This window comes from Melospiza melodia, chromosome 12 (genome assembly GCF_035770615.1).
Source record: "Melospiza melodia melodia isolate bMelMel2 chromosome 12, bMelMel2.pri, whole genome shotgun sequence".
Taxonomy (NCBI): domain Eukaryota; kingdom Metazoa; phylum Chordata; class Aves; order Passeriformes; family Passerellidae; genus Melospiza; species Melospiza melodia.
In genome coordinates, this window is record NC_086205.1 from 12,682,670 (window position 1) to 12,752,303 (window position 69,634).

At 42.3% G+C, this 69,634-nt stretch overlaps 1 protein-coding gene across 1 annotated transcript; it reads right to left on the reverse strand.

Annotated features, from left to right (window-relative positions):
- Positions 1-744: 744 nt before the first annotated feature.
- Positions 745-49,232, reverse strand: IRS1 (insulin receptor substrate 1). Its single transcript, XM_063166825.1, has 2 exons — positions 44,792-49,232; positions 745-1,811 (listed from the first exon to the last, which is right to left on the reverse strand). The coding sequence occupies exon 1, from the start codon at positions 48,346-48,348 to the stop codon at positions 44,815-44,817; it is 3,534 nt and encodes a 1,177-aa protein (XP_063022895.1). The 5' UTR covers positions 48,349-49,232; the 3' UTR covers positions 745-1,811; positions 44,792-44,814.
- Between the last annotated feature and the right edge of the window lie 20,402 nt (positions 49,233-69,634).

The window sequence follows — 69,634 nt, forward strand, 5'->3', positions numbered from 1 at the left end:
GAAGAGGACACTGCACTAACCACAGCCTAATCCCAGACATCAGAAATATCTCAAGGGGAAGAAATTCCTTCTTTGAGGGCTGACAGCCTTCCTACAGGCAGAGCTGCTGCTGTGCCTGCCTGCTTTTTCCTGATAACAAGAATTCTTTTGAATGTGCACTAGCCCATGGAGCTGCTTCATGGAAGCACGAGGGACCAACGGGGACCTGACATGGCTTCAAATTTAATTATCACTTCAACAACATTTTACTTGAAAATCCATGATCTCAGTATTTTTCCAGTCCCCAAAAGAATTAAGACTCTGCACATGCTATGCACAGAAGAATTTTCATCTGCACAGAATCAGTGTAAAGCAAAGGAGAGTCACAGAAGAATTTTTCCTTGTCGTGCCTCTTGCACTGATTTCCAGACAATCATCTGAGTTGTGCTTTTTAAATTTTAGGCTGAAGTTGTGCTATGGCTTCCAAGTGATTTTACATTCTGTGAACCCTTCCCCTTCTGTGGAATGGGGGCTGTATCCTGAAAAGTCTCCAGAAAACTGAAACAAGGGCTTCAGTGAGAGAATGCAAGGAAGCATGCTCCTACTCCACCTAATTACACTTCATTTCATTCTTAAGCTACAGTGGTCCACAGCCATTCTCAGTGACAAGCCATGGCAACATCACTGAAACCTGGTGGGACAATTTCAGATATTTGACAGAGCTTACCAAGAAAATAAAAAAGACCCAAAACCAACTACAGCAGATAAAACAGTATCTAGTTTATTACATATAGAAAGAGATTTCCAGAATTTACAAACACCCACATTTTCATTCCAGGGAAAGAGTCAATTTAAAAAGTTCATCCTTTTTTTGTTTCCATTTTGCTTTGTGGTTTCCTGTTGGTTGGGGTTTTTTTGTTTGTTTGTTTTTCTTCTTTACAATATATACAATGGAAGACTTTGATTTCTTTTTTCTGATTTGTTGTCAGTTACTGTGCAATTGATGAATTAAAGTTGACGCTTGTAAATACCCATGTACAGTAATGTTTGTCTTCATTGCAGTTAATACAGACTATTATTTTACAAGGAGTACAAAATTATTTTTCTTTTGGAAAGAATTCAGCTCAACATCAGGGTTATCTTACAACTGATAGTATCAGTAAATATGACTGTACAATCAAGGCCCAGGGACCAATGACTGGTATTATATTATTTTCTGAATTACAATCTTAAAACAAGAATAGTACCCTACTCTATTCTTAGAAGCCTTGTTTTAAGCAGGTTCCCCACTCTGTTTACAACAGAATATAGTATACCTCAGTTCCACATCAAAAAAGATGTGCTGTAGGAAAAGTTACATTTTAATTAAAAAAGTACATGTATAAATCAAAACCTATGTTAAATATTTAATACTCTTCAACCAACATTATGTCTTGTATGTAATAATTTACAATGATGATTTGTCATACAGATTTTCAGCAGCAAATGAAGTTGTGTAAATGTGCTAGTAAAATACCCATTCTCACCATGATGTAGTGGTGGGCACATCAGTTCATGTGGCCAGCTAAGTCCTTATGGTAGAGGATGAAGTAAGAGAGACTTGTTGTCCAGGTGTCACAGTGCTTCTGCTTGGCACAACACAGGATGTGCAGCTCAGTCAACAACTCCTGAGGTTTGTGTAAAGTAAACAAACTGAACTGGATGCATCGTACCCATTTACAGAGGAAGAGAAGGAGGAGGTGAGGTCCTAGTTGTGATAGCATGAAACATTTATAGTCCTGATACCCATGAGTTTAAAAGAAGGATTTGTTGAGGTTGTGTAGGTCATCATTCTGAAATTGAAAGAGAAAGAAAATTAACACCACAAGCACTTTAAAACTTTTCTGCAATTATTTTCCCACCCCTCCTTTGTTTTTCTTCTCTTTAAAAGAGTTATCATTCAAACTCAAAGTGTTAGCACCTTGAAAAATTATGGCATACACAGTTGAACTGTACTCAAGCATGTGAATCCCCAAAGCATTTAAAACAGATGTTGGCAATAAAATTCAAAGCAGTCAGAAACACATTTAAAACTTGCAAGAGATTCACCTAAGCAGAAACAATTTAAATGTCCATACTGATTAACTCTGACAAGCTCCTGTAACAAGAGAAAGGAAAGCTCCAAACACCAGCCTGCTGTTGGCATTTTTACCAGCTACAAGAAAGATTCACTGCATGTCAGGCCCTACAAGAGGCCTTCCTGGCCACCTGCAAACACCAGGCTGGCCTGGGAAGGGTGACCAAGAAATGGAGCATTCAGGGCGCAGCATTACCACTCCCTATTTGACGTACAAGTCCAAAAAAACATTGTACATAGAAAATCCTGCAAAAGCCCATAAATTTATCAACATTCTGCCTCCCTCTGAGAGAGGGCTGGTGAATAACAAGGTCCTGCCCCGACAATGCACAGCACAGGTTTAGAGGGGAATGAATACCAGAAGCTGCCTCTGACCCTGTCCCCCCGTTCTCCTCATCTGCTGCAGCCCCCCTGACCCAGTGCACAGCGCACCAGTCTGGGTCAGCAAGTCTCTGGACTCTGTTCTCCCAGGCAGGCTGTCAGCCCCAGCCCTGCTGAGGAGCAAGGCAGTGCCCAGCAGGATGCACTCGGGGCTGATGGCCTCGTGTCCCGCTGGCAGCTGCTCCAGCCCCCGTGGGGAGCACGGTCCCTGCTGGGGGACACAGAGCTGAGGTCACACGCTGGGGCACCAGGGCTGCCTCCCACCGCTCCTGAGGCCCTGTGGCACCGGCTGGCCACACACAGAGCCCGGGTGCCCCCACTGCCCAGCACCCCTGGGCCTCCCACACCACAGCCCCAGTTCCTCCCTGCACACCACTGACACGCAGCCAGACCCACTGGGGACCGAACCACGCAGCACTGAAATGAATACAACTTGTCTTTTAACTGGGGTTAGAGGACTACCAGCATTTACATTTCAATAGTTTTGCTAAAACCTGCTGAAGCAAGACTCATATTTTACATAAAAGTGTGTCTATTTCTTTGTTCAATATTAACTGTGCTCCTGAAAAGACAAGTAAACAGTGCGCTTTCCTCAGTACAAATAAAGGCTTCCCATAGACACGTTGAACTGAAAAAACTGAAAAGACCTCCTGTCCTATATTCTTTAATTGCACAAGAAACAAAATTTACTTTGTGTGGTCCTTCAAGTGAAAGGAAAGCCTATCCCTGCAAATGATGTGTGGTATGCTGTGAAAACTCCCTGGAGAATTATCTCACAGATCTCTTATTTACTTTCAACTTTCCTCTGCACTCACATTGCGATCTACTGGAATGTTCCTACCCAAATATCTATACACAGCTTCACATAGCTGTCAGCTTTCAACTACATTTGACCTAAAATTAGCCAGTAATGCCATACTTTATTAATAAAGACAAGCAACAAAAGAGAAATGTCTTGTTGAAATGGAGGGGCAAAGTGTGCGTGATGTGCGTGCTGCATATCCAAGGTGGGTGTTCCACATCCAGCTTCCATCCAGCAGGGCCAGAGGAACTGCTGGGTGCCCCCAGCAAGGACCAAACCAACAGGGCAAGTGGAAGGACAGCAAGAAACAGCTTTTCTACATGGCCAGACTTGATTCTACTGAGAGATTTTAAGAACATAAATAATACATGATTTGCAGCATCAGGGCCAAGTTCTACACCTCTTCACCAGTATTCATCTAAACGAGGTCATCTAAACTCAAATACATCATGTATTGAACAAAACAGCCTGTCCCATCCAACTCCTCACCAATTCCATCAATACAGCCAAGAAGTCATCTCAACCACTACTGGAGGGCATTTATTCCTGGATTCCAAAGTCAGAAGAGCAGAAGAAGAAAGAGGGTAACAAGTCTATGGGAAAAACAAAACAATTCCTGGAAGAATTCACTAAGCAAAGAAAACTGAAGTTTACAAACCCACAGTTACAAACACTTGTACGTTATAGTCCTGCACATGTGTAAAAAATGTGAAAAATCACAGAAGCCTGAAATATCCTGGAGACAGGATGAAGAGCCAGAATCATGTAGGACATGACCTGTTACGGGCTGAATTTCATACAAACGTCAGCTGCAGGCATGACAGGACACAGGGGCATGGAGCATTTTCAAGCTTGTACTTATACCTCCAGATCTTCAGCAGCACAACATGAAAATCTGTCACCCTCTCCTAAAGATGCACTGGTAGTTTTTGTTTTCTTCTAATTTTGAGAAGGGAAAAAAACCAAAAAACAACAAAGATCTTTGCTAAGGACCATCTGAAACTATTGATTGCAATTAGTGGCTTTCATACCCAACTCCTCTGACCAATCTCTTTCAACAAACCACGAATTGAGTAACTGAGAATGACAACCCACACTACTGCTACAGTCCAGTGGTGCTTGCTCTGTCTGAATGCACACAGATGTGTAGGAAACAGACTATCTGAGAGCAAAGCTGCTCCTCTGAGGTCACTGGAAATACACTCATCCTATAAACCTTGGATCCATTACTTGTGCCTTATGCACAGCCAAAAGCACTATCCTCACTTTTAGCATACAAATGTTCTTTGCTGGACTTCAAAAGAGTATTTCCTGAATTTTTGACAAAGCAATCTGAATCTCCTCTCTCCTTAGTGAGCTATTGCAGTGTGCTTTAAGGTGAAAGAACCTTATTTGGAAATGAAGTAATGGGCTGGATACCTCCAGCCATCAGCATTTCCTTAACAACACACAAAACAGTGCAGAGGACAAGTGTTCTAATAGAGAGTGTGAGGACAGCAGCGAGCTGAGGTAAGGATCATTAAAACTACTGACATCACTGCTGGCAACCAGAGAAAAGGGAAAACCTGTGTTTAATCTATTTCCTATTCACCACAAGTTTCAGCTGGAGTCCCCAATAATGCAGTTTGTGGTTGACTTTATGGAAAAAGTTAGTGATGCAAGAAAAATGTACTGAAACAAACAAGCATCTTTAAAAGTTCCTACAAGGTACCTCTGACAAGTAGTCTCTGCTCAACATCTGTTACAACACACATGCAGATAACACTGAGGCACGTTCCAGCTGGCAAAGCTTCCTTCTCAAATCTCTTAGTCCAGGATGGATACAGCACAGCTAGCTGCAGTTCCTATTACAGCTGAAATCCCATTCTTAAATCCAGTAACTAAAAATAAGGTGATATTTCATTTTATTTCCATTATTGGGAAGCTGGAGAAGAAGAGTACCTAAATTTTGAACTAAGAGCAGAGTGTCTAGACAGCTTAATATATCTTTTCTGAAGTTAAACAGAATTTTCATACATAACATAGAGGTGTTGCTAAACTACACTTAAAATGTAATCCTTACTCCTTCCTTACACTCCATTCTCTTTGAAAGTAACCAAGGAGGAAAAAAATAAAACAAAGCAAATATAAGTGAAAACTCAAGCAATGTTCCAGCAAAAGGCTTTCCAGTAGCCAACTTAAACTTCCATTAGCAATTAAGAGCCAATAATGTGTTTTGTCCCTAACACACCAATAGAATTGCCTTTCCAAAGAGTCATTTAATTTCAAAACAATCCAATACCATGAAGTTGCTGTTGAAGTTCCACCATCATGTCAGCAAATAAATGCAACTACTTTGTCACTGATTAACACAGCAGGGCAAAACACAGCTCCCAAACATCAGACCTGCTCAGCAACTGTGACCCCTTCCCAGGGTCAGCTGGCATCTGTTTGGGAAACAACTCCACAGGTGACACAGCCAGGGCAATGAAAAGATAGTTCTTGACTGAAGAAAATATCGATTATTTTCTCAATCTACCAAATGAGGATATTTTGCAGCTCTGCCATTAACCTTGTTAATCCAAACACATTTTCCAGAACTGTACCTATCACATCAACCCCTCATTTGAAACCATGAGCAAGGACTAGGTGAAGACTCCCTGACACAGTTACGAGTCATAAACAAAAAGTTTTAGAAGCGCATTTGTTGTTTACTTTAGGATCATACAGATCACCTCATTCTGTGTGTGGCGGCTTCCCACATAATGAACAAATCTAGCTCATAAAAAATAAAAAGCTCATGAAGAAAAGCTCGGAACAAAAGGAGAGCCATTGAGAACATCCCCGGGAGGACTCACGCAGGATTCCACCAGCCGAGCTCTCCGCGCAGCCCGCCGCACCATTGCCTGGACAGCTATAACGGGGTGTCCTCAGAGATCCCATACACAGTAAACACCTTAAGAAGTCTTGAGGAACTCTTACACAGCTCGTCTTGGTGACACCTGCATGAGCCATCACTAATTCCAAGCACACGCTGCGCACCTGCCCCGCACAAACCCAACGCAGCCCCGTGCCGCGCTCCCCACGCGGTGAGCACAAGCAGTGCCTGTTTACATTTCCCCCGGCATTACCAACGTGCACACAGGCACGGGACTCATCTCCTTCGGATAAATTAAAAACATCGACCAAAATTTCAGCTAGTTCAAGTAACTCCTTTTCAAAGAGATGCAAATAAGCTGCAGCGCTTCCCCCCTCCCGGACGCCGCAAGAGCCAAGGAATGCGGGCAGGAACAATGGCTGCTCCAGCGCGTTAATTGCAGCCCGGGTCGAACAAAAGCAATTCCAAACAGAACCAAACAAAGTCATTACAACATTGCTATTTAACTTGTCAGGCTGTAATCTACATTTAATAGATAAGCTTTTCTTCCTTGTACCCCAAAATGCCTATTTCAGCTTTCCCGTGCACGTCTTAAATGGGGAATTACTGAAGATTGGGTTTCACCAAGTCCTTTCCTATAAAGCAGAATAAGTGAATTTGGTGCTTCCACCCGGTTTTGTCTTTTATAGAGGTCATTCACTGCTGGAGGAAGGAACCTAAAGACCACTTACAGATGATACTAGCTTTCTGCTATTAGTTCAGACAAAGTTCATGTACAGCCCTGGAAAAAAACCAAAGCCATCCTCACTACAGCAGAAAATATTCTTTTATTCCCCAGAAATAGAAGGTGGGAAAAAACAACAACAATGAGACTTTAAAAATAAGATGATGAGCCAGAACCAGGTTTTTACATTTCTGAACCCATTTCCTGGGATGTAAGTACAGTGGGAAAGCACAAGCTAAACCACACACATTCTTTGGATGAGCTTCTGCCCGGCAAAGAATTCGTATGTTTGATTTCAGCTTTACAGCATGTCAACCTGATTTAAACTCATTCATGAGAAAACTCAACCCATCACTAAGGTCAGCAAGAAAGGCTGCGGCCACAGACACAAAGCCAAGGCTGCCTGCCCCGAGCACCTGCCACGGGAGAGAGGGAAGCTGCTGCAGGTCACATTTGCCTGGTTCCACCAAAAAGAGGACACCAGCCAGCTCTCTGCACTGGCATAACACATACTGGAAAAAGGAAATCACAAAGTTTCTATATAGAAAAAATACTGAAGGGATATTCTGCTTTATTACACAAAATCAGTAGCAGTTAGGGGTTTGAACAAGACTGATGACCCAAATACTGAATTTCTGATTAAATATTTCATCTTTTCAACTTTGAAAAAAGAAGTTTCCAAATTTTTGTGGTTTTGGGAGATTAAAAGAAACAAAATACAATTAAGTTTAGAAAGAAAGAGCTTAAACTCAATAGCATGTTTTGTACAGAAATTCTACAACTTTTCTTGTGTTGGCACAGCTAAGCAAGCCATAAAACAAAACAAGTGTCCAGCAGTTGCAAGTAACAAAAATCCAAGATGCAGCCTGTAGGTTTGTGGTTGGTTGATTTCTATGAAATGAAAAACACGGGCAGAGTCTTTCTCATTAAAAGGTGTAGTGCTATAAATGGGATTCTCATGTTTGTGTCTTCAAACTTTGTAAGGACTGAAGGTGTGAATCTTTCCCTTCCTTTACTAATAGTCTGAGTAATCAGCTAAAGGTTGAGTCTGGCTTACAACAGAGAGAAAATCCCTTTGTTTCGGGACTGAAAATAATGATGTTACTACGAAGCCAGGGATCAATACTCCAAGTTCATTCCAAATCTTCTCATAAAACTCCTCTAATACACTTGGCAGCGCCGTTTGTGTTTGATATCCTTCAGCTAAAGCCACTGCTGGCCAAGGTCTCCTCTCCTCCCCAGACTGCAATAATGAAAGCAGTATCAAACCCTAAATGAGCACCACCTCATTAATAGCTTTAGTCCTCACAGGACAACACTGCTTGTGTCTTTAAGATTCAAATAGACTTGCAAATTCTACAATTGGGATCATTCCTTATTTTGGAATTCATACTGTTCAGCTCACGAGTCTGAAGAGTCTAACCCTGAAGAATCTGTGGCATTCACACCTCTCATGATGACCCAATAATCCACATCCAGTTCGAGAAAGCTCTGGTGAAGTACACTTTGTATGGCTGTATCCTTCAAGAGAAAACACTGCTCAGTTTCTACCTTTATCAAACATATAACCAAATAGCGACAATATTAATAAGGGGAACCCAGAAACAACATCATTATGCAATTTGTTCTTCAAAGGAGCTTTTTTAGGAAATTTCTTAGGAGTTCAAAATAAATTACTTTAATGGTAGTTTCGAATTCAGCAAACTCACCAATGCTGGGAATCATTACAACTGCTCTGACTATAGGGAAGCAGATGACCTGGGTGCCTTTAGATGCACTCACACCCCCTCAGCTTGTCAGCAATTTAAATATACACAATTAATTTTGATCCAAATTGAGTGCACTGAAGCTGTGCTCATATTATATCAAGTAAATTACATCAGCAATAGAGCTTAGCAACACATAACACACAGTGTAGCTACCACATAATCAGAATATATTTCAGCTGCTGAATATCCTTATCTTTCTGTGAATATGTATTTCACATGCCATTCTGGCACTCAGGGCTGGTTCCCCATTCCAGAAGCCAAACCTTACCACTTTCTCTTGTGCTTTTCTGACCCAACTTTAAAATGCTCATTTTCTGATAGATTTACTTTTCTCTGACAACATGTAAAAAACCCTAAATAAATAGCCTAAAGTGCCTTGAAACTGTTTCCATGATACATGCTAAATTGTGAGAGTTACAATTTAAAGTAAGGAAGGAGTCACACCATTCAACTTTTCCGGAGCCATTTTTCTCCCAATGGACAAATAAAGGGAAAACAGAGAACAAACAGAAGAAAAATGGCATTTAGGAAGGGATACAGAAGCCCCACAGGGGGATAACCTGGCCAGCTGACCTTCAGTTTGAAATTTTGCCAGTGCAAATTAAGCAGCTAGTCTGCAGCATGTCTGGGCAGCAGCGTGGGAAGGAAGTTCTGCAGTGATTTTGGATGAAACACTTCCTCAATTCAAAACAACAGTGCATTAAGTATCAAAAAAGGTTAATAAGGACGTACTGGAAAACACATTGTGAGAAGCATGCCTAGAATACAAAGCAGGGAAGGGACAAGAACAAATGAAATATCATGAAGTTGACAAAATTGTACCAAGAAGTTTGGAAAGCCAAGGTAGAATGAAAAGAATCCATTATTTTGAAACTGTCTGCTACTCTGTAGTATAAAAACTACCATACAGCAGAAAGAGCTGGAAACAAATTAGAGGCTATGCTTTAATAAAGGGAAAGGAGAAGGCTTTGGTATAAAGCAAAGAGCAACAGCCAAGCTTGTTACATCTTGAAGCTGGACTAGAAAACAATAGTTTAACCACAGATTTAGTTTTTCACTGAGGTACCACTGAGGTATCAGTCTGACATGAAATTAACTACAATTACTGCTTTGACACATTGTTTTCTGCTTTGCAGACCAAGATAAGAAATCCTAGAAAACTACTGACATACAACATCATTTGTTTCTGTATGAATGCATTTTCATGTTTCATCCACATACATTCACAATTTATTTCTAATAATTTGCACTCATTTGACCTGACCTTTTTACCTTCCTTGTCTGCAATAAACTGCAAAACTTCTCTAAGACTCACATGGCATCTTCCTCTTCCCAGCACTTCAAACCTGGTGCTCAGACTCCTTTGACACTTAGGCTGATAACTGAAATTCAAAGCATCAGCCATACTCAAAAGCTGCCAACAGTGAAGTGCTGTGGTTGGGGCATACAACCTACAGCCAGTTGGACAAGCACACAGCCACATGCAGAAAGACCTGAAATCTAATTCTGCCCTTGGTTTGATTTGCTCTGTAGTTTTACTCAAGTTACTCTGTCTTAGTCTCAAGGAAAAGATAAAACCCCATCTATTTTCTACATGAAATTTTATAGTGAGGAGGAGGAAGTTGCGAAGTCTCAAACATGCACAGTCACTGTAATATCTAGGGCACAGTTTTTCTGCCCCAATCCTCCTGCGTCTCAGCACCTTGCCTGTGAGCTGAGAACTGCTACCTGCCAGCAGAGTTCAGGCTGTGCCAGGGGCACACAGCAGGGTGGTAATGTCTTGACAGTGCCCACATGAAGACAGACGCAGGGCAGCATCTGGACAAGGTGCTATAAATAAACCATTGGGCAGCCACACACTGCTGAGAATAAAAAGAACTGAGAAAATGCCTTGTTCCTGGATCACTCCTACAAACTGAAGAATATATTTTTTGTGGGAAATGTATGTTTTGTGCTCCATGATCTGAAACTACAACAACCCATATGCACGAGGATGGGAGGCAAAATTATCAATGCTTACAAAAATAAATAGCATTTGAGTGTGACTACATACAGCCAAGCATTATTCCACATTACAACAGATTTATAAAATTAAGAAAACTCTACATGCAATAGAATTTTTAGCTGGAGAAAAAAACCAAACAAGACAAAAAAATTCCAACATCAGAAAATAATGCTTCATTGGTAAAACAAGAGCTGTACCCTTCTCCTCCTACTGAATTAGCAATCAAAGTACCCCGGACTGCCATGGGATTAACCTCAGTAACAACACTGAGCACTTTAATAAGCTCTGAGAAAGTCCATGCTAAACTCTTCATTGCAGTATTTAAACACTGAAAAACTTGTTTGTATATAGATTAGGTTTTCAAAACAACTGTCAACTAATTTATTTCCAGGAACCATAGTAACAAGAAAACAGTAAATATAGGGCACAAAGGAAACAAAATCTCATTCAACACAATGAAGCTATCTCAAGGTTGAAGAGCAGAGGAGGCAGCACCTGGAAGGCACTTGGGCAGGGGGGAGCCCTATTTGGATACAGCTGTGAATTAAATCCAAATGATAAAGACCAATTAGACAAATCAAGTATTTTACTGCTGTTTCTTTTGAGTTTCATTCAGCAAAATCTTAAAAGCCTGAATGACTGCCAATATTATATTCTAAAGTTACTAACAGCCTAAATGGACTAACCTTCACTTGTTCAGTTGCCATGATTTCAAATGGGAAACTAATCAACAGTCACATTAGCTATTTAATTGCAACACCAATCTAGCATTGTGAAACTCTATAATTACACAAGCAAAAGTCAAACTAGGTGAAAGTTCTTCTCAGAATTTTCAGTCAGATATTTTAAACTTAAAAAAAAACCCCATGCCACATGAAATCCTTTCCATATAATCAAAGTTGTTCACAAGAGTATCACTAAAATCTCACTAGATGATAATAGACACTGTTTTATTGTCACACATAAATTTTCCATGAGTTGTCAAATCCAGCATTAAGGATAACCCTTTAGAAGCTATTAGTATAAGTCAATTGAAAATTAAAAGCATATAGCAGCACAGATTAAAGGCTTAGCATGCACACTAAAGGATCTGCACACAATATCACATATAATTAAGATGTCTTGGTTAATCAGTGACTGAAAACATCCTCTAGAATTAACCTTGACAAAATATATGAAATTCCAGCCTTATCATGCTGTATCACTGCACTTTATAATCTCCTAAAATGGAAAGCTCTCTGTTCTCATAACCTACCACACAAACTTGTACCATTGGCCACCCAGTCCTCTCAACCAAGAGAAGAATCTGTACCTAACTTGGCCTGCTGATAGTCTCAGTGATTACAAAAGTACCTGATGATACATTTGAAATTCTCCCCAAAATGAAGAGGAGAGCAGGGTGGTCAGCACCCAGCTCAATTCCCTCATCAGCCCAGCACAGTCACATACTCCAGAGAAGCTGCAGAGGGGAAGGGGCCAGTTAATAAATGAGAAAATCTATAGAAACACAGCTTCATTAGCTCCACTGCTCACACATCAGCTGTTTGTATAAGCAGTTTTGCTTGGAGCAGTGTTTTGTCAGTATTATTACTGTTATGTTATGCAAAGAATGTATTAAATTCTTAAATATTACATGAGATTTAATGGATTGTGTATTGCATGTGGGAGGTCAAACAAGGAGGGTAATGTTCCATTCAGCCTTATAGATGTAACTTAAAAAACAGAAGCTTGCATTATACTTCAAGGAGCAAGTACAGATCAAAGATATGCTTGAGATGGATGAAGGCAGCCTGAAACATAGAAGGAAATTATAAAATAAAATTTTAAATATAATTTAAAAAATAATCAGTGGTTGTGACAAGCAGCAGTGCAGTTTTCAAGAAGTTTTACAGCTCAGTCCCTTTTAAAACAATTTCTGTTTTCAGAAGCTATCTATAAATTCTTCCTCAGCTCCCCCCTTATCCAACAGAATATTACATTGGTTTTTTAAGTTTTTTATTCATTTGGAAACTCCCTGTACCTCCAGTACTCTGAATGGCCAAGTTATAGTAAAGAGGACATATGAAGAATGACAGAGTATCACAATTTCTACTTTCAATCTGTATCTTCATGCCAGAGCCAAAAATATTCTAATTTAAGCTCCAGTTCTCTTAAATGAAGATTTTAATTAAGATAAAGCTAGTATTTTTGTTATAAAACTTCAATTTTCATCGTCTTTTGCAGTAAAAAAAGTACACAGCACAGCAACTAAAGAGATCTCAGTCAATGTTATTTTGTACATCTGTTTTCCAGCAACAGCAGATTTCTCATATTATTAAAGCTTTTCTGAAGATATGTTTCATCATTTCAAATCACTTAAGGAACAAAAGAAAACTCTGCAAATATGTTATCATACAAAAATATATATTTTGCAGTTTAGAATTTATCAAGATATATTGCCTATCACATTGTTCTGTAACATGCATTTTCTACTTCTCACATGTACAAAAGGTTAGAGTGTAACAACACTACCTATGTGTGTATATACAAAAAGGACCTAAAGTAGGCTATAGTAGCATGAAAAAAGTAGTTCAGTTGCATTACTGGACAAAAAAGCTCTCCAAAACCACAACAGTTCCCTGCCTCAAAAACAAACACCCTCCCCCCAAATCTCCCTATTGTCAGACAAAATGTATGATTCTCAGTTCAAACTCTGAGGACTATCAGAAATAAAGTTATTATAGAAGGAGAAGGGGAAAACTAGCTACAGTTATTTTCTACAGATAAATACATCCTATATTGGTAATCACTGTTTTTCTATTATATGTTCTCCAGTCTCAATAATTAAGTATTCATCTCTCTCCACTTACTAACTATGCATAAGGTTTAATGCAATGTTTAATTTGAATTAAGAATCATGACAACTAGAAGTCAGGAGTTTCTGCAGCATCTGTTGGCATTTTGTTCTACAGAGACAATATGATGAAATACAAACACAGGAACTTTTTCTTTCAGCCAAAGTCCTGGTATTTCAGCAAGAAAAAACTGCCTCTCAGACTTTCATTTTTGTCTGTGATTCTCTCCCAGCTTGCAGTCCTAGTTGCTAAGAGAAAAGTGCCATCAAGGTCTGTGGAAGCTCACACAGTGGGAGCCACAGCTTTTTCAAATAATACCTGAAGGTGTAGCAGGTTTTACTGTAAATGCAACTTGGCATTTCTCAGTTACTCAGAGTATTGACATAACACAGTGTGGCTTTCAGGCAAATACACCCCCTGAAATGGAGCAATTGCTTCCTTCCAAACTTCAAGGTCACTTCAAAATCTGCAAAACACCAGCACTGTCTGAAGCTGTGCTTGGAAGGATGAAAAGGGAATGGTGTTCTCATCTCACTGAAGATGGTTAAATTCTTTCAGCTAAAGCTTTCCAGTGAATTTCAACTGGAGGGAGACTAATAACAAGCATGGGAAATTTCTGCCTTAAGCACTGAAAGTTGTCATAAATAGGAGCAAATTAGATGTTCTGCTATTTTACCATGAAAAATATAGACAATACAGACATTCACATGACTTTTTAAGTGAAAAATCTTCTTGTAATATACATTTTCAAAAGAATAAGAAACATAGCTAAAACACCCTGAACTTCCTTATAGGGCAAATGAAACAATTATTTTAAATTTAACTCATCTTAGACCATCAGATTCTTGCATAATTGTAATCACAGATTTTTAATAAAAAGACCCATGAACCTCTCATCTTTTTTTACTTTTTCATTTGTGAGGTTTCTTCTTCTGGGCTTAGGCATGTATCTACTCATGCTTCCATACTCTTTATTTTCTCTTCTGTGCTCAGATGACTCCTTTACTGCTGCTTGAAGTGTACTGTAAGCTTAGGCATTCAAGGGAGGACTAAATAACCAATTTTTTTTATATTGTTCTTTCAGTCAGAACAATCCTACATCAACAAACAGTAATAACACATTCAGAAGTGTAAGATTTCAAAGCTGTGGATTTTAAATGCTGAACTGGCCACTACAGTTATGTGATGTATTTGAGATGCAGAAAATGATAACCCAATTCATTCAACAAAGCCACGCTTCATTGAAAATTAATGGAAATGTAAGAAAGGAAAACAGGGCTTTGGAAATATCCCACAGCTGCAATTTGGATGTAGTGATTAAACTAGGGAAGTACACAGACATCTACTGACATTTTGCTTTAAAACACTTAAAGAAGACTTTCTCTTCCACTTAAGGGTTTACAAATCAGATTCAGTTACAGGAAAACAATGCTATAATCTTCATTTACAACAACTCCTAAATTTAGTAAGCAGAAGTCATTAGTAGTACCAAACAGATTTGAGCATAAGGAGAGGCAGTATTTGAGCTATGGGAAAGGCAGTGCAGAAAGCAGAGGCTTTTCATTCCCACCCTTGGATACCAGCTGCTTCTCTGGACTTCCAGGACTGTCTCAGTGCAAGCGTTACCATAAGCCACGACTGCTTTTCTTTCTTTTATTTAGGAAACCAATATGCAACTATAAACTATGTTTATAAAATTATAAACTATATTCTGTAATATGTAAACAAGTGCCCATTACTTAGAAGCCACAGATGAGCATAATATTAGATTGTAATAGAAAGCAGATGCATTTTCCTTTTCCAGTTGTTTACATTGCCAAAGCATCCAGTCTTTAAGATATTCTCCATACAAATCAAAACATGTTGTGCCTTAATGAAGGACAAAACAACAGTAGCTTTAAAACACTGCATTCCCCGTAATATTTTGCAAGCTGAAGCCCAAGTAGACAGGGTACTCCAGAGGGTACAGCAGCTCCTGCTGCCAGGTAGCTGGGACAAAAAAGGGACATTTCACTTTACTGCAGACCACCCCTTCCACCAGCCTTGATATTGCAATCATTCAGGTGTATTTTCATGTGACCTATTCCACTTTTTGCTTCCATTTGCCACAAATTGGTTTTATCTCCCCTCCCTCCACACACACAGGTACAGAGACTGCTACACACAAATATATGCATACATGCACACAGCACATTCAGGCACCCTTAGTTTGTTGATATAGGCAAGCATAAAGCAAGATTTATTTCAGCATTTCCTTCAAATGTCTACAGTATCTGCTATGGTCCAGCTCCAGGTAAAAAATATGTGCAGATTTATCAATTGTTAGAAAACTATGAGCTCAAAATATGACCCAGAAGCTTGCAAAGGTCACATCACTCTTTGTCCTGAAGCTGCCCGCAGGTTCAGCTTTTGAGAGGTAACACAGGGACACTGGAGTCACTCAACACTTAAGGGACAGCCTTTGGGTGAGCAACAGCATTTCAGTGCTTTGAGCTGCAAGTATTTAAGCACCTTTTGTCCTCACCTGCAACAAAGCAGTTCAAATACCTCTGTAACCTGCATTACAGCCATAGCCAAAAGAAGTCAGGCTAGGAAAGGAGCTGAGAGGGGAAAACAGCTTACTGAGAGGCTCAGTGTCTTGTGAGAATATACCTTGACTTTTATTTTCAGTGATTTGAACACTTTTCAGAAAAAAGCTTGCAAGAGGCTCTGATATTCACAATACAGAAATCAAACTATTAACAAGCAATATTTAGCTTTGCTATCATTTTAAACCACTCTCTGCACTTGGTGGTGGTTGCTCCAGTGAAGATCAAATAAAGTATTAGCACCCATATATGCCCATATAAAATAAAATACAAATTAATCTTGTGTCTACACACCTAAATATCCCCCAAAGCTTTAAGCCCCTCCATCTTACAGGCTGTAAAAGCAACAAGAAAGCAGCAGTCATTTATAAATCAGTATACCACTGGTTCTCCAAGAGGGAACTTTTTATTGCTTCGACTTAGAAAATAATTTATCTGTCCTTCAGATTAAGTTACAGCAGAGAGGCCTCCCCCAGCCCCTCTTCACCTGTGGATTTGGCCCCTTTTCAGCTCAGGAAACTAACTGTACTTCTTGCCCCACAACGTGCAGCTCCTTCTGCAGCTGATAGTTCATTTTGAAACCTATCAGCTGGGTGGCAGGAAGGCAAAAGCATAGGAATAGAATATTTAATTTTGAATTATATTATCATTTATGGAAAATACTATCATTTTGAAAAGCCATTACTAAGCACTTTCTATTCACAGTGCAGAGCATCTCTAACAGACCCTGTGTCTCACAGTTTTTTTCTGTCATTTCATACATACCTTTCTTTTGGCAAAAGCAGATCCTCAGGTTCAAGCCTCTGGCTACAATACCAAGTTGAAGGGGGTGGGTGTGCCTGGCACAGATTCCAGCAGCTGGGAAACAGCCAAACAGACACTCCAACCCCTGCACAGCAGCTGCAGCACAGCCAATTCCCAAACCCTGCTGCACCTCCTGCATGGTTTGCTAGGCACTAACAAGTATTTCCACACTCCAAATGAACAAGGGAGTGCAGCTAAGCCAGCCAGCTCTTCTAAAGGAAGAATTACATCAAACCCATAGCACTGGGGTTTCTAATACAGTGTATCATGATGAAATGCACGTAGGTTCTTTTAAAAGTGAAGAGATGGTGTTCATCCTGTTTCATGTACAGCAAGATATTCATAGTACTCACATGTAATAAGAACAAGCAAGAGAATCATACATGTCTCTAATATGATCATTATGCTGCAATTTTTCTGGTTACCACAAATATGCAAACATTTGCATGAAGTGCAATCTGAGCTCTGAGTTCCACTAAGAAGAAAAACTGTTCACATCACTAAGAAACAAAGCATCAAGTAAGATCCACACCAGGTAAGTACCTGATGCCCAAGTACCTTAACTCTCCTGAGGAGCCCTTCTTCCCAGAATCCTTCTGCATCCATTAATTGTTCCATAATATACCTGCATGTGCCAAAATCCTTGCATAAGTGTGCTTATAACCTGAATGCAACACTTCAGAGAGAATGCTATAATTACTTCAGATTTCAAAGCATATCTAGCAGCCTGCTGGCTCTTCTGCATGCCCCTGCACATCAGTTGGGAACCATCATTCTAGATAGATTTATTTTTGTAATTTTGGAACAACTCCTACTAACCTTGAAAGAATGCAACTGAACTGCAAATTAATAAAAACCATTTGTTTGGGGGTGAAAAAAAGACAGAAAATTCTGACTTGCATTATATTTTGATTCCACACCATTCACAGAATGTTTTGAAGGAATTCAGCTTCACTTTTCTTTCTTTTTCACCCAAGGCATCTAGCAAGGCACTAACAACTATCAGTGTAAAACATCACAGCCATATGGACAGATTTTCATTTTACTCAAAAAGTCCAAGGTAAGCAACTATGTCATTGCACTGGTTTTTTTTCTATAATTAGAAGGTACAATAATGGGGAATAGATGACCCCAAGGCAGGCTGTGGCCACAGCACAGGGATGATGGGTGTGCTCTCCAGCACAGCTGTGTGGGTCCCTCTCAGCAGAGCTCCCAGGACAGCCACCACCTCCAGGTTTCACTGCTGCCTGGCTGTGTGAAACTAAGAGACAAGCTGAGCACCATCGAGGGTGGGCTGGGGTGTCAAGACAAGTCTGTGGCCAAGTGAGAAGATGCAGAAGAAGCAGCTTCATATCATTCTCACAGACATAAGGAAATAAAGGAAGTAAATTGAAGAGTTATGCCAACAAATCTTACTCTGCAAAGCAGATTCTGAGATGACAAAAAGACAGACACATGTTTTTAAGTAACATGAAATGCAGGCATGCTTCCTGAGCAGTCAGCTACCCTTCTATAAGCAGCCTCAAAGCCAATTATAGCAGACAATTTGAGCTAAATATAAAACCCCACAAATCTCACAGTTTGAGATAACATCCAAGAAGGTGTTAACTTTGAAACTGTGCAACAAGACTTCAGCCTTCTCATAAGGAACATGGCAACCACGTCCGTCAGAGCACCCCGTGATTTGTGGGAACGGAGAGGCTGAAGAGATTATGTGGATACTTTGCATATTTCTCCAAGAGTAACAGATGGAATTTTTCTGCTCACAGAGCTTCAGAGATGAGAACTTGACTGTGCAAAATATCAATGGCCATACTTTAGTTTGTAGCTACAGTAATCTCCACATGTGATCAGGCTACAGTCACTCCTAACTGCAGCAGCTGGATTAGTGAGGCTGTCATGGGAAAACCAGGGTATTTGACATTCTGCAACAGGGAGAAAACGGATCCAGCCTGTACAAGGACCTGTAGCCTTCAGAACTTCATCCTTTTATTAAAATAATTCCTTCATTCTCACCTCCAATGCACAGGTAGGCTGCCATCCCTGCCCTAGCCAGAACTCAGGACCTGGTTTATTTGACAGCTTATTTGACATGTTTTCTCCCTTCTTCAGGAGGCTGCTCCTCCATTTGATACAACCAAACTGCATCTTTTCTGTTCACAGTAATACAGTGCAGCTGTCCCCTCTTTCCAGCTGATTTGGACCTGAGTGTTTTCCACTGCCTCTCCTCCATCTCTAGCTGCGTAGGAAGCTTCCCCACATGCTGTGATATGGTCAGTTATCTCATCATCAGAGAAGAGTATTTCAGACAGCCTTTGTCAACCTCTAAAAGCTAAATAGCCAAGGAAAGCTTCAAATACAGCTGCCAATAGAAATACATATATATAGGAAGTTGGACTGAATTTCAGCTTCTGCTCTACAAGTATAGTTGTGGAAAAAAAAAACTTCCATAGAAACAGAGAAACTGAACAAAGCTGTAACAATTTTCTAGGCTGTGCTGCAGCTCTCTTCCTTCAGTAGCCATCAGGCTGTGACATTATCCCTACTCATCCATCTGCAGAACAGCACTATGTATGCTTTAAGGAGCAAGGCCACTTGAATGGACACTGAGAACATCAGATTTCCCACTGCTGGTGTGCAGCTCACAGCTTTACTCAGCCACAGAGGGAACCTCAGCAGCTCACAGCTCCTCCTGCGCTGCATTTGTTAAATGCTCTCTCAGCAGACTCAGACACACTTATCAAAAGAGATGGAAACATTCATCCCTGGGTTCTTGTACACGAAACAGTGCATCAGGTGGCCCCTGCACACTTCCCTGTGCTAGAGGTGGCTCCACGTGTCCCTCAGAGTTTGGACGGATGGCACCAGAACCCTGTCCCTGCACAGACCACGCTGCAGCAATTTAGTGTTTAAAGCAGTGGAGGACTACCAATGGATCAGCAAAGCAATCTAGGGAGCTTTCTGCACTGTGACTTTTGCATGAAACAACCAAACCAAGGTTTAAGGCAGATATCCTTCCTTCACTCTTAAGAGCTGATGATTTACAGGAAGGAAAAGAAATCACCATCCTCCTCCTCCCCTACTATTAGAGCACTGAGATTGTTAGGAAGTGGGAAGATCAATTTCTACAGTGTCCTAGGATGACTATCATCCATGTATCCCAAATCATCTGTTCTGTTCATGGTGGATATTAAGTTTTGCACCTTTAAGACTGGTTCCAAGAGTGAAGGGGAGGAGAAGAATTGCACAGTTTGTTATCAGAACCTGCACTTGCCCCCCCTGTATCCTCACAGACTCTGCTGTCTGCAGCATGGGCAGACAGCAGGAGAAAGCTCTCTTTGCTTTCAGTTAATTTTTTTAGCTAGCTGAGGCAGAGAAGCTGCCCAGACTGTGGTGTTTATTGTTCTTGGAGCTGACTGGCCCTGTTCTGGAATTAAAACCCAGAAAAACACCAGGAGCTCACACCTGTGGCCCATCAGGGCCTGGGCCGTGGCATTTCCAGCACTGATGAGACACTGATAAGAGATTGAGTGAGCGAGGCCACACCCCAATAAAAAGGGCCTTCTGAACTTGCCATCCCTTCAGAACAGCAAGAGGTTCCATTGTTTAATATGATTCATTTTTCCACGTTTGTGAGTACTTTGACTGACATACAGTCACTCAGGCAGGTACAACCTCCAAGGGGACAAAAAGCAAAGGAGGTTTTCTCCATTTGTTTTTCCCTGTTGCACAATGTGACTGGAACCAAACCAAACCTCTAATGCTTCTAAGCTCAGGTCTGCAGTGTCAGTGCTCATCATGTAAACAACCACTCTCTCTGTATTCTTATAGTGCTTTTTTTCCACCCACAAAGAATGCCTTTGATACAACCTCACCAAACTCATTTGATGCAAATTAGAAGATTATTTTGATAACTAACTACAATGTTAACATTTAATATTTTCAGTGTATTGAGTAGAAACACTAGGCACTCTGAAAACTGAACAAAAAAGGTACAGAGCTGCTTCAAATAGTAAATATTTAAGACTGTTCACGCAATAGTAAATATTGACACTTTTGATATATTTCATAACAGTGAGAAAGGATTCTCTTGGTCAAAGAAGAAAACAGGGGAGGTTTTTGGTTGGTTGGTTCTGAGGAAGCTTTACTTTATAAACTTCTTTTCAGTATTTATGAAAAATATACATAAGTCCCATTCTTTCCATAAACAGAGACTCCTTCTCTGTATTCTACAAAGTGTATTGCTGACATTTACAGTCTCTTTCAAGGGAGGACTTCTATAGTTTAGGATTAATTTACACTTTGAGCTATCAAATTTTACTGCAATTGTGGAAAGACAAAGCAGGGCTAAGGAAGAAAGGAGGAAGAAAGCAGGACAAGCTCTCAAAGGGCTCATACTCAGTCTTCTTCCAAGACAGCTGTGCCCCAGCAAGGAAAAGCCAGATGTATATATCCACATGAATAATAACTCCTTCTAGCACAGCCTTCATTGTGAGGGATTCTACAGCAGCCTGACATTAGGCTATGATAAAGCTCAACAGTGTACAGATTTAGACATAACCTAGCCCTTTCCATTAATTAAGTTTTCCTCCAGGATAAAAACAATTGTAGAACCTTACATTAAAAATGGGGCATTTATTTTCCTGTTGTAAGACACTGATGGTAAAAGTAAAACAAAATGTCACCACCTTCGAAAGGAATGCCCTCACTATTTTTCAGCTTTGCAGTCTCTCCTGTCTTAACATTATCCACAAACCTCCAGATTCTCTTTATTAACCTCTTTTATGTTAAGTCTATCCCAATTAAATCTAAAAATATGGATAGTAAGCCTAGGCTCACTGTCTTTCCAGTTACCAATGGTTACCACCCTACAAGGCACTGCTATACTGAAGTTAACTTTGTTAAGGAGGATTAAAAAAAATACTTAAAAATATTGTAATACTCTATCCTACTCTCTAGCAAAAGAATTACTCACATCCTTCAGATTCAATAACTTCTAGCTGTGGGTTTTACTCTTGCTCCTGAGCATTGGTAATTGTCAGAAGAGGCAGAGGCTGAATAACTCCCAATTCTCAGAGTTCACTGGGACATAACCAAATACCAGGGAGTGTGTCCCACTGATGAAGTAATAAAAAGTGTTTGGAGTTTTGTTGCATAAACAACAGTGTAGCTGCTCACCACTACAACTAAAAGCTACATCTAAATAAAATCTTATCACTAGTACCTGAGCACTATCCCAAACCTCTCCTTGGAATCTGAGAGGAAAATTATGACTGTGACCTGGATGAATCACATTCCAAGATGGACTTCCCAGTACTTTTTCCTGGCTACAAAGAAGGAAACTTTTTCCAGCTTATTAAGAAGTAATAGCCATATCATCTTGCAGCACTGATGAATTTCGTAATTATATCCAAGAGTCTCCCTTGGAGGTGCAGCTTACTGAACATACAAAAAAAGAAAAGAGAGGCTTCCATCTAACCCTGCCATGAACAAGAACATAATTCTAAGTGAATGACAAAAAGATCCCACCAAGCCTGAGAGCTCAGGAATGTAAGCAACACCCAGCTGGGTCAGACTGATGGTTCATCTAGCCCAGAAATCATCTCCAACAAGGCAGAAAAGGAGCTGTTTAGAGAGAACCAATAGCCCATGTCCTGCAGTCCACTCTCCTCTGACCACGAACTCTCCTAACCCTGTTTTGAACCTGCCTACTCAGCCTGTTTTCAAAACATCCTCTGGCTGCAAGTTGCATAAATTCAGTACCTGATGTGTAAACAAACACTTTCTTCTTTCATCTGTCTTAAACTGATTCCCAACCAGTTTCACCAAGGGTCCTGGTGCTGCAGGGTTTCTGTCAACAAGAGCTGGGAGCTCACCCTTCCACCAGCTCATGATTTCATAAACCTTGAACCCACTGCCCCTCTCAGTGGCCCACCTTCCAAATCAAACCTTTTAAATTATGCAACTCCACACAAGGCAGCACTACCACCCCTCTGGACTGAGGGCTGCCCTCCTCTGTATCTTCCCTAAGCTAAAGGCACTAAATCCACCTTCTTTAGATGTGAGCACAAAAGCCAAACCCTGTGCTCAAAATGTGGTGAGCACACCAGTGTTTTAAATACCAACAAAAGGTATTTTCTTATCCTCAGTACCTTTTCCTGATGATGCAAGAGGCACACACAGCCCAGGTTTTTCTCAGGTTTTTTGGCTGCTGCTACTCCACGTTGCTCACAATAGTCCTGGAAAACTGTCAATGACAACCACAAATCCTCTTTTCCAAGTTGCAGCCGTCAGAACTGACGAGTTCAGCATCGCATGGTTTAGAATAATTTTTTCCTAACTGGAAAAAAATTCTGTTTAAAAACCTATGTTTACCTGTGCTGACATTAGTCTGCCACATTCTTGCCCACTGAAGTTATGCGATGGTCTTCTGGAATTACTCTGCACTTAGACAGCATCTAGCTACCCAAAAGTAACAGTACCACTATTTTTCATCAAAACTGGAATTATTCTGGGGCTGGTGCAAGGTAACAAATCGAGCTGTTGGTCTGAGTGATGTCTAGGAGCCACAGGGAAGGCAAGTGAGATCCATCAAGACCACCAGAGCTAGTTTTATCATTGTGGGAAAATTACCAGATACAGGAGATTTATTAAACAGGACAGAAATTGGGTGCAAAACAACAAAACTGAAAAAAACCCCAAACCCACACATCACACCTCCACAGCTGATGACAGCAAACAAAACCTGCAATGGATTGTCCATGGAATTGTAGATTCTCCATGGATGGAGCTATTTGAACACTACTGTGGAGGAAATTAGATCTTGTAACAGCAACTCTGGTGATACTCTAGCATGACAGACAGACATCAGGCTTCCTAATGTCATTTTGTACCTGTCAGCTATCAGTCTTCACTTTTACCTTACAATGAAAAATGACTGTCAAGAAGAATCTTCAAAACTACTTTTTAAAGAGTTAATGTAAAATCCAAGTAAGGTTGGAGGAAAAAAAAATCTAATTAAAAAACATACTAAAGAGTGAAGCAAAATTCTTCTGCTAAAGCATTCTGGTTTTGGGCAAGCTGAATCACCACAGCACCAACAGAAATTTTACAAAAACTTACCCAAATTGGAAGGCTACAGCAGCTTATTGCACAAGAAATTAACCAGCAACTGCAAACAAATGCCTTAAGAACTTTTCTGATTAATGTAAGATCTTAAGAAAATAATCATTTTGGCTCTCTGCTGCATCCTGATCACTGTTAAACCACAATAGAAATCATCATTTATCATGTGCAGAATTGCCAAGGGCTATCCCCTAAAATGTACTGCAGAAACTTCATGTGGTAAAAATATCAGATCTAAAGTTTAAAAAAACCTGATAATTTCCATTTTTGGATATGATTGCAGTTTCCTCTGTGAAAGAAAAGGAAAAAAAGGAAACACACAATACCTTTATTTAAACTCAACAATTAATTTAAATTAACTATCAAAGCTTCATTCCCTGTTTTGTCAGTCAAAGGAATCAGCGTATTCTGTTCTGTTTTTGAGCATCAAATAATTTCAGACAAAAAAAATCCCCACTTTTAAGTATTAGTTTTAGCAGATTCTGTCGTCTAGACAGTAACTTTACAACAGAAAGCTAATTTTTTTAGCCACTAGATCTGGGACTCTGTTGCAGGTTTGTTGACACAGACTGCTTCTTAAAATATGTCACATTCATTTTGTATTTTTCAGCTGCAAAGATGCTTATACGTTGCAAGTAACAATTAGCATATCATTCTTGAAAAAATGCTGTAACTCACTGCCTCCCAAAAAAGAACCCCACTAACTCCCAGATTCCAGAGTGCAAATTAATTCAACGTATTTGAGATCTGCTTGCACTATCTTCCCCCTTAATGTGTGTCTAGTCAGACTAGTTTCAAATCACAGACCAAACACCAGAATGGAAGGTTTATTTACCCTCAGCTGACCAGTAGTGTTTGTGTTTTCACTTCACACGTGCTCTATTCCCTCTGACCAATTATTATTGAGGTTCCCTGGATGGGGACTTTCATCTAATAGATATCCAGTTGAGGAAGATGAAGCACATGATGATGACAGGTTAGTGCATCTTACAATGATTATCTGCTATCTTGCATCCTCCTTGAATTGTTCATGCTTGACTACAAGGTAATGGACACAGTACAGAGGAGTAAACTTAAAAAGAATTTCATTCAAGAATTTTTAGCAAGCCCTAACTCCACCATTCTGTCAATCCTTTTGGAGAGTCTCTTAGGTAATTGATAATGGTTTTACTGGTTGATCAATTCTTTCTGAAATTCTATGCTAATTCTACTCTCTGAACTTCTTCCCCAAGGCAAAGACACGCAGCAAACTTCCCCTGGAAAGCTACCCTGTCTCTTCTGCATGGCAGAGCACAGCTGTGGAATAAAAGGGTGTGCTCTCTTTGAAGTCTCATTATTAGCACTTGTATCTGGTAAATATAGCTCTCCCTCCTGCACAGCTCGAGTGATCACTGTGTGTTTCAATGCCTCTTGCTTGTCTGTACTGGTTGTCTGGCTGCTGCTCTCTCATGTGCCCCAAAGGAGGAACCTCCCAAGCTATCTGGTTTCATCATCCCTGAAGTCACAGAAGATTTAAATTTAGATGACTGTGGTCATAAAATTAAAGAATCAGAAGCTGTTTCTCTCCTCTCCAGAGCGCTCCAGTTCCACGCTGTTCACAGGGACTGACCCTGTTGGTCTCACCCCTGCTTCACTGCAGCTCACCCCAGGAACACAGAGCCTTCCTCACAAGCTGCCCAACAACTGTGGGCAGGAAAAAAGACAGCTCACCTGTCATTTGTTTTGTAACAAAGTACCACTTGATGCAAAAAAAGGATCCAATTCTTATTAAATCATACAAGATGTGCCTTTTAAGATTGAAATTATTCCTAAAAACCAATCAGCAAGTAGAAACAGCAAGACAGATTACAGAGCAATGAAAGCAATCACACACAAGACTCAACGTTAAAAACAGAGGAAAGGAAGCTGGTGTACACACCAAATTCCTGGTCACAACCTTTAATGAGGCAGGCTTGAGAAACATCCTGCTGCACTTCTGGACAAGTTTTGGCAGAAACAGCTACCAGGATGGAGGAAGGGGAGAAAGCTCAACAACTGAAGCTTTTAGAACAAGGTGAAGACTATTGATTTGGGGTTTGTGGAGACTTTGAATGTCGTCACACATTCAGCCAGGGCCCAGCCAGTGCTGTAGAGAAGTGCAGGGATAAGGAGTGATAAGGAGTGATAATGATCATGGACATTGTTTGCACTGTGACAGCTCAAGGCCTGGCTGCTGCACAAACACAGGAAAATGACAGTGCCTGCCCCAGCACACCTACAGGGAAGGAAAAAAGAGACCAGCAGATACATCAGGGCACAAGGAAGTGACATCAGAGTGTTTCTCAGCATGTGAGACTCATGTACAACTCACCAAAGGCCACAGACAGGCCACTTCTCATTAATTAATGAACACATGGCTGCAACTGCACAACTATTCAACATCCTTCCAATGCCCACATCTGAGAACTTCCATCCAAAGACTTCTTACCTTTAGCAGTGCAGGACACTCAACATTAAAAGAGAGAGTGTTTGGAGTTGTGCTTGGATGCTTTCATTCCTGCTGTTCATCTCAAGCTTTAGAAGTACATCCTCACTATTATGACACACTGGATTATCAGTTGGATGGTGAGAAGATGAGCAGCAGGTTACAGTGCTGTGGCTTCTGTCAATTCCTTCATGGTCAGAGGCCTCAGATTACAAGTTTATTGTTTCCAAACTCAGCCCACTGAGCCCACAGCAAAGGTCACCCATCAGGTATTCCACGCATGAATTTTTAGGTTCCTTCTTTTTAAGTTAAAATTTCATTAATTAATTTTGGTCTTTGGGTTCTGCTTTTAATTTGGCATTTCATGAAAAGATCCAGAAAGTTTTTCTTTGAAGTTCATTATTTTCCCTCTCACTTATCTTTCTAGTCCTAAAATATGAGGGGAAAAAAATCTTTATTTCTCCTTCTTTGGAAAAATGTCTTAAGCTTTAATCATTTAATCATTGTTGAAAAAAAAAAAAAAAAAAAAAAAAAAGCCTGCATCTGTTCCTAATTTTCAAATACACAGTAAAATGGCAAAGATTTCAAATCAAAATACTCGCCTGCAGATCTGAGGAACAAAACCTAGAATCTACCTCGTGGCACAAAGTGCATCCCCTTCTAGCACCTAACATCTCAGCAAACTACTGATCTCTGCCCTGCACATCCAAATCAAATAGTGGGTAAGGGAAACTATCAGTTCACCTGCTGCTGGTGCTCTGACAGGCTACTGCATAAGCCTCAGCCACTGGGCTTTTCTCTGCTACAGAGAGCTCCCAGTGACACATTTCCCAAGGAGCAAGAGCTTGTATGGTTCCATAAGCACAGAGAGCAGACAGAAAGCCTTTCAGGAAAGCTATTCAAGAGTAAACAAACCATAACAGCAACAAACCCCTCACCTTACTACACAATTTAGCACAATCACTCCCATTTCTATTAAGAACTGGAAATTTTCTTTTAAAAAACCCGTAACACTCTGCATAGCTGAAGGACAGAAAAATTATTGTAGTAATTAACACTCCTAAGAAGCAATTCAAGCTTCTAACCAGAGGTGTTCAGTGCTTTTTTGGCATCCCTGACTTAGCAGGTAAGAGACAAGACCATGTAAGGAGATGCAGCCTTCTGGAGCTGGGGCTGAAAGCTAAACAAGAAGCGCAGTAGCTTCTAAAAAACGCATTAGACCAACCATAAAGGATGAGATTTGGCTGCTTAACATCAAATGGGTTTATACAAAAACAAAACAAAAGAACCTTTGTGCATAAGGCTCACTTCCAGTCATTAGAGTTAGAAAGGTTTTATGATCCTAACACAGGAAAAAAACAAGCCCCTTCTGCTTCACACCATCATTACTGCCCTGGCCCAATGAAACAAGCACTTCAGAAAGTGAATGAAAATGTTGCAGGGAGATGATGATCACTGTTTCATGTCTACCTGAAGCCTGTACAAGCCTGTCTTCTTGTTGCTGTAAATGTTCCCACTGCACACAGCATCCCCTCCTTTGCCCTGGCACCAGGGTCTGTAGCAGTGCAATGAAATAAATCTGAATTCTGATTTCTGCCCTCCCTAAGCCAAGGTTACTTTTAGTCTGGATGAGTCCCTGAGGTAGCTGCCTGGCTCAGCTACAGGAATGCAGATATTGAGGCAAAGGAGGTGTCAGCATGGGAACTGGGCTAAGAATCCTTCTCCAAAATGACAGTGTAAAAAGTAGCAGTGAGAGCATGCCCAAAGCTGCCCTCGTGTACAAGTCCCATTCATGCCCTGAACTGGCAGAGCACAAACTCTCCCTTGTCCAGAGGCTGTCCAGAGACAGGGCTGTAACCACACCTGCCCCAGTAACCCCCCCTTCTTCTTCCTGGGAAGGGGAGGCCCAAATCAGACAGCAACTTCAGCTCAGCAGCCTGACAGAACACAGGAATACACTGTCACACACTGTGTGACACCAGGGGCTCAGGGCAAGGGGAAATCTGCTTTAGTCAATTGGAAGTTGAGCTGATGACTGAACCTTGAATAGCCATGCATACCTGTGGTCCACATGAGCAAACAAAGTCACTGAACTTACCCTGGTTAAAATTACACCTAGCTGTAAAAAAAAAAACCTCAAATAACCCTGATCTGGTATGAAATGTCTCTGTGTCTTCCCCAAAGGGCTAAATGAATCTTTCACTCTATGCTGTCCCTTTCATTTGCCCAGACAAGCCACTACTATGCATGGTATTGAAACACTTGTATAAAAATGCTATCTTCCTTAATTCACACTTTTTGTTTCTCTGTGTAAGCTTGTATGTAGACCAGCCTTTAATATTTTTTTCATGTTTAATCAAAGCCTTGGGTGTGAGGACATTGCCACACAGTAACTTGTAACTACTCAGCCAAATCAGAACACCCTATGTTCAGCAAACAGAAGTATATGAAACAGATTTTACAAATCTATGACATACACGTCAGAAGTATTTCACAAGTGATTTTAATTTCAAAGTTTTGATTATCCTTTTTCTCTGGAAAACAATGCTCTTGACCAGATTAGCTTCAACAGCCCAGAGCACACAACTCCCTCTAATGCACACATACACTTTGGCAAGCAAAAAGGAATTAGAGCAACTAAGAGTTCAATAGCATTCCCTATCAGCTTTTACATACTGATAAAGAACCCTTGAAAAAGAGCATTTCTGCACATACAGCAGCTGCACAGCACTGCAAACCCTACCTACACCCCCTGTAGTAGTGACTTCACTCCAGTGAAATCAGTGGATGTTTTGTTACCTATTGTTAAATGATAAAATACCTCCAACAGGCACTGTTCTCTTCCATGTTGGTTTTTTTTTAAACACCCAAGATATACCTTTGTATTTGAAAAGAGAGGAAAGAATTAAAGTTCTCTCACTTCCTCACTCAGAAAATACTCACTGCTCGGATTAGCCACTAAATTAACTTCAGCTGTAGAGAAAATGACTCATTAAACAGAACAATCAAAAGTTTCACTGGAGAGAAGGGGAGGAGGTAAGGAGAACTTTAACCTTCCTCCTCTCCTGCCAAATAAATGACACAGTAGTTTAAAAAAATAAGCAGAATGCAGTAACACTTATTAATAAATAAGGCTTAAAACAGAAAGCGCTAGAAAACCAAAGCAAAGGGAAAAACCAAAGCCAGGCTACAGACAACTGTAATAGCTCCTCGAGTACTTTAATGTTCTAACTGTACCCAAATACATCTGGAAACACTGCATAGAGCAGCAGAAAGGCTGAGTTGTCTTTAAGAGGTTACTTCTTAATGTAGATCATAATGTCAGAAGTTCAACAAATAGTTAAAAGAAAGTTTTGTTTGTACAATCACACATGTGCCAGACAACAGACATCCAGTTTTGTAATACACCACTGGGGACAAACATGCAAGAGATTTTTAAATAAAAGAACAAAAGTTTTCTTCCACAGACTTATCTGAATTGCTGTTAGACCAGTGGGAAATGTTTTAGGGAAACTGATGTTTCCTTCTATCACAGCCAGTTACTTATTGAATACTGGAGTCAGTTTCTTATTGAATCCTCCTACAATCACTAAATATGATGGAGAATTGGGGGCAGAAAGGTGGGAACCCTGCCTGTTTCTCATATGACATCTTGAGTAACTGTACCAGAAGGTCTGTAAGACAGCTCTCTGAAGCCATTACATATATTTTTTCATTTTCACCTGAAAATATTTTCCACATATGACCTTATCTAAACTAGAAAGGCTAATTTGTCAGTGTGGATTTGGGTTTCAGCATAAAATATTTTGTTGAGAAGATGACTAACACAGACAGCTAAACTAGCATGAATACTAAAGCAGCAAGCACAAGTTTGGCAGTAAAAGATGTCTTCTCTCAGATACAGACCACCTTAACCAAAACAAGCCATAATTGAGAAGTGGAGCTCTTCCTAACAGCACAAATACACTTACGCTGCATTCCTACCTCAAGCAGCACCTCCAGGGTGAGTGAAGAAGCAAACCCACTTTGATAAACCTTTCAGATTCTCACTCAGCACACCTGCAGAGACTCCCTGGGCTGAGGGACTGGTGCTGCAGCTGGTCAGGATCACAACTCACTAATGGCACAGTTTCACAGCAACCCTGCAGACAATCTCAGACAGCTTCTGCAGAGGCAGAAGCAGCAGCAGTGTATGCCAAGACAAGTGTGGTTTCAAGGGCAGTGTAAGGCACTAATCACATCAGGTATTCTACTGGAAGATTTGCTGCCTGAAAGAATACAGCAGATGGAGTTTCACAGTTGGTTTTAACCAAACTGGGAGCTAGCTGATGTCTAGAGAAATGGTTCTGGATTTTCTCCTAAATATATTCCCAAGTGCTCTCCAGGGGATGCCAAAAAACTCTCCAGAGGAATACATGTTCAAAGGAGATAGAAACAACAGTGTGGCCTTCCACTTCTCTAGGCTGATGGTAAACCTGTGTCCTGCATTCTGCTTCTGAAGTGCAGTGATTGCTTGCACTCACTGCAGCTCTCCCTGACCTTAATTCAGATGTACCTGCATGAACTAAGCCTAAGGAATCAGAACAGAGACAGTCACAACAATGGTAAAAGCTGCAAGAATCAGGCACAGATATGCAGATAAAGCCAGGGAAACAGATTCCAGACAGCGACTTTTATCACTCTTGACTTCATTAAACCAAAGCAAAACCTTTCAAAAAGTTACAGTGAAGAACAATTAGATGCTACTACAAGAGTTCATCAGTTAAAAGCACAAACAGATTGGAAAGTCCTACAAATAACAAGAGTCCTGTAAAGGCTACCATTACATGTTCTGTAGTCCTCTTTTCTTCTATGTATAAAGCAATCCTGCTAATAATCTTTAGCTTTTACCTGTTCTTTCAACCCAAATGCAAATGCTGAAATGTGACCCAAATCCATGATTAACATCACAGGAGTTATTTGATAAAGGAATAAAAGCTGACGAGCTACTCTCAGAAACACAGAAGTAAACAGGCTTGAATCAAGACAGATCAAACATCTCACCAATCTTCAGGAGAAGTAGTTTTGGAAAAGATGAAATAACCAAGGTAGAAGATAAACTAGACATTGAATTACAAATGATTGTGTAGCCCTTTAGAGCTAACTCATTACTGTAGCTAATTAAAATTAATAGGGACTCAGTATTAATTCAAACAGAACAGTATAGTAACACCTTCCAGAAAAAGAAAGAAAAACTATTAAAGAGACACATTCCAAATTGAGGCATGCTGCCCTAGTCCACCAACCTCAAGTAAGTATAGCAATTTACACCAATTGGAGATTCCTCTCCTTCCACACCTAGGTGAAAAATAATTCATAGCCCATTCATGCAGAAGGATCATTCAAACCTTCCTCCAAAATATGCCTACACACAATTTACGAACACATTGTATGTTAGAGGAATTTTCTTCCTCTAACAATTCTTGGCACATCAACACTTTCCACTGCTGCAATCCCACAATGTTATCAGCACAAGGCTTCATTCATACCTATGTTTAAAATTTTATAACAGCTTATCAAACTAAGAGATTATGAATCATTCAAGCCATTAAAGTCCAATTACATCAACTGAAATCTGAGCTTCCCGGCATTATTCCAATTTCTCTTTCTGCTCACTCAGCCCCTGAGCCCCTTCCTACACAACTTTTCCTACTCTAACCTTGTGAAATTTCTCTTACAGAAGACCCAGGAGCTGGCCAATTTACACAGCATGCCTGTCACTCTTACCCTTCAAAACATTTAACCACCACTTTTCTGTACTTGCGGTTTTGCCCTCACCTCTCCCCCACTGAGCTTCCTATCATTTCATGGATTGTCTGCTCCTGCTCCTCTGCATCAGGCAGCACCCTGTATCCAGGTCCTTTCTGTGCCTATCCTTCATTTCTGCATGATTATATCAGTTCAAATACATTTAATGATCATGTACATACTGACACTTAGCTTCACAGTGGATTAATTCAAATTAAAGTAATTAAAATAATCAAATTTAGATTAGCAAATGAGAAAACTTATTTTTTTATGTCCTTAATGGTCATTCTCAAACACCAATAACCACTAAATCATGATGATCTGCAATATAACCTTTTAATTTAGCATTTAATATAGTCCCTAGTTAGACAATACTATTAGTGTACATTTATGCCGAGTCTTGACATGAAATTAATGACCAACACAGGTCACTATTTAGTAGCTGGTTAAATTTTATGACTTTTCAACCTCTTTTTGAATGAAAAACAGGATGAAAATGAACAAACTCCCTGAACACCTAATGAAGTTACTTAACAAAATAAGTGTTGCATTTAAAGACAATTTTTTTCTTATTTTTAAACCTCATCTCTTGAGTAGGTGAAATTGAGTGAAACTGGCTACTGTGGAATTCAAAATTTCTGATTTTGTAGAGTTCTTTGGATTCTTTTACTAAAAAACTTGAGAAAATGAAGCTGTTTTCCTGTATTTTCTGTTGACCTCATTCAGTTTTGAATAAACATTAGGTTACTCACACTAAAATGAAAATAAATTTCTCTGGGTATCTACTGAAGCAGCTGCTTTTCTCAGAAGTGAGGCTGTAGCACTTCAAACCCCACTCATGCTCACTACAGCAATGGGTTTATTTCTTCTAAACATTTGATAGTTACACTGAATGAAAGTTCTGTCTTAATTGAGGTAGTATTAATATATTGCAGCAAATTTGTCCTGAATAGAGATTTATTTTTGAGAAAGCATGACAAAAATTACTTCAACCTGAACCACCCTACTTTCTCAACCTCAGCTTGCCTTCTCCAGGGATGTGCTACCACTACCTCAGGGTCAAAACAGAATTTAAAAGAAATGTAAATATTTGCTTTCTTCCTGGGAAAGCACTACATAGGGAAGAGGTGAAAAAGAGGGGATGTGCATATGGGGAATTGCATCAGTATAATTACAGAGTTTTAGCAAGCTGGTAAACCTCTGTGTAGGCAATCCCTTCACTCTAAAGTGTATTTCCTAATTAAAATTTTGCACCCCATTTTCGAGAGCCTTCCTACTGAAGAAACATCTCACCGCTGCCGCCCAATTAGATCAAATTGGGTGGCTGGCTCTTTTTGTTGTGTGCATGATAATACAAAGGCTCTCCAAGTTCCTGCTCAACAAAGGCTTGTGTGAAACAGGCTTTGAAGACACAATAACATTCCTCTTGCGAGTTTCAGGCCCGGAGGCTAAAAGCACCAAGTAACTATTCATTCTTCCATCTTGAGACACATTCCTAACCTAGTTCAAAGGCCTGAAAAAACATGCCCTAGCTACATGCCTGCACACCTTCAGCAGGGCTTTCCCCTTCTAGCAGAGCTTGCTAGATAAAGAAGTTTCATACAGAAAAGAATTAATAAATACATTTGAGTTTTGTTTCACTTTTAAGAACTCTTAAATTGTTTAAAGGATTCAAGACTGCCTTGCATATGAATTAATCAGCTGTGTTAATCCATTGAAGAGTAAAGTGCACCATTCACATGTTTAAAGTCCAATGTTCATGCACAGTGCACCGTTCTGTAACTCCTGCTCCCAAGAAGCAGCTGTGGGAGGAGGGAGCATGCACAGCAGCTGGAAAAGGACAAGGGATGATCTGGAGCTGTTTGGCTTCCATCACTGCTCTTCTATTTAGTTTCATCTGCTTCTGTTTTGATCTCAAACTGGTAAGTTAGATGTAAATCACACATGGCTATCCACCCATATTAAGATATCCAAGGCATTCAAGAACATTATGCATCGTGTTCACAAGATGATGATAAAGGCAACAAAATACAAGATTATTTCCAAAATACTGACACTAGAACAAATATTAACTTTCAACAAGAAAAAAATGTTTACAGTTTTCAATATACAGCTTCCTAAGCAAACTGAATTCCTCTTTATACATTTTATTTTGCTCTTTCTCAGAAATCTGAATGCTATTATGTGTAAAATGAGGAAATATAAACAATTACTACAGAACAGGCTAGCCTGACTACAGTTACCATTTCATGGACTGGAACCAGCCCAGGGACACAGCGGAGCAGGCAGATGGGAGTGAAGGCAGCCCAGGTGAGACCCCTCCTTTGCAGGAAGGCAAGCTGGTTACACCTGCCCAAAGCTCCTGCAGGACCTGGCCCAGGTGTGCCAGCCAGCCTGCTTTTTGGGATTCCTGAACCACACACAGGAGATAGAAAGTTTCCTTTGTTTGCAATAATTTTCAGTACACCTAAACTAAGATTTCCTTACCTGTATTTCATTTTTTATCTGCAATCAAGCAATGAATTATTTAGTACTCCTGAATTTCCCTTTCTTTTAAAGAGAAGCAAATTTTTTTTTCAATTTTGTAGTTTAGTTGACAGTGTTAAGAAAAAAAAATCAACTGTGATCTGCAACACAGAAAAGTGGACTAAATGCTAAAAATACTACTTTGTAACATAGCAAAGCATGAAGGGATGGTACAGTGTGCCCATGCTTTGCAAGCGAAGAAGTCAAAAAGAGAAACAGGGTAAACGTAACATGTTAAAGAGAGGCAATTTTTTTCAATTTCAACAATGTTGTTTCCATCTAAAATATATTTTTGTCCTCCTAAAGATTTCAATTAGTCACTTTCACTTTCCCCAAATGAAAATGGCTCAGTTTGAATTTACCATCACTACAAAAAGCCAAGTGTTGCTCATTTTTCCCTTCATGTAGCCATAGTACAGATCTTCATTCCCATCAAAACAAGGAATACACCTGTGGCATGCTGAGCTGCCCTACCTCTTTCAAGGACTGCACTTTCAAGCTGAGCTACCTACTGCTGGTCATTTCCAGGAAATACAAGTGTACTCTGAAAGGAAAATCTTTGTGGATAAATTCCAAAATAGGGAAAAAAAGTAAGATAACATTGTCTTAGCCTCAACTAAGTAAACAGCTTGTTAGTTTATGTCCTCATTATTATGTAACATTCTGCTCCATAAATGCACCATTTGCTGTTTTGAAGTAACAAGTAATTCAGAAATGGTGATCAGGAATTGCAGGAGAGGAATCACCAATAATGACAGCACAAACTCTTCTGAAGAAATGAAAATTAATCCCATTTTTCAGAGACCACTCAGCCAACATCACCATCACTTACCCACAGCACCTGTTTGAGTCAGAAATGGAACAGCCACCATCATTTCAGCGAAGAACCCAACCATTATTTCCCTGGGTATCACCACAGAGACCAAGTATCATGAAAAAGCACATTGTACCATGCAGGGAAGGCTGCAGACTTTCCCAGCCCTATGACACAGCAGGTACAGCAAAGGACACTGTTACATCTGTGCCTTCTCCAGGAAAGAGAAGAGCTTCTGTATTTCTCCTATGTTAGTATCTATGTGAAGGCTGGAGCATCACAGCTGCCAGTGACTCCCAAACACCTTGTCAATCACTTGCACAGGAGCCCTCAAACCAGTCTGGGAATTACTGGAACATCACTGTCTCCTTGCTCTAGCAGTTTAAGGTATTTCAGCAAAGTGCCAAAGCATCGCTCACTGGGACCCCAGCACTCCCCTGCAGCTCATACAGGAGGCTGCCGGGCTCCCAGTCTGTCTAAAGCCAAAACATCTCCCCTGTCACTCATTTCCTGCTCTCTAGGGGTTAAAATTCTCTTTCTAACACAGCAATCTTCTCTTCAAAATGAAGATCAGCTGGCTGAAGATTAATTACCATCCAGTGTTTTAATCTAAAAGATTCCCTCCCTGGCACACATCAGCTGTCACCTGAGGTGTCTTTGCATCTCTCACACAGCACAGGGCACGGGAAGCTCAGGTCAGACCTGAAACAAGTCACAGCTCCAGCCATGGTGCTTTACTGGCTTCCCTTCCATTCCTTTGCAGTCACTTACAAACTGATAAACAGAAGACTACAGCTGAGATGTGCTGTAAGAGGAGAGACAAACTCAATCTTCTACCTCCCATGTACAGTTCTTGAGGTTCTTTTACTCTCTCAGTGAAGACACAGAACTCTCAGCACAGCATTTACATGAATGTTACTGGTGATGTACAGACATGCAGGATCTGGTTAGCAGGATGATGGGAGAGTTTGTTTTGGTTTGGTTTCAATCCCACAGTTCAGTGAAGTAAGGGCAGAAGGAACCCATGTAATCAGACTGGCTTAGTCTCCTCCACTCCAGCTTCAAGCTCTTTATTCCTTCAGGGAACTGTGCCACTGAAAGAAGGCTCCTGTGCACAAACTAGTTAAGTATTTTATTGACTGGCAAATCCAGCTTATGGAGTTCCTACCCTATAGTTATGCCTTAACAAATATTTGTGCACCACACTGAAAGCCAGACTGCTGAAACTACACAGGAAACAAGGCTGCTAGTGAATTCCCATTTTTCCTATTCACACAGATTCTGTATTTCAAAGAAGGTATGTGCAATCCTTAGGTGCCCTAGTGGTTAAAAATGTCCAAATCCTACACAGGCTGGAGGGGATGGGCTGAGGCAGAAGAAGAAGAAACACAGTCAATTAAAGCTGTAGATGTTCCCAGACTCTACATTCCTCCCTTATATAACATATCATCAGAGAGTTCAAATGTGCAAGTACACTTCAACAGCTCTGCTAGCTGTAAGGTGCACACCATCCTCCTGAAACATATCTTATTTGAAAATTTAACAGGTCATTTCTTCCACCATTCCCAGCTTCCAAAAAAATAGAATTTTGCAACAGTTGACAAAATGTACACAGGTAAATCTTCTATGATAGCCCATGGAACAGTACATTTCACCTTCCAGCTCAGGTGGCTGAAACCAGGTCTTCCAACTAGACTCCCAAATTATTACAAGCACTTGAACACACACAAACTTCCACTGTCTCACCTACCTGATCAAAAATTACTCTGAAGAAAATACACTTCACAATTACCCAAGGTTAAATCTCTAATAATAGTCTTCAGAGAACATGACCTAGATATGTCAAGCATGATCAGAGAGACATATATCAAGACATCCTTTAGTTAGTTAAGAGTGCCAGGCTTATTTAAATCTCCTTTATCTGTTCACACCTTGGCTTTTGTTAAATTTCACATCATTTCTGTAAGCAGAGAGTAAAGATGTTAAACTTGTGAATCTTTTTTTTTTCAAGTTACCAATGTCTCTCCTGTCTCTATTTCATGTAGTCAAAATAATAATCACCACTTATCAAAGCCCCAGAATTATGTAAAAATAGAATAATGCTACTCACTTTTATGAACAGGAACTGTAACACATCAGATCACGTACAGATGACCAAAAGCCAACTTTTCCCATTCTGACAAGTTGGGAATTCAGACATATTTGTCAGTATTAATGTATTTGTGTTGCAGCTCTTACCACAAAATGAAAACTGCATCTATTGTAACAAGCCACAACAGCTTTGTCATTTGAAGTTTTCTTTTACAATATATTATTTACATTTTAAAAAGAGAATCTATACTTACTAATTCATAAGACAAAATATTAAACTAATGAACCCAAATCAAATTTATAACTGTCCAAGCAGTAGAGTGTAAAGAAGATAATGCTGCAGTTAAAAAAACCTGTGCAAATATAGTCCTCCTTCTACTGTATATATTTTATAAAATCAAGGAGTTTTAATGTTAAAATTCACTCATTTATCTTGGACTTAATTCAGATTTGTATCTGTGGTTTACTGTTGTGGTTGTGACAGGGATATTACAAGACAAAGAATTCAGGAAAGGAGAGCTGGAGGTAAATTTCTGCTTGCCTTACTAAGCAAATCATCCTGTTAAGGTCAGCAGAATATCCAAATACTAAAAAAAAAATAAAATCCAATAACAAATAAGGACTACATGTGCTTCCTAAGCAGAGTGTTCATCCCTGTAATAAAGATTAAAAAAAAAAAAAAAAAAAAACAAAAAAAAAAACAGAAGGAAAAACACCTTCAGAAAACTGCAGTACCATGCAAAATGAGCACCTCTAAAACAAACTCTTTGTGTATATCCAGGCTCTCCACATTTCTCTATACTCATCCTCAAACTTTCAAATATCACTTATCCCAGTTCCCCTCAGATCACAAACACCTTGCAATTCTATCTACATCATCCTGCCATAGTTTGTGTGTCCCCCAAGTAATTTCTCTCTCATTTCCACCTCCTTCCCATACCACTTTCTGTAAGTGCCCCCCAGCCTTCACCTCAAGTTCTCCATTATCTCATGCCAGCAGTCTCTCCTGGTCACAGCATAGGCCCCATGAACAGCTTTGCCCTCCTTTTCCTCTTGTCTTTAAGAGTATTTCATAACTCTGTCAATCAAACACAATAATTAGTTTTCATTGAAACTTGGCACAGACGTTAAACCTAAAGTCAAATTAGTTTTGGAAAATAGCATCTATTTGTCTTCCATATCACTGGACACCAAAATTATTTTTAAAGCTTATGTGACTTTAACTCATGTAATAATCAGTACTGAACAGATTAATTTTCAGAGCTTCCAGAAACTGGAAAAAAAAAAACACTTTCTTTACAAACAAGCTATTATACACTTACTTGTTCAAAAGAATATTCAAGTAAATTTACTTTCAGTACTTGCACTCAAGTATTTAGGAAGTAATGAAAACTGTACAGTCCTAATGAATATAAAATTTTAGCTATCATAAAGTAGTCCATTAACAATGCACCATACTGAAGACATTGGTCAAATTACATTCCCATTCCACAGCTGCTTGCTGCATTTTATTAACAAGCTGTAATCCTCTATTTACAAGTGTTATCTAGGGAAATTTATGATCTCCCTACAGTTGCTATTAAAAATTAGCATCATCCTCACCCTGCAATGTCCTGTTTCATTTTCAAATTTAAACCACATTCAAAAACCAGCTTAAACATTAACTAACTGTGAAAACCATGTGCTAAAGATGTCCAGGTAGTACCTCATAATCATATGAATTTGTTTATAAATAATTCTGTTTCTGTTTTTAAGCCAGGAAAACAAAAGAGAAACACCTAAAGCCATTAATTACAAGCTTGTGGTCTTGTTAAACAGGAGGACTGCAAATATGCAAGTATGTGGAGACACAGGCTCAATTTTGGCAAATAATTAGGTGTGAGGAAAAACTAGTGTGTGTATACAGTAAGAAATGCACTGTTTTGTCTACAGTAATGCCCACAAAGCATGAAAAACTTTCATAACATGCTGGTATTTACCTTGGTGCTGACCCAAAACTACAGAAACTTCTGTTCTTCAGTTCGGGAAACAACGCGCCCCTAGAAACTTAATTCAAGTGTACAAGTCTTGTTTTGGCACCCTTGTGGGTCTCTTCCAACCCAGGATATCCTATGATTTTATGAACTGCTGTTGTTCCACCTTAAGTTTTTAACTTGAGAAAAAGAACACAACTATTGAAAATTATGAAGGAAATAAATTTAAAAAGCAAGCAGTCTCCCAAAAATAAAACCAAAAAACCCAAAAAGGCATATAGTACAAGAATGACATGAGCAATTTTCTGTTTACCATCATGTGTATTTTCATGAGAACCACACAAAGTTTAGCTCTACCTTTAGAAGTGTTTTGTTTTAACTGGATACAGGCAAAAGGTCTAACAACCCTACAGATGCCCTTGCGCTGAATTTCCATTGTACTGTTTTCCATTTTCTTACATCACCAAAAAACCCCAAACCACCCATGCAGTGGGTGAAACAGTCAGCATCAAAGCTAGAGTGAGCCAAGTTACCACTTGCTTACACTACACATATTCTATTCTGTGTTATTAGCACTTACATTCAGGAGTTCTCAGAGTCATCAACAAAATGGAAATGAAGCTTTGAAGCTCTGGAGATCAAAGCAAGATACCTGAATTCATTCCACTGTCTTGATACTGCATTTCCTGTTTCTCCAGAGCCAACATCTAATGGTTTCCTTTTTTGGAATATTTTATGACTATATACTCAAAACACAACTTATCAGTAGTTCATCTTCAAAACCCCTGCTCATTTGAGGAGCCTTCTCACAGCAACCCCAGAAGCAGGATCCACAGCAAATCCACAACATCTGCTCACCGCTGTCTTGGGTTTATGTGCAAGGTTTTGACAGTGGGATCTACAGGGGTGGTTCCTCAGGGAAGCTGCTAGAAGCTGCCCCCAAGTGTGACAGAGACATTGCCAGTCAGCTCCAAGATACACCTGGCCAAGGCCAAGCAGTGCCACTGACAGAGGCACCACCTCTGGGATTGTGTATTTAAGAACAGAAAAAACTGCACAACTGCAGCCAGAGAGAGGAGTGAGGACATCTGAGCCACTGTGGATACAGGAAACTATTCTGCAGAGGAAGTAGCAGCAGGACAACATGCAGTGAGCAGGCCAAAATCCCCATTCTCGAACCCCTGTGCTGCTGTGGGGAAGAGGTAGAGAAATGGGGAGTGAAGTTCCCTCCAGCTAGGAAGGAAGGGGTGGGGGACAAGTGTTTTAAGATTTAGTTTTTATTTCCTATTATCCTACTCTGATTTGACTGGTAAGAAATGAAACCAATTTGCCCAAGTTGAGCCTGTTTTGCCCACGACAGTAATTGATGAACGATCTCTCCCTGCCCTCATCTCAACTCATGAGCCTTTTGTTGTATCTTTTTCTCCCTCATCTAGCTGAGGAGGAGAGTGATAGAGTGGCTCTGGTGGACACTTGGTGTCTGGCCAGGACCAGCCCACCACATCTGTGCATGCAAAACTCCAAGCAGGAGGAAAATGCCTTCGGGCTACACTGCTCTCTCCCCTCAATTTTTCCATGTCATGGGCTGGTGTTTCCCAGCACAACTTGGCAATTGCAACAACAGAGCCTTCCAGCTACAGCATAAAAGGCCACTCATCAGAGGATCCAAGAGTCACCAGCCAGGCTAGACACACAAAACAGTACCCAGTTCTCTAAAGCAGAGGTAAAGGTTTGGGCAGGAGAGCATAGAGAAGTGCACTGAAACTACAGCACTTCTAACAGGAAAAAAGAAGAGAGCTAGGGCAGGGCCAGCTGCTGGGAAACAGCCAAGAATATATGACAGGGAAGGCAATGGGATTGGAGAGTGCAGAGGAATTCTGTGGGTGAGAGAGAAATGTTTTTCAATGAAATTTGGGAAACAACATGGTTATTTCAGCCAGGATCCTTAATATTAGGAGAAATAATTACACTTGAAAGAGACTAAAAATACTTCAGAATCTCATGTCTGAACAACTTGGAGGCAGCTGGCAGAGAAAGGGAGCAGGGAAAAGGACAGGAGTCAGGTAGTTTGCATCAAAGCAGCAAACAGTCATTTTACTGTTAGGAGATGAACAGCCAACATTTGGGGTCACTGCAGATGTCTTGTAGATAGCAACAACAGAAAATTCCAGAATGGATAAAACAAGCACTATCCAGATCGTTTTGGCCTTTGGGATGGGCTGGAATATTGTTCTATGGAGGGAAAAAGTAAACCAACATGTACAGTCCCTTTGCCCCTTCTGAAATGAAAAGTGTAAATAATAACGCATGGAGGAGAGGGAGAGTAAAGAGTGCTTAGTGCAGCCTTCCCCAGCCCTTGTTCTGAAGCCTGCAGCTTCACCTTTCCCTTCCCAGCCCCAGATGTTTTCTCCTCTCTACTGTACCTGCAAACACACCAAGCAGCTTTTCCTTCATCTTTCACTTGCTCAGGCACCAACAGGAGAAACCACAACCACAACCTCCCCGCTCTCAGCTGCAGCCTGGACAGCCCCAGCTGCCACCAGGAGCACAGGAGAAGCTGGCCAAGGAGGCACAGCCTGCTCTGCTGCTCACTGGGAAAGGCAGGCAAAGCTCTGGGGAACTGTGCAGTTTTCAGGTGAATGGTTTGGCTGAAGGTGTTCAACAACTTTTTCAGGCATGTGCAATCAGTCCCATAAATCATTCAGCTCCAGGCAGGTTTTCTTAGGAATGGCGTAAGGTAAAACCTACACACCTACACAGAACAAGTCTCCTGCCAAACCAAAGTTTTACCTCCAAAGCAAAAAAGGTACAAGCACATGTCAAAAAATAACTATAAAAATGGTTTAGTACGAACGAAACATTGTTTGGTTTCTTTCCTTAGCACACTCAAGAGATGAGCTGGTCAGGCTGAATTTTACAAGACAAGTTTCAATTGATAGCAAGAAATCTAACCTTGGAAACAAGAGTCCCAACAGTTAAGGTCTGAGAGGGCTACAAGCAACCAACAAAGCTTTACAGTGGGAAGGGAGAAGGAACAGCCATGGCTCAAACTCCCCATATAATTACAACCTGATTCTTCCCTTGCCTCCCAGAAACTGTGCCTCCTCAATCCAATCCAAATTTTGGGAAATAAGAACGAACTTCAAATAACAATTACTCTATTTACACAGTGCTGCCCTTAAAAGCATCTGCCTAGTATTTTTCCATGAGTTCTTTTATCAGGTCTTCCACATCCTAATCTTTCACTGAACAGCATAATCACAGCAGGTATCTACCTAACACCACCATGGAGAGCATTGCCACAGCTTTTATGTTAAAGATGACACATAGTTCAATTGAACAAGCTATCCACAGCAAAAGGAAAGCAGTGCATTTGGAAAAAACTGTGTAAGCAGCTATGACACTACTCCCTGCCAGACCTGCCTTCTCATACCCTTCATATATTCTTTACTTACCCACACACTGACCAAGGATCTTCTCTCACACTTACTCTCCAGCCTCAACACTGCACAGGTGGGAGGGAACAGTGATGCTCCCAGCAAAGTGACTGAACTACAGAACATGTTGCATCCTTTGCCAAAGTCTCCTCCTGAAGAATTCACAACACCAATGCTGTCCTAAGCAGAGCCATCTGCAGAAACAGGGCTCCTGCAAGCACATGCCAGAACTGAGAAAAGGTGTGGCTGTGTAAATTTGTGTACATTTAGTCACAAATAATGTATGGTGACACTCAGCACAGTCCTGTCAGCCACAAAAGTTACCAGTTGCCACTTGAACCAGACTGGCAATATTTGCACTGATCCTAAGTCCCATCTTGAACTTGCAATTAACCTAATATTTGTAGGTCATGTAAGACAAAGACTTAATACTGCTTTGCTCTAATGGGCAACAGCAGCAATGCCAAGCAGCAAATGTGAAGAGACTGTTTTGCCTTTTTTCAGGTTATAAGGATGCAAAACACCTAGATATGAAAAACATATGATCCCAGGCATCACACCGACACCAGCCCTCAATGTTCCCTTCAGCACAGTCAACAGGTGACACAAATACTGAGATGATGTAAACAGTGGTGTGAGTTTCACCCCCTAATGTTCCCCATATATTCATAGTAACTGCTTTAACCATGCTGCTGCTCAGGCATGTTAAAATTGAATGACAAAATTTACTATAAAGTAAATTTACTATACAGATAACTATCTGCCAGTACTCTCCTGCACCAAAACAAAGCACTCTTCACCATTCGTGAAAGGACTCAGGCGTGCTGTACTTTATGAGCTCTTAACAAGATACATTGTTCTGTGCTGCATGAAGTTCCCACTCAACAGAAACATCACACTGCTTCCAACAAGGCTCCTACTCATCTTACATGTCTGTAATCAACGTGCAAAGGCCTGGCAGAAGTTCTTCCCGAATTAAAAATTAAAAGCTTCAGGAAGAAGCAGAACACATTAGCCAATGCTAAAACACAGTTCATGGGGCTCACTTCTTGTGCTGTTTGTAACACTGGCAGGTGAGGGACAGCCACACAGACATCAACCGAAACACAAGTGATAGGATACGATGCTCTAAAGGCTTTGAAGTCTGTTTCCAAACTCACAGCTCCTTCCAACAAAACTGAATTAACACTGGTCACAGCCCTGTGAGGTAGATGCCCTTAGCCATGCACGTGTTAGCAGGGTTCACTGCTCTACTCTTGGCCACAATCACTGACCAAACCAGGATTACACTGGGAGTTTCCTGCTTCCAGCCCAATACTAGAAGCTATTCGCTTTCACACCCCTCTCCCACACACTTTTGAAGCACTGCTAATTTCGGAAAGTAAAAAAAAGTGGCAACACAATAAGCAGAATACTGTATCCCCGGCTGAACAGGAGCGTCCGAAGCTGCTTTGGAAGCATCCCCAGCCCATGCAGGTGCGGGCCAGCGGCGGGACACCCGCACGGATGCTGCGCTCCGGGACACTTCTGCCACTAAAACACGCTGCAGTGAGGCCAAAAGGCTCAGTGAAACCAACCCAACCCGTGGCTGCCCCGGGGGATGATGTCGCCCGCCCCAGCCCGCGGGAAGGCACCGCAACGAGCAGCCCCGACGCCCGCCCCACCTCCGCTGTCGTTTCACTCCCCCAGCAGAGCCGCGCCCCGTCCCGGCTCACCTTCCCCGGCGGGCGTCCGGCTCCTACATCTCCTCCCGTTTCTGGAAGCTGATGCTGGCGTACGCGCTCAGATCCTCGCCACAGTGGCCACTCCCGCGCTGCTGGCCCGGGGGCTTCGGCGGCAGCGGCTGTTTGGCCTCGGCGGGGGCGTGTGGGTGGTGGCGGCGGCGGTGGCCGCAGTCCCTCACCAAGTCCAGGTCGATGTAGTTGAGCCCGTTCTCCAGGGCGGGCACGACCCCCGGGTCCCGGCGGGCGGCGGCCTCCCCCGCGCCGGGACGCAGCCACACGTTCTCGAAGGAGGCCGAGCTGTGCCGCTTCACCTCCTCGGCTCCCCCCGCGCCGCCGCACGGGAAAGATGCCCCGAGCCCACCCGCCGCTCCGCGGGCCGCGCTCGGCGTGGAGGAGAAGGTCTCGGAGCTGTGTCGCCGCCGGCCGCCCTGCGGGTCGGCGCGGATCACCTTGGCGCTCTGGTTGCGGCCGGGGCTGAGGCTGACGCGGGTGAAGGCGCTGCCCGCGCCCAGGCCCCCCAGCAGGGAGGAGGAGCGCGGCGGCGCCGCCGACAGCTCGGCCGGCGGCCGCGGCAGCTCCGGGGACCCAGCGGTGGCGGCCGCCGGCGGGGGCTTTTCGGGGCCGGCGCGGCCCCCCCGCACCTCGGCGTAGCTGATCGGGCGGGCGGGCGAGCCGGGGGACGGGCTGTCCGCGTAGTCCGAGCAGGAGCCCCCGCCGGCCGCGGCGCCCCCCCGCTGCATCGCCACGTAGTCCCGGCCGAGCCGGGCCGCCCGCGCGGTGGCGAAGCCGGGCGGGCAGGGGGCCCGCGGCGGGCCCGGCTCCATGTTCATGTACTCCTCGGCCGCCTCGCTGCCCGGCGGCGGCAGGGCCATGCTCAGGGCAGCCGAGGGGAAGGGCGGCTTCTCGCCGGCGATGAACTCGATGTTCACGTACTCGCCGGGGCTCTTGGGCTCCGGGGGCAGCAGCACCGGGGGCTGCTCCCGGGCCCGCGGCAGGGTGCTGGCCTTAGGGCCACCCAGCGACAGCCGCGTGGGTCGCGCCAGGCGGCCCTTGGTCTGCACGGCCGTGTCCACCTTGCGCGGGGGCTGCGCTTGAGGCGGGGAGCCGCCCTCGGGGCCGCCGCCACCGCCCAGGCTGTCGCTGCTGGTGGAGGAGGACGAGTCCTCGGCCGCGTAAAGGAGGCGGCTGGAGCCGAGCGCGATGCGGGGCTGAGGGCTGCCCTCCTCGGCTGTCCCCGCCGGCCTGCTGCCGCCCCGCCGGTGCACGTGCTTGAAGGAGCGCGGCAGCGAGAAGTAGGAGTAGATGGGTTTGTGGTGCGCTACGGTGGCCGCCTCCTCGACCCCCGGCTGCCCCGCAGCCCCGAAGTAGCAGTCGGGCGGAGTGCTGGTGGTGGAGCCGCTGGCTGGGGACATGTTGATATAGTCGCTGCCGCCGCAGGGGAGCTTCCCTTCGTTGCTCTCCACTGAGAGTTTTGGGTGGTGGCCGGCACCATTTGTCCAAATCTTGCCGTAGCCCGCAGAGCTGCTGTCGGGGGAGTAGCTGCCACTGGGGGACATCATCATGTAGCCATTAGAGTCCACTGTGGCTGGAGGGTGGCGGCCACCCCTGCCAGGGTTGATGATCTGTTGCGGGGCCGACACACTCTTGGGACTCATGGGCATATAGTCACCACCCTTGGGGGGCCCCCCACCACTGGGCACAGGGGCTACACCAGGCGACATGGGCATGTAGCCATCATCCGTGTGCGGGGCAGAGTTGGTCCGATGATGGCCACTGTCCATGTGGTGCATCTCCAGGCACTCCTCTGGGTAGGAGTGAGTGGGCACAAAGGCTGAGTGGCGGTAGGAGGGCAACCTGCTGCTGCCACAGGGGTAAGAAGGCAGCATCTCCGTGTACTCCTCAATGGAGGCCACTGAAGACTGTGAGGGTGTTTTCTGGTGGGAGATGGTGGGCGAAGTGCCTGCAGAGTGAGTCCGCTTTCTGAATGCCTTTTCCAAGTCGGCAACCTCCTCACTACCACCTCGAGGACAGCAGGGTGTACTAGGATAGCGGGGCTGCTGCTGAGGGTGGCAGGTGCGTGGGATGAAATGGCCATTGGGTGCTGCCAGGCTGCAGCAAGAAGAGGTGGCCTTCCCTCCCATGCAGATGTAATTGAGGTCTTCATCACCCCGGGCAGGGGGGGTGTGTCCCAACGAATCAGGGGTTACACTGCGAAAAGAGCTGCGAAAGTCACACGGGCTTGAACCATACTCATCAGAAGAAATAAATCCACCATCACTAGGAGAGCCAGAAACTGAAGCACTAGACCTTCGTGGGAACAGGCAGTCTGAGGTGGAGCCGTGGCCACTAGTGCTGCTGGATGACAGGCTGACTGGACTGGTGGCTGAAGGAGAGCAGCGCGAGGAAGGCATTGGGATGGACCGGCTGTGGTTGAGTGGAGGATGGAGCCTGGAGTTGCCACGGTGTCTGTGTGAGTGAGTCCGGTTAGCACTGGGACTAACTGGGCTGCCATCCACAGAAGCAGGTCTTGACATTGTGCCTTCCCCATCACTCGATGCTCGAACCCGGAAAGAGCTGGGTTTGCCACCTGTACCTCCACCACCGGCAGGAGAAGTGGCCGTGACGCTCTCAGTCCTGGACCGCCGACTGAGCCCCACTTGGCTCGGTGGAGGGTTGTTGACGTGGTGCCTGCGAAGGGGCACAGAGATCGGGTTGGAACAGTTTGAGGAGGACTGGCTCTTGCTACGGGGCCGGAATTCCTCACTCATGGCTCGCATGGCCTCCAGGATAGTTTCATGCATGTTCTGTGCCACCACTGAGTCATCCACTTGCATCCAGAACTCACCAGGTCCAGTGACAGCTGAGCGTCCCACCTCAATGAAGAAGAAGTTCTCAGAGTGACCACAGCGGCGGATGTTGAGCAGCTGCAGCACCACAGCAGCCGCATCTGAATTCAGTTTTACAAAGCTGATGGTCTTGTTAGTCAGGCACAGGCGGTAGATGCCAATCAGGTTCTTTGTCTGGCCTAGGCCCTTAGGCTTCAGAATTACTTGCCAAACTTCCTTAAAAGCTGGACCAGGGGCTACCTCACCATAGCTGTCCTCACCTGCTTCCCCCAGTCCTGTGCTGCTGCCTCCAAAAGTGACATCGCTGTGGTGGTGGTGGTGATGGTGATGGAGGTGATGGTGGCCCTTGGCCCTGTTGTGCAACTGCAGCAGTGCTTGGTACCAGCTCTCCTGCTCAGGTTCACTGTCAGCTGCAATGGCAAAGTGTTCGTCCTTGGTGTAGAGGGCCACCAGGTGCTTGTTCTTGGAGTCAGCCCGTTTGTTGATGTTGAAGCAGCTTTCTAGTGGGATGGAGCGCTTGGGGGCCCCCGACTTGTGTCTCCATTTCTTCTCATTCTCGTAATACTCCAGCCGGGCGGGTCCAGACTCACTGGCTGCCCTCAGCACAAAAAATCGTTTATGCATGCTCTTGGGTTTGCGCAAGTAACCCACCTTTCTGACATCTGAGAAGAAGCCCTCGTTATTATCCGTGGGGCTGGCCATGATGAGAGGTGGTGGAGTTGCTACTGCAGCTCGCAGTCTGCAAGACCCCAAAACAGCCAAGCCAGCCAGGAAAGGCAACCACCTAAAATAAAATTCATGCAACAACAATTTAAAAAAAAAGGGAAATAAAAAAAAGAAAAAAGGCAAAATAGCTCAAGATCCTCTTTTGAGAACGGGACGGGGGAGGGACAGAAGCAGGGTGAGAGCAGCTGTTCAGTGGCAGAGGCAGCTTCCAGCACCAAATCAGAGTTTGTGTTGCTGTTTATGCCCAAATCGCGCTTAGACGCGTAAGCTCGTCCTTAAAAAGTCCAGTCCCGATCAGTCCAGACGAAAGTCTCGTCCCAAAATGAGCAGCCGGGAATGAAAAACACATCTTCCCTCGCAGGGGTCGGGCTCCGGCGGGGCCGGTAGCGAGGCGCGGGTCCCTTTCCTCCGCTCCCTGCACCCCTTCCCCGGCTCAAGTTTGCCTCCGCGAGCAGCGATCTCTGTTGCAGATTAAATATCCTCTCGGGGGCGGAGATTGTTTTGCAAAGTCCGGGGTTTGCACCCAAAAATACACGATGCTCTCCCCTCTCTCGCTCTCCTCTCAAAAAACAGAAAATTAAAAAAAAAATACCGCCCACAATACAACCCCCCTTCCCCAAATATCAGCGCCGAGGCTGCTGCTCCCGCTCGTGCGTGCGGAGGAGGCTGGCGACCCCATTCAGTCCCATCTCGTTAGGCAGAGAAAGTGCCATTTCCACACGCGGCGCAGCCCGGCAGCGGCGGGAGGGGAGGCAAGCCCGAGTACCGAAGGAACATCCTCTCTTCCTCCTCCTCTTCATTCCAGGCGGCAGCGCCTCAGCGGCCGGCGGCGCGGCCCCCTCCCGTGCCCCAGCCCGCCGGGGGAGCGGGCACCGCCGCGGCGGCTCCTTCTCCGCCGGCTTCTCCTCGGAGTTTCCCGGCGCCCCGCACCAAAACAGGCGGCGGGGGCCGCGCTCGGCAGTCCAGCCCCCTCCGCCCGCCGCCGCGGCTCAGGCTCACTCCAAGGAGAACAACACGTGACGGCGCCAGTGCGTGGACCATCCCCGGAGCCGCCGCCAGGCTCCCGGCCAGCGCCGCCGCTCCGCCCTCCGCCCTGCCCTCATTCAGCGCGGCCGCGGGGCCGCCGCCGCCGCGCCCCCATTGGTGCCGCCTCCCGTCCGTCACGGCTGCGGCGGCGCCCGGCCGGGCTGGGGCGCGGCGCGTAGTAAAGAGGCGTAGACGCCATTCAGCGCCGTGTTTTTTATACCCGCCGCCGGCGGCCTCTGCAGTGTGGCGGCTCCTGGGCCCGGCCGGGCGGGGAGATGCTCCCGCCTACCCGCAGCCCTTGCCGCCGGCCTCGTGGGGAGGGCAGTGGAGGGGAGCGAAGCGGGGGCGCCGTGGGGCCGCGCCCGCCCCGCCCGGGGCTCGTTCCGCTCCTCGGGCTCAGACGCGGCCCCGGCGCTGCCAGCGCGGCCGGCCCCCAGCAGGGGCCTGGCGGGAGGGAGGGCTCGGCACGGCGCTGCCTCCATGGCGGGCGAGGCCGGGGCCCAGCAGCGCTCCCGCCACCGGCTGTGCAGCGGGTCCCTTGTCTCCCCGCGTCGCTCCGTGCTAGATTAAACCGAGCGTGCAGCGGCCGTGCCGGAGCAGGACGTGCCGCGCCCGCAACTCTGCCCCGGGCCCCGGGAACAAGTGCGGGAGGGAGCGCTGCGGCCGCATCCGCTGCTCAATGCTGCCCTCTGCGGGACAGCGCCCGGCCGGGTGCGGGCTCGGGGTCTGGGGGGCCTTTGGTGTGCCCTGGTGCCACTTAGGATGGGTCACCCTGGACAGCCTGGCAGGGACGCGGGGCTCCAATCGCCCTGAGCTGGCACTGCCCTGCCCCAGCAGACTGACTGCAGCTGGTCAGAGGTGAAAGCAACACAGCAGTGCTCCCCTCTACTCTTTAGGTTTAAATTAAATAAAAGTATACTCTCGTTTGGATTCGTGTAGGTCCAAACACGGGGTAAATAAGTTGGAGGTTTTTCTAATGCATCTGCACTACAAAGTTTGCTGCTGCGCCGATCGTGACCATACAATTATTTGAGAGGAGCAGTTGCTTGGTCAAAAGGTGAAAAATTCCCCTGAAAGAGCTGAAACACAAGGAGAACCTAGAAAGGACAGCAGGCAGCTGCACTAACCACCCTTGCATATCATCCTGTAGAAAACACCATAAAGCACAGAATTGCTTAAGGGTGTTTGCCAAACACAAAATGACAATTTCTAATGCAAGAGCAGAGTCTAGCTGGTGAGGAGTGAGAAAAAAAGACAATCCAATCCATGCTGTAACAATAACCTATATCATCACCTCATTCTTTCCTCAATACCATAGCTCATCATGACCAGATATTTGTATTGAAAATAAATCTGTTATACATACCCAGAGATAAAGATTAGCACAAACCAAGTGGATTTCTATCCTCCAACAAGTAGGACAAGAAACTGCTCCCCCAGCCCACACCATGGAGCTGTGGGATAGAATTGCAGCCCCAAGGCAGATTAAGATCAGCTATCGTGGCTGTCATTAATGACAAGGTATGTTTGTGAGAAGAGGGCACCATCCCCATACATCCACAGCTAAAAGGTCCTGTGGCAGGAGGATAGCTCCTAAACCTCCTCTCCCTGTCCCTTCAGAAGCATGGGAATGCATGTTTGTGCACAGAATATATGTGCTACTTTTGTAATTAAACAATTTGCACATAGTAGGTAAGGTTATTAATATTAAATAATAAATTTTATTTGCTCTGCCCCATTCTTTCTCTTGGCAGGTGTTCCACTGATGTGCACACATAAGTGGAATGATCTCTTCATGGAGAAAAACTACCAGCTGACTTGCATTGTCTCACACCAGGAAAAATGGATTTGAGAGTACAAGTAGGAGACAGTCCTATAATCATAGAATTTCTTGAGTTGGAAGATACTCATACAGATGATCAAGGCCAAGCCCTGCTCCTCACAGGTCTAGCCAAAACTAAAGCATCTGACAAAGGGCATTGTCCAAACTCTCCTTGAACTCTGACAGGCTTGGTGTTCTGACCACTTCCCCGGGGAGCATATTCCAGCGACTGAGCACTCTGTCAGTGAAGAACCTTTTCCCAATGTCCAATCAACTTCCCCTAACAGTTTCATTTGGTTCATACCATGTTCTAGCCACAGCTTGTGGGCAGACAGTATATTTAAATGTGCTCCATTCATCCTGGGAACATTCTCTTCAATAATAGCTGGTTTTGCAGATAAAATAAAATCTGGTAGTTCTTATCTGGTTATCAAGGGGATTCAGTAAATGTCCCAGAAGCGTTTTCAAACTTTATATATAGATCCATGGCCTTTGCCCAGCAGAAATAACAGGCAATAACATACTTCCAGCACATTCTGAAAACTATTTTTTAAAGTTAGTTTGCACCATGCCAGACCACATGTTGGAATTGTTTTCTTGCTCTTTGAGTTCCAAAACTCTGAAGTACTGTGCTTTTCTGTGAGGTACATAAGTGTGCACACCAGCACACCAAAGAGAAGAATATACCCTTACTGTTTCTATTTAAGCACTCCCCCTGCCTTGACCATGAGTACTGAGAACTCAGACTTTGTAACTAGTTGCAAAGGGCTTCAAACCAAGACATTTAATTCTCCTTGTAAATACCTATAGCTATACACCACTGTCTCTCTATACAAGAGATTCAGCTTCAATAAACAAGAACAAAATTGAAGTTACTTTTCTAGCACTCATGTCCAAATCCTAAATTTCATTTCTGCATTCTCCTATTCTGATCATACACCTCAGAATATATATACACACACACACACATATATATATATATATCTCCATATTAATTCTCTTGGAGACAACATGATTATTTGATATAGAGAAGGGAAAAGAGTATAATAGAACAGATAAGGATCAAAATTCCTAACTTTTATCTGCCCTAGTAAGTGGCTGAAAGATTAATTTAGCACAGAGTAAGCTCATGAGGCATAAAGTGTTTGAGACAATTAGTTCTCACAGTGTCCCTCCTGAACCTAGCAGAGCAGATCAGTAAGGATTGGGAGAAAATCAAAACTTGTGCTTTGGTAATGCTTTCTTGGTGAAATGGCATCCCAGGAAAGCAACTGCAAGGATCCAAAAGTGACTGAAGAGGTAGTGCTGCTCTAAATTACAGTGAAGACTGGTTTCTCTTGAAGCCACCTTTACCTGTTTACATAAAGATTCTCAGCTAGCTGCAAAAATGAGTAAAAGGAGAAGTTAAGACTCAACATGGACCCTTAACACAGTAAGGAATAAAACCACTGCTTATTTATCTGTTCAGGTGATTGTCATAGGCTCTTGATTTTTTTTTTTTTTTGCCTCTGCCATCAACTGCTTTTATGGCTTTTTCTCCAACCTTCCTCTCCTCAGACACATCTCTATGCACTTTGTTCACTTTCTGACTGTATCTGACTGTTCTGTTAAAAGGGTGTTAGACTTGCTATTACAGTCTTCTAGAAATTTAGGGTCCACAAAAAAAAAATCTCTCTCACAAGGATGAAAACCAAAATAAAAAATTCCCCAAAGGTGAAGTTACATCACTGTAAGTCTCTAAGAAAAGCAGAATGACCCTTGTTCACCACCTTACTCCATTTACAGCTGACCTACAAGTTTCTCCCTCTAACCCCAGTGCACAGTTGATCCTAAAATGCTTGATCTCATTTTCCATATCCAACTCTTCAGTTAAAACAAAACCATTTCTAGGCAGAATATAATGAAAAAACAAACAAACAAACAAAAAAAGCCAACAAGCAAAAGAAATCCAGGTCAGGAAATCAAAACTTCCTGAGCATGATTTTCTTTCATTTTCTACTGAGTTGGAATCAAGTCGTCCAGGAGCAGGAAGCTGCTTGGCCAGGGAAGGGGAGCCAGGTAAGGGGCAGTGACCTGCCCAGCTGCAGCCCATTCCTGTTGTACCCAAATAAGGTGAGCAGGAAACCCTTGGTGATTTTTTGATGTAAAATTTCTCTTACATATAAATAGAATTTCCTATGTTTCAGTGTGTGGCCGTTGCCTTTCACCCTGACACTGGGCGCTACAGAGAAAAACCCAGCTCTGTGTCCATCACACCAACACAGGTATGCTCTGGGCCTTGTCCCAGGGTTGAGTTGATTGCATTTTATTTTTTTAAATCTCATTTGTAGTATTTACTTTTCATCCAGTAAGGGTGAAATTTGCATAACTCCTCCTTCAAAAATAGTGTGGCCATCTCTAAACTAGTTAAATCATTACTTAAGTAAACAAGATGTTTAATTTCTCTGTTAAAGGAATGGCAGTAATATTATGATTATCGCTTTTGTATCACTGATTTCTACCATCATCTCTTTGAAGCAAACCAAGAACATATATGGAATGACAAATTAGAATCTTCAAGTGCCTTTCAAGAATCTAAATTGTTATGCTGCCAGCTGTATCCCACTGCATCACAATAACAAGGACTACAAAAGTTCAAGGCATCTTTTCTATACTTCAGTTATTAGGAATTTTTCTATCATGTCTTCTCCAGTTCATGTGTAAAACAGTTACTCATAGCAGCATTTAGAATGCATTATTGATATGAAATATTTATGTTCTAGTGATTGAAATTAATTCATACAGATTATATTTTTTATACATTAGTACCTCCCTATATAGCTTCATGTGTCTTTGTTTAAAGAAGCCAGAAAAGATAAAACATTATTCCTAGGCTGTCCATTGGGAATATGGATATCCCAACTGAAGTATCACTAAACTAACAGCAAGCTCAGTAAGCTTTTGGATAATTCCCAGGCTACACTGATCAACCTTCAGCTCTGCATCTATTATCTTTATATTTCCTTGCTGTAGTAAGTTCACAAACTGTAGTGATGCTTCACAGAATTTTTTTTTTTGTGCTTTAATTCTGTCTCCTTCACCACAGACAAAATTGCCTGGAGCGTGAATTTCAAAGGGAAAGTTACAGAATCTCTTATCTAATTTATAATAAGTTTTGTCTGTGCATAGCTCAAAGCAATGGTCTCAAGCAGTTTCTGACTGAGCAAGGGAGTTTCATAGGTCCAAACGGGGTTGGTTTGGGTTTTTTACCACTGTGGCCAAGTCCACAGAGGTATGAAAATCAAAGCCAAATAGAGGGGTTTTTCCTTGGTTACTTGGTGACAGCAGCAGTGTCATTTTTTCTCAGTCAGCTTTATTTCATCTTTGAGGTGTCAGTGTTTAACCCTGAATGCTAGATAAAGCAGAAGGTAATGTGCCTGCTGCTGCCCACAGTGCCATTTAACAGCTACAGAGGGAAAGGAGAAACATGTTCATCCCTGCAGGATCCTACAGGGGAGATCCTTCTGAGGCAATAATCAGCTGCCTTTTCCCTTGCTTTGTTGGAGAGGAGTGAAGGGAGTGGGGCTGTGCCCAGGCCATCGAGGTGGGGTAGCTGGGCTGAGAGCCCTGCCCTGGTCACTGCTGTCACCAGCTGCCTTTGCTGCTGGCCTTGCACTCAGCCTGGCCTCAGGGCTGGTTATTTCTAAGCAGGATGTGCTGCAGTGTTTGGACATGAATGATTCCTCAGTTGTGTTTGTCAGGAATGGGGAGACTGAGAAATGGGATAACAGAGCAAAAGACTCAGCAATGGTTTCCAGAGAAAAAGGAGATTTACTCTGGTTTTCTTCAAGGTGTTTAGCAGCTGAGCTTATCTAAAGACCTGACTTATATCCAGTGATAGTGGGCAAAATTTATTGATTTTTATCAACCTGAGAAGACATGGACTCATTTTGCAGGCTCCAGCTGTGATTCAGAACTCCTTGAGCTTTCGCTTGTGTGATATGATCAAGCTTAATCATGACGTGCTGATTGTAAATAGAACATACTTCCTTGGTCTCTGCTCTTTCAAAGAATTTCTGAAGGTTCAAAGAGTTGCAGAAAAGCCTCCTTGCACTGTGTGATGCTGGGCAATAAACAGTGAGCTTAAACACATGCAGGAAAAAGCCATTCTGACTTTACATATTTAGTGACATGGTCCAAGTTAGTTACAGCTACTTTTGAAGATGGCCTTGGAATTTTAAGAGTTAGCTCTTTAAAAACAGCAGCTCAACACTTTTGCAGTCAAAAGGCAATTAGAAATTATCATGTAAAGGAGAGAAAACAAAATAGAGACTTTTTTTTTACATGCGCAAACTATTGTACATCTTGCCCTTGCCTACTGTGGAAAAATTCTACTTTGTGGACTTGAAAACAATAATGAAGAACTGGGAAAAGATAACAGTACATGATTAAAGATAGTGCAAACTGAGCTAGCAGACTGAGATTTTTCAGACTGGATAAAAAGTGTCTGGAAGAGATGTGACAGATACCTAGAAATATCATTCCTGGCATGGAGAAGGTGGAAAGGATTGATTGTTCCAATACAAATGATAAAGAACATGGACTAAAACTAGAAGGTTCAAAACAAAGTTACTTCTTTTATGTGAATGAACCTGTGAAATCATTGCCACAGAATGCTGTGACTTGAAAAAGCAGTGGACAGGTATTGGGAAAGTCTGTCCATGCAATAGAAAGACATGAAAGGCAGCTCCAGGACCGCAGGAGATACAGGAGCTGGGAGAATACTTTAAAGGAAGAGCCACTGTTTATGGATCTTACTCCTGTACATGTCTTTGTCACCAAGGAGCACCTAGATGGATGATGCAGCACACATGCTTATGCTTTTAAGTTTAACTTCACTTGGTCCTGTAAGGGTTCTTCGATAGCTGTTCACATTTTCTGTGTTTGAATCCATAGCCTGGCTCTTCTATTTAAGAAACACTCAGGGTTTCTGAAATGGTGCTGTTAATTCTGCATTATTTAAACAGGAACATTGAGGCACCTGCCAAATATCCTATTCAGTTACTGCAGTAAGAATTTCAATGATCTTTTTTAAAATAGGCTGTTGCACAGAGAATGATTCAATGACTTGCTTAGAATCCCACACCTCTCCTAAACCACAATATCTCAACAGTTTCTGGGACAAGACCCAGAGAACATCCATATGCTCATGTGATGCAAGCAGCACTGGGTAGTGATTTCACTATTTATACGCTGGTTTTCATTACACCTTTCACACAAAATGCCTTTGCATATTGGCATAAATCTCCCAGAAAAGGTAATTGGGATACCTTCCATAGCAAAAAGATGGTCTAAACTGGACTCATCTTCAAATCACTTGAACTGGAAATAGTTGTTACCAGTCTTCCTCTGTCATCACTTCCATTTTGCAGATTTCTGCTGAGCATTTTTAACCACTCCCCCCATGAGAAGGCCTTACATCAGGGATGAAGGTGTATGGTAAGTGCTCTGGAGCAGGTTTTAGCCAAAGCCTGTTTTCCCTTGATTTCTACATGCACCTGCAGCTGATTCAAGTGCAGGTCATCACACGGAGGTTTTCAGCAAGCCTCTCTTGAATTTTAAATATAAAAATAGGGCATGAGCACACATATGCATGTCAATTACTGTGCTTTATGTTTTAGTGCTCCTCAGTTGCTAGAAGGTTTTATCTGCATTTGGGAACGATTTGCAGGGTGGATGGCAGGGCAGTATGTATAAAACACTGAAAATATTTATTTTCATATATGCTCACTGATGAGTAAGTATCCCTGCAAGTTCACACCTTTGGACATGCAAAGGAAGGCACTGAAAGAATTTAAACCCCATTTTCGTATTGTTCAATTTTCTTCATACTTTCAGGACTCAACATTTTCTTGACTGATGTCAGACAAAAAGCAAATTTAGCAAATCTTAGACAAAATCCTATCAATTGTTTTGAGTTCTGTCTGCATGAAAGAGCAACCCAAACTACATTTCTTTTTTTAACACTATTAAAATTTTTCCTTTTCTAGCCTGTTCTGAATAGTCTAGTCAAAATCCATTAATTTCTCTCAACTTCTACCTCTACTTACTGCAGGTTTGCTATTCAAAATGAAAGGCACCCTATGCATTTAAAATGTTACCACAGTAATTACTACTCAAACAATACATGCCAAATTAGAACAGTCATTTTTAGGGACATTGCTGAAGAAATTGTTTTCAGCCTAATGGAAGTTAATAACTGCTACTTACCTGGAACATCATTACTATTATTGCTTAAATAAGGTGACATTTAATTAGCAAGTCATGAGCAAGAATATTCTTTAAAATGCCTGGTCCTGGCTCCTGCAGATATTCTATAGATTCAGTTGAAGGTGCAAACCAGCAGAAGGAGGGAGGTCCTGCATGGACTGGGATGCTTCTCACCAGTCCTGTGCAAACCCTTCACCTCAGAGGGCAGCAGCCATCCAGAACTGCCCACCTGCCCCCTAACATTGGAATGTCTTGGTCACTCCAAAGTGCTGGTTAGAAAACTCTGATTTCTCAGATTAGAAATACTATCCTGATTGAAGGAATAGAATAGCTAATTCTGTATTAATGAGGTTTAAGGTTTTGAAGATCAGGAAGGCCAAACAATCTGGATTGTATTTCCATAAATATATGCATCAGTGGGGCTGAAACCAATGGGGATCTGCTCTTTTCAGTGGAAGATTTAGTAATGGTAATAGCAGCTTCAAAGGGCAATAAGGAAGAAAACGCCACATGAAGAAATCTTAAGCTTTTTCTCCCTCTTAAAACATTATTTGTCTATTTTTAATATGTCAGCTTAGAATTGAGCAAGACACTGGTCCCAGAAAGCCAATGGTTTTGCCCTGTAAGAAACAATTTGGTTATGGGGTTTTTAAATTTGTGGGTTTTTTTTTTTCAGCTAGTTTCAAATTTTACATAGATTAAATTACTGAAATACTCAGAGTTTGGTTTATTATGTCTAACATGTGCCAGGCTCAAAAAAAAGACTGTGATAAAATAATGGGGTTTGGTTTTCATCTTCTTTCCTCCATCTGATGTGGTTTGAATTAGAAATTACTTTAGGACTGCCATAAAAAGGTCCAATTTTTGTCTTTTAGGAGCAAAGAAAACAACTTGAATGTAAGCAACTAAAAGCTGTTTACTAAACCAGTATGTGTGTTTATCCCTAAATAAATCTGTCACAAGGCTGTTAGATAATTTGTTTCTAGTGAGTACTTTGAAAAATTGCTATTTAACAGATACTGGAACTTCCTTCCAAAAGTTGCCTGTTGAGATTTTTGTGAACTTAGTAGAGAAATATGTATTTTCTGAATATGAGAAATGAGGAGATAGGAAACAGTCTGTGATTCCAGTACAATGTTGATCTGGACACAAAACAGTTATTCAGCTCATTTTAATTTTTTTTTATAATATCAGTTAAAACTCTGTTTCATTAGTAAAGTGAGGAGGTCCAAGTTACTGTTAATTCCAGGGCCAAGGTAAACTGTTCCTGTTCACAGTGAAAATATCCACCAGAAAGAAAAGATAATATATAGAAAGAAAAGGAAATGCAGATATGTTTCTATAGAAAAGCTGCTTTAGTTGAATTCAGGAAAATCTCATTGAGCAGAATGGGACAAAAGCCACTAACTGAGAATAAACATTACAAATGAAGCATTCACCCAGGAGTTTGTTTTCAATTCTGATAGCTCCTTTAGAAGGCATGGAAATATAATGCCCAATTGACAGGGCCTCTGAAGTTACATAACAGATCAAGGCTCTGCTCTGTCTGTGGGGGAGTCCTCAGGCTCCTCTGCCCCTCAGCCAGGATCTGTACCCACCCCAACACCTGCATCTTTATACACCCTACAAATTAAAAAAAAAAAATCCAAATAGCTGTTAGCATTGTCAACTGTAGCCACTTCTGTCTAAAATTAAGCCAAATTATGGAAACTACATGACATCTGGTCTCCTTCATGTGTATGCTAATATTAGAAAAATCTATTTGCTGCTCCAATACTGCACACAGCATGACACAGGTAATAGAAACAAAGCAGGATTTCCACCTCTTTCAGACTGCTCCTATAAATAGAAATTTAAAAAATGATCTGCCACAATTTCATTGTCTTAAAAGAGCATTTTTTGTCAATTTTGGACATCAAAAGCCTGACTTTAAAAGAACTACAGATACCTCATTCTCTTCAACTTCATAGAGAGCAAAGAAAGTTTGTTTCCAGAAAGACTGCCCATGAAAATGCTAATATTCATTAATGAAACTATTTTTCTATGTACTTACATGCCAGCACACACAAGTATTAATGATATTCATACTTTTGAATTAAATACAACATATTACTTGAGTTACTGCTATCAAGTGTTTTTCTAGTGCTGACAATTATTTTGTGTCTACTTGGCATGCACAGAGCTACATCAGCTTCAGCCATTTCCCAGTCTCTGCTGACAAACAGGAGGTCTCCACACCTATTATTCACTGCTGGCTTTCCTAACCACTTTAACACATTAATTCTTGAGGATGCTTTAGTTGATTTACATAAATACCTCCTCCCCTCCTACATGCATTAGATTATTTTTTACAAAGCATTACTGGGGATTATTTGCAGCCAGCAGAGTCAGTATGTCCTCACCATACAGTCCAGAAAAACAGAGTTGACAACCAGGCTGTTTCCATGGTCTCCCTGACACGCTGGTGGTCACACTCAAAGTACAGCAGGCAGCTGTTCTCACCCAAAACATGAGCCCAGCTGTGCAGAGGAAGGTCTCACAGTGGGTAACATATGCATTTGTTTTTCTGAAATAGAAAGGAAGAAAACATTTATCAATTGGTCGATTTAGGTAGACTGAAAAGAGCCAGTAAAGGCCAACTGTAAAATCTGAGAAAATCAGGATGGTTATTGAAGGGGAGAGAGAAAGTGGTAAAATAGATCACTTCTATTTCATTGAGTTTCAGGGTTTCCCTTCATGTAACTCCAGTGTGACCAGGAGATGTGGTGCTCAGCCCACTGCACACACTGGCAGGGCCACACTCTTCACTTCCCATCCTGTACTTGCAGAAATCCAGAGCTAAAGGCCCAAAATTCAAGGGCTGAGCCCCAGAACAAAAAGTTTATTTTCACACCCAAGATCTCCCCAGGTTTGCAGCAGTTACATTTATCCAGCTCTTTGAATCACTTCTGTATTTATTGCTTCATGTTACAAGTACAAAACTAGTGTAAATACCATGAAGTAAAAAAATTTACTTTATCTGGTATGTTTTGCACTCTCTCATTTCCATGTTGTTTCTGTCAGCATACAGGAACTGTTTCCAGACACCCCTTCTGTGCCCATTTGCAATTCCTCGGAGAGCAATCTTTAAGGATCACACAACTTTCCAATTTTAATATTTTCACCAAAAAGAAAATGTGAACATGCTACTAAGCATATTCTGGTTCGTACAGATTGCTACAATTGCCTTACTTATCCCCCTTTCATAGGATTAACCTATAAATTGAATGAATATGAACATAGTTATTAAAATGATTTGTCTGGTTTTTCTGCTATTTCCAAAAATAGCACCCAGGAGATAGGAACAAATGAATTTGGTATTTCATCCAGAGACAGGATACCTCTTGGGCTTTCTAAGCCTTTAAAAATTATTTAGCAGTGATGACAGATGCAAGACTGACATCTCAATACAATGAAAACCTCAATTTATCCATGCTATCAGCAAGGCTCCAGTTATTGAACAATTCTATAGCTATGCAGTTTGTTACTGAATTAAATCCTTCCTATAGGATAGTGATTAATAATCCCTGTTTTTGTTGTTTAAAACAGATGTTTCAGGGCACAGAATGACAAAGATCAACTTAAATACATGAAGAGAGTATAAATGTCTTCCTGAGTCTGCAGAACAACCTGAAAAAATTTGATGGAGAGGTCTGCTTCTCCCTAATCACCTGAAAGGGTTGTCACGTCTGGAATGGAAAGATAAGTTACAGCATTGCCCTCAGTAATTATTTCTAGATGGAGAATTCCAGCAGAAGCATCCCGCTTTTGTTCTTAACCTCCAGTCCAAAGCTGGCCATGCAGTAGGAAAAGTAATAAAAAATAATATCTCAGAGGAATTCATTCTCATTATGAAACAGTTTCATATTTAACTAACTTCAAATGTCTTAACATTAATTAAGCTACTGTAGTTTCTTCTGGTGAGGTGTGTCCTACAGCAGAGCACTGCATCACCAACCAGCACAGTCATGCTCTGGGTTGGGCAGGAATTCCCCTCCCTGCCTTACTTTTAGTGGCACAAGGAAGTTTAAAACCGAGGTGTGAAAAGGTACATCAGGCCCTCCTTCTCAGCTGAGCCTGCTGACTGATCCTGGCATCAGTCACTTCAGAAAGAGAATAAACCAGCAGTTACTTTTTTGGTGCCTTTTCCATGAGGATTACAGCTGATAGACTGCAATGTCTCCCCCTTCTGTGCAGCTGGAGATTCATGCAGTGCTGCTTGTCCCAGCAGAGCAGTGGCACAACACAGATGCCTTTCCCATGGTTTGTAAATCCTGTATTTTATATCCATGACCTTTGCAAATCAAGCCTCAAAGAGAAAGCATAGCCTATATAAAGTAAGTTTATACTTTGAAGACTTAAGACTTGCAAGTGAAATATATCTGTTTAGAGGCAGAAAGTAGAGGCTTCTCAGGCAACTAGAAGCTCTCTCTGTGAAAGCAGCATTAAAGACCCATTTTCTTTTAATCTGTGATGACAAACTGCCTCAACAGCTGCATTCCTCAGAAATGAAGTGACCAAACTCATGGGCGAAACTCCTGTGAGAAGACAAAATCACCCTACCCTGCTGGCTTAAAACTCCTCATACATTTGAAATAAGGACCACAAATTCAGGTATAAGTGGTAAAGAAATTGTGTTTTCCCACAGCAACAGTTAATAGGAATAAAGGATAGAATACAGAAATAAGAGTGAAATAGGAGCTAAAAAAATTCAGAAAACAGCCTAAAAGCAGGCATGGGAAAAGTCTGGCCCATACATGTGCCTCCCCTTGCTTTGTGAACAGGAGACATCAGACCATTGAGTTCTGCAGTTTCAGTATCTGAGAACTGGGATATTATGCTAATAGCTGTGATGATAGCATTTGATGTGGATTTCCAGGTCATTAAGGATGCCATCAGGGTCATCCACTGAAGGAACACACAATTCCCACTGAAGACACCTCACTGGAAGGTCAGATAATTAAATGTAAGCAACAAGCCCTCTCTCCTGCATACTTGCCTTCTTCAGGATGTGAGTTGCACACTGAGGACTACAAAGGTCACAAGCCCACTGGCCAGCTCCTGGCTAAATCCTTTCCCACAGCTGCATGAAAGGTAAGTAGCTTCAGGGGAATCAGCAATGAGTTTACTGGTGCAATATTCAGTAAATGTTGTCTCTAGTGCACAGTGTGAGAGACAGATCTGTAGCCATTGACCTTAATACTACTGATTACCGTGTGGTTTGTTGAGTAAGCACTGTGCAAGTGAGCAAGTCAGAAGCACAGCCTCTGAATAAAGATAACATTACATCAATATTGTGTCATTTTAAGCCTATATTAGCAACCCAAAAGTATTTGTTAAACTAGCAGGAACTGTGCCATGGGAAGACCCTTTTCACTCCAGTTCTAATGTAGAAATACCCTGCAGAATAATCTCACGAGCTAAGACTTGCAGAACCATATAAAAGCAACAGGGACCAGTTAGGGTTGACATGTACATTTTTAACCTTGTTTTTTCCAGACCTTAATTTTATTTTTTAGTTCTTTACAAATTTCTGACCATGTTTAGTTTTATCCACTAACACCTTTGCAGGAACTACTGTCTCTTAAGAATGCATCCTTTGCAAAGCCAAAAATTTCATACTGGTACAGAAGCAGGGAACTATCACAGGAGTGCTGAATTAAATAGCTTTAAGTAATTTTGCAAGAAATAAAAAAGATGTGGCAGATTACTATTCCCAGTTTTAATTTATATATGCAAAACTAATCATCCAACATGACCTAAATGGGGAGTACCACTTTCTGTTCACCAAAAATGCAAATGGTTAAGGACCTTGAGAAGTGGTGCTCCTTGCAGAGGTCACCTCGCTGGTCTGTTATCAAAGCCTGCATAATGAAGTGGATGACACAGCCATTAACTTGCATATGGGCTTGTATATGTCAAAGCAGACCAGCTTAATCTAAAGGTGAATTCAATAATGTTATGCTGAATTGCAGTACAAAAAAAGCCTGCAAAAGCCTGTGATTAAGGGTCAGCACATCTGGCTTCTGATTTGATGTCAGCTGCTAACCCTTCTTTGACCTCATCCCCTGCAGACTGTCTAACTGCCTATTACTAAGGATATTTTACAAAGTCATCTTGCTAACTCTCACTGTGCACTGAGAAATACCATGTATCTTCCCCTTTGCTAAGTTAATTTCCAAACCTCTTCAGTACACACGGAAAACCAACATTTAATTTCCTAAACCTGCAGTAAATTGTATCTCACATTGGGAGATAGTGAATGAAAATTGTAGGAAAGCTTATTTTTCCTTCCAAAATAACCATTCTGTCCATTAGCCAGTGTGATCTCTCAAATTTGCATGCTTTTCATAATAACATTGGTGACAAAAATTTATTCATCCTTAGCGTAGCTGCATAAAACCAAGAGCAGAAAAAACTTGCTTACACTACATGGGAAATCATTCACACCACATGAGATTTCCTACTTTACTGACTCTTATTGTTCTTCCATTTATTCATTTCCCTATATTTGGCAGGTTGGTGTCCCATTTCTGTTGTTGATAGGCTGAGGCTTGTTTATGCTTTTGGGTAGGGCAGTTCAATTCTGCCAAAAATTAAGGACAAAGCCTGTTGAGAGGCTGCATCCTTCTGCATAAAAAAGAGATGAGAAACCTCTCTCAACTCGGCTTTCCATTTGCATCAGAAAACAATCTGTTCATTAGAAACAGTTCATAATCTTAAATGTTTTTCTAAGCTCCATACCAACTGATTCTTGTTTCAAAACAAACAAAAATTACAATTTACAAAAGTGAAAGGTAGATAATTACAGCAGAACACTCAGTTATAAGATCATTTCCAAGTACACAAAAGGAAGGAAATGAATGGTTTGTGAACACCCATATGCAATCGCAGACGTTTCTCAGTGAGAATAAAGGAAAAGTTTTTCAGTACCATGAATGCCCCAAGGCACCACAAGAATTTACTTCATAGGTGTAAAAAAAGATACATTAATTTGATACCTAAATATTTTAGGAACACAAATCAGGTAGAACACACCTTGCAATTATTTCAGCTTCATTCTGAGAAGAATGTGCTATAGGCTGACATTAAGGAAAAAAGAATTCCACTATTTCAAATGATACACAAGCATTTTTTCATCTATTCAGGTTTATAAAAGCTTCAAAAAAAGAAGCTATCCAATACTTGAGTTGTTACATGCATCAAGACACATAACACAAAAGATTTCTTTTAGAATTTTACCAGTGATCAGCATTTCTCACTTATTTTACCCTTTCCACCACATTTAGGGAAAATGGGGCCTAATTATGGAAACCAGCAGCTGTTGTAGCTCCATAATGCATATAAATAAAACACCAAAAGACTGCAGTGCCTTCTTTTGGGGTTACTATTTTAATGAAACAGTATCACAGTTCTAGCTTGTTCCACCCTTTCCAGGGTGCATATCAGCAGTAAATCTCATCGACTGCATGCGGCATTGCTGAATTAAAGATAGAACCTACTGGGATGGAGCTGAAACCAATGGGAATTTAGAGCTACACCACACGTAGCAGGGACTGGGCTCGTTGCCCACATCATGGCCTTATCAAAGTATCAAGAAAATAATAAACATAAAATATAAAGTTCAATAACTTTGTTATCAGTATAACTAAACACAGCTTTCATAAACATATCAGGTCTCTGCCTGCAAAGCCTTATAGTCACTTTTTCCTTTATTCCTCTCAGCCAAAAAGCAAACCTTCATTATCACTTAGAGTCCACCTGGTTTTCCAAACAGCAATTACACCACCTGCACTGCCATTCCACACTAGAGCAAATTTAGTCCCACTTCACTGCCATTTCTGCTAGGCTCTAGCTGCCACCCAGTCTATCTGCCTCTCATTAGCAAGGCAGACCCTGCTAATAAGCAAAAGGACTCTTCATATGTGCAAAGAGACAGGGAAGACATCTGATGGATGTCACCCTGCCTCTGACTCCTGTGTCCATCTCAGCAATGCAAGCCCTCCATGAGCACCAGTAACTGCGCATGCACTGCATACACATTTCCCCTGCTTCCCGAGCAGGCTGGGGTTGGCACATGCAGCAATCTCATTCTGTTTGTGTGAAAGTTTCATATTTTTCCCCATTATGAGTCCCCACAGCCCAGATTGATAGTAGACCCAGCTGTCCTTTATAATTACATTTTAATGACTTAGGATGGTTGTTTGCATTTTGGCAACTTGTTTAATAGTGATGACATTTAAATTGTCACAACTAGGCTTCAAAGTTATCAATTTATTAGATGATCAGGAAACTTCACACCTACAGTGGTGAGGTTTTTTGGCTGCAAATTCAGTAATCCATCGGCACACTGATTTATATAATGAGGGTTATTTCATAGGGATATACTTTAGTTAATTCAGCCCTGAAAAGGATTCACTTGAATGAATTAAAAAGGTTCTGTTTACTTATTACTTTAGATTGACAGATACTCTAAAAACACACATATTGTGTTTTGCCTTCTGTTGCTTTTTCATTTCAGTACATTGACTTCTTGTGCTCATATCCATTTATTTCTTCTCCTTCTTTAAATGAACCTGGGATTTGCAGAATCACATACGATTCCTTCAAAGAAACACTTCTTTGATACAGCAACAGAAGCACTCAAATATTGCACATTTATATTCTCAGTAGATTTTTTTTTTTTGCTAAGTATTTCAATACCCAAGCCCCAATGGTGCATCCAAACAGTTGTCCAACTCCTTATAGATGTAGAAGTCATGAAGAGCAGAAAAATTAACCCTGATTGCCTGAATGTCAGGTTTAATCATAGTACTGTCAGCTGCCTGGCACATCCCCTACACACTGCTTGTTTACCCCTCAAGTTCCCTGCTTCCCACTTTCAACCCAAGGGTTTCAGTCTCCCTCCCTGCAGCCCACCAGCAACACATGCTTCTGCCAGAGGAGACTGAAACCAGTCAGGTAATTCTGAAGTTACTGGGAGAGCAGCATGCAGGTAAAATTGTCACATGTTGATTTTTAGGAAATCAACTAAAACTTACTAATACACCTGATTGGTGATTGGCATCAACAGGGATATGCCAGTCATCATGAAGGAAAGTAGCTCTGGGAGGGGCAGGAGGGGGATTACTGCTCAGTGCCAAGCCCCTGATGAACAAATGGCACTGCTGACAGGCACCATGCAGATGCAAGCAAACACCCTGTGAGCTCCCACCTACCTCAGGGACTTGGCCCAGCATAGGGTGTGCCATATAATCTTTTTTCCAAGAGAGAACTGGCTGTAATACATAAGTACAAGGAAAAAAAAAAACCTAATGAATGTACTTCTCTTGACAATTTTGACTGCCTTTTCCTCCTTATCAGTGGTATTACCTTCATGCAAGCAATCATTAAGTAAACAGATCTCAATGAAAAGTCATTTCAAGTACAGATTTCTTCCACTAAACTCCCCGGAGTGCCCACTCTGTAGCCCTTGGGCAAAATCCAGCATGAATTTATCTCAAGAATAGGCCAGTGCTCATTAATCAAGCAAAGGCCTGGCTGCAATCCTCGCAGGCGGCTGCGCAGAACGCCAAGTCACCTTGTTGTAACTGATCTAGGTACTCTGCACTGCCAAAAGCCAGAAAGCTGCCAGAGACCATTATATTACAGATGGAAAGCCAGTAAAGAGAACAAGGAAAGTAATTAAAAAATATATTTCTCAAGCTCATTGGACATGGACCAAAATCCAAACACAGAATGAATAATTGAAATAAAAGTGACAGGTAGCAGAAATACACATTAGTGAGCTGCTGAAAGAAAAAGCTTCAAATAGACTCTCACAAGCTTTGAGAAGAGGAGGAAGAGGTCCCCAGGGCAATCCCCATGGGAATTCTTTGACTCTGGGAAGTGGGAGGGTTCATCTAACTAATGGTTGAAAAACTTGCCCTTCTACCTAGAAAGCTGGAAGATCCCCAGAAACCTGAACAAGTCCTAGAAAGTTTGCATAAACACCCCTGCAGATGGCTGAGCACTGTCTTTATGCCCTTGCCGGTGCTCGTTCCTTGCCAATCTAAGCCCTCTGCCCTGACCTCTGCTCGGTTTCCAGGGTGGCCTTTGAAGTGGGTGATTCCTGCCCTGGCGATGGCTCGGGGAACTGGACAGCCCGGGGCTGTGACTTGTTCTAGCTGGGAGCTGTGCAGAGCACGGTGTGAATCCTGCCTGCTCCAGCCGCACCCAAGCCCTGGATACAGCCTCAAGCCGATCCCAAGCGCCTCGTTGATTTTTTTTTTAAAGAAGATTAGAGAGCAGTATCAGCAGAGGACTGACAGGCAATCATCTTCAGCAGAGTGAAAAATAAACGGGAGCAGTAAGCCAGCAACCTGTTGTAGCTTTTGCTCAGCGAGCGCACGGCTCAGATCATTGCTGCGCTGCGTGTCACGACAAGCAGTCACACAAGGACAGCACGGAGCCACCTCCCGCTGCTGCCCCAGGCCTGAAGGAAGGCTCCCACCTGCTTTTCTGGGTCTGACAAGAAACAGCACATCTCTCTTTGTCCTCAGGCGATCACTGTGGCCACAGCAGCACTACCACAAAAATGGGTGAAAGCTGCTATTTGAAACTAAGGTAAAGACTGAAGCTTATTTTCTCTACATACAAAGCAAAAAGCAGCATCCTCAGCGGGCTCACCAGTTATTTCCCCCAGCTGCTATCAGTAGTCTCCAGTGTGCTAAAGGCAGTCTAAAAAAAATACACATCAATTTTTATTGAGCTTTGAAGACCATAGCTTCTATTTCAGATCTGAATAAAGCATTGTGCTCCTGAAAGCTTGTCTGCTTTTCCCATCTATACTAGCTAACCACATACAGCATATTGCATTTGCCAGAAAATTCTACATTATCAGGTTAGAGTGCAATTTCTCCTGAGCTGAACCTGAGTAACACTCAGGTACTAAATATAAGCTCTCAGGTTTGGTGATAGTCAATAGTTTTATGTAGTTTGATTCTAACTCAAACAATGCTTTCTATGCTAAAAAATATTTAAGTGCTTCAAAACCACAATTTCATCTTCATTTACTTTACTGCTTTCTACAGCAGTCTTGTAATTTCTACTGAATATTGTAAAAACCAATAATGAAAAAGGTGAAAACAATGCTTCAATAGAGCTTACCAGCTTTGAATTGCCACTTTCAGATTCACTGCCTTGAATATTGTACTCACCCCTTCCTTGCTCTGGAACAACCTCTGCGAAGGGGACCCAGCTCCAAGGTACCTGATGAAGGGGCAGGAAAGGTCCAGGGACAGCAGCTGGTTCAGCCAAGAGCCCAAAGCACAAGGCAGCCCACGAGGACAAGGCAGGGCAAAGACAAGGGCAGGAAATCAAAGCAGACATTGCCCCTGGATGGAGCTGTTTGGAGACAGAACCCTCAAGCAAGGGCCAGGGCAAGGCTGGGGGCAGCTGGAGACCAACCCTGGTCCAGGCCTGCTTAGGGGAGGACTGAGGGTCTCAGGCTGACCTTAAATGGGGCTCTGAGCCCACAAGGAGGGGGTGTGGCTGGGGGACCCAGGTGAGGCTGGCCAGCCACTATTAAGGCCTAATTAAGGCAGACCAATGCACTCTGAGCTGTGACAGATGCCTTCATTAGGCTTGGTTTTGTTAAATAAAAATATGTTAAAGACAGCTTCAGGAAGCTGAAACCAACAAATCAACAAACAAAACCCCCCCAAACAAATAATAATGCCCATTTCAACATTATGGATATTATGAATATTATGGCTTACTATGTCTCCTCACACCTTCCGGGATTCAAACTTCCAAGGGAAATAACGCTTCCCTCTTTGAATGAAAACAGAAATAAAAGAACCAAATTTTTGAAGTGGTCTTCTGCCGGTATCAGCTCCTCTTCCAAATGCTTCCTCACCCCTTCCCCTGCCTCTCAGCCTCTCTGCAGGGAACAGGAGTCAAGCTAGTGACCATATACAATGTAGGACCAAGGTTAGCATAAAAGACAAAAAAACATGCAGACCATGAATTCTACTCATATATCCAGAGGATAATACAGAGCAAGAAAAGACTTCCAAGAAGAGGTTTAAATGTAATTTCTGGTGAAATTACTGAACTATCTTTGACAAATCCTTCTTTACAAGG

Coding starts and splice junctions, on each gene's coding strand:
- IRS1 (XM_063166825.1), bottom strand. CDS start 48,348: ATGGCCAGCCCCACGGATAATAACGAGGGCTTCTTCTCAGATGTCAGA.